General features: G+C 36.7%; 5 protein-coding genes and 3 pseudogenes across 7 annotated transcripts; 3 read left to right on the top strand and 5 right to left on the bottom strand.

Annotated features, from left to right (window-relative positions):
* The window catches only part of LOC143598629 (protein MIZU-KUSSEI 1-like), a 994-nt pseudogene extending 276 nt beyond the window's left edge, over window positions 1-718 (top strand).
* Window positions 719-20,075: 19,357 nt separating this feature from the next.
* LOC143598632 (serine/threonine-protein kinase ATG1c-like) lies at window positions 20,076-24,368 on the bottom strand. Of its 2 annotated transcripts, none has more exons than XM_077076800.1 (12): window positions 23,989-24,368; window positions 23,632-23,752; window positions 23,507-23,565; window positions 23,360-23,424; window positions 23,202-23,295; window positions 23,029-23,109; window positions 22,825-22,933; window positions 22,674-22,746; window positions 22,247-22,572; window positions 21,468-22,169; window positions 21,288-21,358; window positions 20,076-20,500 (listed from the first exon to the last, which is right to left on the bottom strand). In XM_077076800.1, exons 1-12 carry the CDS (start codon window positions 24,235-24,237, stop codon window positions 20,258-20,260), a joined length of 2,193 nt encoding a protein of 730 aa, XP_076932915.1. In that variant the 5' UTR covers window positions 24,238-24,368; the 3' UTR covers window positions 20,076-20,257. The 2 variants fall into 2 exon arrangements, with proteins under 2 accessions (XP_076932915.1, XP_076932916.1); XM_077076801.1 differs by having other exon boundaries at window positions 22,680-22,746.
* Window positions 24,369-28,825: 4,457 nt separating this feature from the next.
* LOC143598631 (PRA1 family protein A1-like) lies at window positions 28,826-33,985 on the top strand. The gene is made up of 8 exons (XM_077076799.1): window positions 28,826-29,001; window positions 29,878-29,918; window positions 30,006-30,084; window positions 31,222-31,308; window positions 31,381-31,469; window positions 31,548-31,619; window positions 31,713-31,831; window positions 33,668-33,985. The coding sequence occupies exons 1-7, from the start codon at window positions 28,844-28,846 to the stop codon at window positions 31,814-31,816; spliced, it is 630 nt and encodes a 209-aa protein (XP_076932914.1). The 5' UTR covers window positions 28,826-28,843; the 3' UTR covers window positions 31,817-31,831; window positions 33,668-33,985.
* Window positions 33,986-35,388: 1,403 nt separating this feature from the next.
* LOC143598635 (uracil phosphoribosyltransferase-like) lies at window positions 35,389-36,791 on the bottom strand. Its single transcript, XM_077076803.1, has 7 exons — window positions 36,697-36,791; window positions 36,341-36,438; window positions 36,068-36,126; window positions 35,911-35,988; window positions 35,753-35,834; window positions 35,637-35,685; window positions 35,389-35,497 (listed from the first exon to the last, which is right to left on the bottom strand). The coding sequence occupies exons 1-7, from the start codon at window positions 36,789-36,791 to the stop codon at window positions 35,389-35,391; spliced, it is 570 nt and encodes a 189-aa protein (XP_076932918.1).
* Window positions 36,792-37,058: 267 nt separating this feature from the next.
* On the bottom strand, window positions 37,059-38,408 carry LOC143598634 (protein ANTAGONIST OF LIKE HETEROCHROMATIN PROTEIN 1-like; annotated as a pseudogene).
* A 383-nt stretch (window positions 38,409-38,791) lies between these two features.
* LOC143598633 (glutathione S-transferase T3-like) lies at window positions 38,792-39,704 on the bottom strand. The gene is made up of 2 exons (XM_077076802.1): window positions 39,239-39,704; window positions 38,792-39,150 (listed from the first exon to the last, which is right to left on the bottom strand). The coding sequence occupies exons 1-2, from the start codon at window positions 39,702-39,704 to the stop codon at window positions 38,792-38,794; spliced, it is 825 nt and encodes a 274-aa protein (XP_076932917.1).
* Window positions 39,705-48,004: 8,300 nt separating this feature from the next.
* On the top strand, window positions 48,005-54,095 carry LOC143598628 (delta-1-pyrroline-5-carboxylate synthase-like). Its single transcript, XM_077076793.1, has 20 exons — window positions 48,005-48,066; window positions 49,285-49,356; window positions 49,771-49,874; window positions 49,994-50,096; window positions 50,190-50,351; window positions 50,434-50,711; window positions 50,810-50,960; window positions 51,118-51,282; window positions 51,431-51,508; window positions 51,709-51,798; window positions 51,922-52,008; window positions 52,086-52,172; window positions 52,277-52,373; window positions 52,456-52,559; window positions 52,642-52,717; window positions 52,804-52,954; window positions 53,039-53,107; window positions 53,499-53,565; window positions 53,665-53,735; window positions 53,822-54,095. The coding sequence occupies exons 1-20, from the start codon at window positions 48,016-48,018 to the stop codon at window positions 53,916-53,918; spliced, it is 2,160 nt and encodes a 719-aa protein (XP_076932908.1). The 5' UTR covers window positions 48,005-48,015; the 3' UTR covers window positions 53,919-54,095.
* Window positions 54,096-64,300: 10,205 nt separating this feature from the next.
* Window positions 64,301-65,813, bottom strand: LOC143598627 (glutathione S-transferase U8-like; annotated as a pseudogene). The gene is made up of 2 exons (XR_013147148.1): window positions 65,513-65,813; window positions 64,301-64,812 (listed from the first exon to the last, which is right to left on the bottom strand). The product of XR_013147148.1 is annotated as a glutathione S-transferase U8-like (transcript).
* Window positions 65,814-71,351: the final 5,538 nt, after the last annotated feature.

The raw sequence follows: 71,351 nt of genomic DNA, 5'->3' as shown, positions 1-71,351 counted from the left end.
GACGACATTATCACCCCTTCAACACCTGATGATGATGATCACCCAGATCAAGAAGACTCCGACTCATCACCATTCGTAATCATTTCAAACTCAAACCCACCAAGATTCTCCAAAACCATGGTCATCGGAACCATCTTCGGCCACCGCCGCGGCCACGTCTGGTTCGCCGTCCAACACGACCGTCTCAAACCCAAACCTCACTCCTCCTCGAACTCACCATCCCCACACAAACCCTCGTCCAAGAACTCCAGTCCGGCCTCGTCCGCTTAGCCCTCGAGTGCCACGCCGAACCGGACTCAGACTTTGCCACGTGTCCGCTCCGGTCCGTGCCCGTCTGGACCATGTTCTGCAACGGACGGAGGCTAGGGTTTGCGGTCCGGAAGAAGACCAGTGAACCGATCCGGTTAATGTTGAAGTCAATCCAGTCAACGACTGTGGGTGCGGGGGTAATTCCGTCATTTGGGTTTGACTCGGGGGCTGACTCGGTGGGTGAGTTGATATACATGAGGGCGAACTATGAGTGCATGGTGGGTGGGCCGGACTCGGAGTCGTTTCATTTGATTAACCCGGATGGGTGTTTGGGTCAGGGTCAAGAATTGAGCATCTTCTTGATGAGATCTGGATAGATGACGTGGAAAACATATCAGTTTTATTTTCTTGATTAATTAAATTATTAGTTTTTTTTTTTTTTTTGGGTTAGGTGGATGAATATGAATATGAATATGAATATGAATATGAATATTCTTGTGTAGGATTTGATGGTAGATGATGAGTGATTTTGTTGTTAATTACTCTTTTAACATAAAACTGATGCATTTTAATGGGAACAAATTCTTCTTGTTTTTTGGGTTGGTTTATTATTTCCAAAATATAGTTGTATAATATGTGTTTGCTACGAGTATTTTTGTTTTAGTTTGAAGTAGTCTCACATTTTTTACACGATTTCTAAAAGATGCACATATATCGAAATAAGTATATGTTGAAGCAATAGAGTGAAAAGAGTATATTGAATTTTTGGTTTTTCTTTTTGGTCAAAACTTGAAAATTAAATGAAGACTGAAAAATATATATTTTTTTTACTATGAATCACCCACACACGTCTTATTTGTGAAAACTTAAAAAAAGAAAAAAAAAAGTAACTATCATTTCTAAACAAAAACATAAAATAAAAAAAGAGAGATTGATAATTGATTGAGTTGTGATCGAAGAAAGCAATCAAATGCGAATTATCAAGCACAACAAAATTCAGGGCTCAAATTTTGGATTGTTTTTATAGATTCAAGTTGTCCTGCAACTACATATTCAGTTTAATTTGAAAGCGAACACATAATTAGGGACAAAATTGATGAAGATGAATACAAGAATCGGTTACATTGAATCGATTGAAACAAAGCGAAGAACAAAACTTTGGGAGACAAATTAGAGATCGATTGATGTAAACCAACAACCGATTGTCGAAGCTCATTCCCGTCGCCACAATACGTCTCACCACCTCCAAAGCCACGCCGGATATTTGTTTTGTGTCATTCAAAATCAGTGACTACATAGGCGAGAATAACTGTGAAAGTTGTCAGAATTCAAGTCGATTTCGGGTTATTGGGGACCGATTAATATACTTCAAAACCCTCCGTTGTTGCCCCATTGGTGCCCCTTTTTCTAGTATTTTAGGAGAAAATTGTGACTTTGTTTCTTCCGGTCAACTTTATAATCTGACATACACATTCGTACTTTGTAAGGGGTGTTCCATGACTCTAAATCGTGACCTTGGGTCTCATAGCAAATTTGACATTGATTCAAGGTTCTACATTTTATTGTCGTCTATTGTTGGATTCTTTTCTTTCCAATAAAGAACTGCTGAGGTGGCACTACAAGATAAAATTAGGACACATGCCAAATACAGGTCTAGAGGGATACTGAATAGCCTGTCAATGTAAAAGGAAACATGTTTGCCAGCTGGCTCTATAATTAGATATGCTATGTTTTTGGAAATTATGGTAACTTGTCTTCAATATATACACTAAACTTTCAACTCCATATTCATTGTACGGAGTTTATTATTCTTATTATTGGATTGCATAGTTTTTTATAATAGCACTTGGTATTTAATTATTTAACAAAATCCATGGTTACGAATTTGATTGATAATATAGAATATATACTAAGTTCCTTCATTTTGTAATAAAAACATGAAAACTACTCATGTTTTAATATTGTTTCTCAAGTAAAGAAGTTAATAAATATTTTATTTAGATCATTCACTTTTTTTAGAACGATTTTCATTTTTGTGTTTTGCTCATCGCACTCTGGCAAAAAATGTTGTCTTAACTGGCTCACGCTGGCTTCAGAGCCGGCCGCCACGTCACCATAGCGCCTCACATTTTCCTCCTTTGCCTGTTAACATGCTAACACCCGAGTCTGATAACGCCAAACACTGCCCCTCTGGCGTGATGTTTAACGACGGAAACATCACCATCTCTAAAAAAACATGTTGCGCCGGCGGCCATAAAGTGTGTAACATCGGTTCCTATCACACCCACAATTCATGGCCTTACCATTTCATGATTTTATTCAACACCATCAATAACTTTCAACATAAATTAAATATTATATCCAATCAGGTATTGCAAGAATCAGCCTGTGTGACAGATATCCAGTGCTTGCTTCCATATTGCAAGAATCACAAGTTGAATTGAAAATGCTTCTAGTCGGTGTCCTGCCTCCATCAAAATTAAAAGCGGTTTATTAAATAATAATTAGATATAACTTAAATATAATAAGTAAAAACTACTTAATCAGTTACACATGCCTAACCCTTTGTATATGCTTTGTTGCTATACAACGTATGGTTTATTAATGTTTCAGTAAAACTATAGTAATTTATTTGTATATATAAAACTTGCAACTTATTTGTAAAATTAATGATTTATGAACTTTCCATTTTTCATTATTATATGTAATACGTAAGTTTAATCATATAACGTATTTAAAAAGATTTATCAATTACACGGGTTCCTAATCTAGTTATAATAATATTAATAAACACATCTAAATTCAGCATTTAATAAAAGTTTCCCCTAACTTAAGCCAACGCTAAAAATATAAATAAAAAATAAAAAATAAAATAAATTCAAAATTTATTATATTAATAGTTTGTTTTAAGTATAAAAGCAAATTGAAAATAAATAATCCCAACTTTTGTGTATTAACCGATAATAATCCCAACTTTAAAAATTACTGCCAGCGGTCCCAACTTTCAACTATTTTTGTTTCAATGGACATCCGTTAAAAACATTTAACGCCGTTAAGTTTTTTCCGAGTTTCAAACGATGTTTTAGGGCTTTTGATCAGAAGAACGATACGATTCGACTGATGTAAAATTTATCTCGAAACGGTGATTCAAATGACTTAATTTTTTGTTAATTGGAAATTCAAACATCCGAATTGAAACATTATTTCGTCCCCTGGATCACCCTTTCGAGAGAAGTTTTACATCAATCGACTGGTATCGTTCTTTCGATCAAAAGCCCTAAAACATCGGTTGTAACTCTGAAAAAAAACTTAACGACGTTAAATGTTTTTAACAAAGCTCCATAGAGACAAAAATAGTTGAAAGTTGAGACCGTTGATAATGGCTTTTAAAGTTAAAATTATTATCGGTCAATACACAATAGTATGGATTATTTATTTCCAATTTGCCTCTATATATATTAATAGACACATCTAAATCAATATTTAATATAAGTTTTAACTTGCACTAAGTTCCTTAATCAAATACGTCAACGGATAAATTTATTTAAAAAAAACGGCTAACTCACACACTAATTTAACTTGTTAATTATTAGAAATTTTTATATACGACATACTCGAACTCTCAACCACTAGGGTAGAAACATCGTATCAACACACTTTAATATCATTATGCTACAAACCCTTTGGTGTGTATTTATAAATAAGATTATAAATTGTAACCCCTCATTTAGATCAACATGATATTGCAAAGAAAAATAATTAATCACCTTTTATTTATAATCTAATATATAATGTGTTATCTGGTGCTCGTGATTAGCCATTGGTACAATAGTGAACCATTAACCGTATATGCGTGTTTAACACCAAAATAACTTGTTGTGGCCTATTGTGACTATGTACAACGGACCACTAACACATTTCTAGACTTATCAAGACCCAACAACGAACTATAGATTGTATGTGTATTCAACACCAAGATGAATTGTTATGGACTTTGTATAACAAAACCGATTAAATAAGACGTGAGAAGGCTCATTGGTGGTCAATTTGTAGCACACGTTCAACAATTTGGTGGCGACAATACAGTTAACTAAAAAATTTCATTAAAGGACTTGTAGTAGACTGATACCAACGTGTATATTATAGACATTCAACCTCAAGATTCACATGGTCAAAAGCTTTAGTGTCATAGTAAATATTGATATAAATTTAAGAGTAGCTTTAGAAGGTGTGTAAGTCAATTCTTTTAAGACAATTTACAACTTATTAAAGTCATCAAAATAAAAGAACAATTTTTAAATATGAAATAAGCATCAATATATTTTGTTAATGTTGAAACCATTGAAAAACTTGCTAGAAAATATTTGATTACAAAATGCTTCCAAATTTAACTTCCAATTCTAAAGTGTTAAAATAATAACTTATAATGAATTAAAGTATCCTAAATCTACTTGATAATTAATGTAGACTGTAGAGATGTTTATTTTTTACCTTTGAGTAGATCAAGTGGCTTTTCTTTGAGGTAGTACAAGACTGGATGTGTTTATAGCTTAGAATTTAAGCACATTCATTTATAACCTTTTATGTTAAATTTGTCGATATCAACCTAGCTACATATAAAGTTAGATTAGTAGTTGGGAAACTTTCATAATTATTTTAATAGATCATCTAATTCTATTCTAGTTTTATAGGATGTACTATGTATAATGCTATTATATTTGACATTTCATCTCTTTTAATAGTTTTTTCTATTCTAGTTTCATATGATGTACAATAATCAATGTTTTTAAATTTTCAATTCAGTCCCACTCCATGTAACTTATTTTTTTTAGTTATTCATCTATCTTGATAATAAATTTATTCTCTAAAAATAAAAATGAAATTAAAAGACACAACTCACATGTATTCTTGTATCATTATCTCTTAATGTTTTTGTGAGTGCAAGGAATAGAAAAAGAAATAAATAATAAAAGAAAAAAAATATTATTTATTTTAATAACGATTGAAATACAGGATGTGAATTAACACCACTCTGGTATGACCTTCGTGCCCTTGCAGCCACAATGGGAGGGCTCACCCCAGGGTTGGAAAGCCATAATATACACCCTAACATTGATACATCAACATGGCCAACATATTTTACACAAGATCATATGTATATATTTATAATTATTTATGATGTTATCTCGTTTTTTAAATCGGTTGGATCAATGAATTGATAAGGCTGGCGGTTTCCCGAGCTATCCGGTTATGAAAGCAATGATACTTTCGTATTTTTATGGTGAATTTCATGTAAAAAGTAGAATAAAAAAAATACAACTTTGTTGGGAATTATGGAACCGGTTTCGGTGGGTTAGGTCAAACCGGGAGTTCGAGTTATAATCAAACTCGTTCAAATATTAAGAAATAAATAAACATGTTGGTTTATCTATTTAAGAATATTAGATAAAGATAGTTTGTATTAAAGTTTGAGTAGAATTAAGAGATATCTAGCTCTTATAAATACTCTCCTTTGTAATAAGTTTTTTTTATGTAGATTTTTCGATTAATAATATTTGCAAGTTGGCAATACGTTTTGTGTTTTTCCTTGATGTGTTTATGATTATCAATACAATACGAGAATTGGTATCAGAGCTTATGTTCTACAAATCACAATGTAATATGGTAAACGGTAATTAAGTACGATTAATAGAATCGAAAAAAGGTAACCGATTATGCTTGGATAACTGACAAGCATGACAAACAAAAGCAACATTTAATTTATTACAAGAGTTAAAATTAGTTAAACAAAGGAACTCTATGACAAGTTGTCCCGAGTGTTCAAAACGGTTGTGGCAAAAAGATGAGTCTTTATATTAAACAAGACAAGCGGTGGTGGCGGAAGCATTTGTGGTGAGTGGATAGAGATCACTTGAGTTATTGTGACGACTCGGGATCGTGCCATCCTTGAATCCATCAAAGAGAAACCAAAAGGATCAAATTGAATAGATGTATAATTTTCAATATTGAATTTTCGCACATATATAAGGTTTTTAATGATATCAGGATTTTAATTGAAGGGGTTTTGATGGAACTTTCTTATCCGAGAACTCGAATTTTATTGCCATTTCCTACCAATATTGACGCTATAGGTGAATACGAGGAAAAAACAGAGAGTTTACCTTGATCATTCCTGATGTGATAGGACGAGCCCATGCCAAGATGCCAAGGATCCTCCATTTCTTGAGAGTCCATTGATCTTCCATATCTCTAGAGTCCATTAAAAGTGCCTGGACCGCATCGGCTAATTGAGTGGGCGGGAGAGGATCAACGCCAACGAAATAGGCTTCTGCTCGAGCTTGTTGACTAAGTGGCTTGTTGGGCCGAAGTGTTGTTATTTGACCGATAATAGGCAGACTTTTGTTTTGATAAACTCTAATTCCATCGTGTATCTAACTCTAACAGTTTGCTTGGACGACTTTCAAGTTATAGCCGCACCTCCTAGTCTAAAAACATACCCACTTGTTGATTTGGCATCTTTCATATCCGATATCTAGTTTGTATCAATATATCATTTGATCATTGCTAGATCATCGATTATAATGCAATCTATAATCTCTTGTGTATATTCGGTTTGCATCAACGTATACTTCAATACCGATATCAATACCGATAATCAATTTTATGGTGTTTGGTTTCGTTACGAGTTGGTTTCCGTATATTTTTGGCATTTTTTATTTTTCACTATTGGTACAGAAGCAGTACCGTATAACAACGTAACTTTGCAACCCGTAACTTCATGTTCTTATTTGATTAGGTCTTGATAAACATCATTTTATGTTTTATACATATAACAAATTATCAAATTATCGTCACAACACGCGAAGGAATTTTACAAGTTGATATCAATTTTGAGAATCTTATCTTTCACTACAACTTCACATTTCCTTTAGTAGTTATTTACATCGTGGTTGATACATAACACCACAAATACATGGCGGTGGCATATGTGGAAAGTGTGATATGGACCATCTTCATACACGTGATGCAAATTTTCTTTAATAGATTATCATGCCTTATTGTCTTACATTTGTGGACTTCTCAACTTCTTATATCTTCACACGCCTTTCCACCAATGTTCTCATCCACGAGGCTTCCGTACTTTAAATCCTATTAATATTAAACATTACGATCGAACATAGAAAATAATGCACATTTAAGTGCTAATATTCATTGAACCTAGAAAATTACGATCGGACATAGAAAATATTAATATTAATTACGATCGAACATAGAAAATTTGCCCTCACATGAGATGCACATGACTGAATTTAACGAGAAAAACTAACTCTCGTTAGTGAAAAGGACAAACCGTGCATGGTTTTTTTTAACACAAAGGATGTTTTTTGTTATTAAGTTTGCCAAAGGACGTCAACTGAAAAATCGTGCAAACGTAAAGGACTTGTTTTGCCATTTTGTCTTTTTATTATAGAGTTAATGGCTATTTTCGTCCCTGTGGTTTGCTGTTTTCGCCACTTCAGTCCAAAGTTTGAAATTTTATCAATTTCGTCCTCACGGTTTTCAAAATTGGCCAATTACGCCCCACCTTCTAACGGCATCCAAATATGTCGTTAGTTTAAGGGGTATTTTCGTCTATTACACATTTTAATAATTAAAACTTAATATATAACCCAAATTTGTACACCTCTAAACAATGAAAGCCTGTGTTGAAGCTTACGACCGCCTACCAGCACCGGATTTGTGCACCTCTCTGGTGCCGTTGGTTTTTATAACCCAGATTTGTGCACCTCCAAGTCCATTCTTAATATATTTCCGGCAGCCATGAAAGCTTCAATGAAGTTTCGAGAGGATCAAAGGCCACTGTTGAGAGCAAAAGTGCCGGTCAACATTCTCGGCTTGCAGTTCCAATCCGGCATCGTTGCCGGAGAATCAAAAGAGCCGTCGTTAAACCTCGCTACGTTCTTCGAATCCGGTCCGTCCGTGAAGGTCGCGTATCGTCCGAATGATGCGTCCAATCCGTTTAATATTGTTCAAAACTGGAATTGGAAGCTTTGGGTCTCCGGTTTCGAGTGCTTTAAACATGAGCGCTGAGTTTAGTTATATCTGAAGAAACACCAGTCGAACCCCGACAGATTACAAGTAACCTGAGGGTTAGATAGACGTTTCCCACGAGGGGTTAATTCCGGCAAGATGGTTCTTCCGATAACCTGCAAAACAGACACCGTGAGCTCGTCACTAAGAAAGGGGGGGGGTTCCTCCTTGTGACCACCCTCCGGCGTGAGAATCAGTCTATATTACTCTTTGAATATAAAAGTATATTAAGAATACTAGAGCAGTTATCAGGTAAATTATACAAGATATTAGATGATATAAGATGATACCATTTGATGTCTTTTATAGCCGAAGGTGGGTTTCCAAGGAGGTTTAGCCGGCCTAGTACTCTGCCAACTGTGGCCTACACACGTGCTCTGCTGGTAATTGGTGGATAGGCAGCGGCTGACAGTGACTAGGCGTGCTGTTCACTTTTCCTTTTCCACCAACTACAGGCTAGGCACGTGGTATGGCAGGAGTTGGTGAGTAGGTGGCGGCTATTGGTCACAGTGCTGTGGCGTGTTGTCTGCCATGCTGCTGTCAGTGAGCTGTCGTATCCTTGGTCAGATCTTTTGTCCATACCTCGTCAGGTATCACACAAAAGATCCTCCATTATTATACGGACTGGCTCATTTAGGCGGGAGTTTTCCCCCTCCCGCCTTTATGCGGGAATGTTCCCGACTTTGCTCATTCCTTCTTCAGGTGACTACTGAATTATTACGAGTTTGAGCCTTATGCGTGTAGCCATGCTGCGCGGGTGGCCAGTTCCTAATGGCGGGTACCCACGCCTGCGGGAACAGGCGGGTTACTTGGAAACCATAGGGAGGCATTTCCTGCGGGACCAGCTTGCGTACCGCATGTGAGGTCGTCACAACTCTGAGCGTGGTGGGTCCTGCGGGTTTGGTAGGTCGCGGCGCAGACGTCCCTATGGAGAAGTCTGCGTGTTCAACTGCGCAGACGTCCGTTTAAGGAGTCTTGCGTGTTCAACTGCGCAGACGTCTCCTTTTAAGGGAGTCTTGCGGGTCCTAACCACCTCTGCTGGGACCTACCTCTTCAAGTCCCCCCAGTCCAATGTTCTTCTCATGAATGTTTAATAAAGTGAGGTGAACTTTTGGACTTAAGCAAGGGGTTTTTGAAAAGGGTTTAGTTTTTATGGGTTTTCCGCGGGAAGTCTTACCCACGGGTTTCCCAATGTCACGCAGAATTTCCCAATGTTCTTCTTGATCTCTGGGATGATGCGGATAGGTCTGTAACCTCCCCGCAAGTCAGGAGCGTTTAGAACCTTTTGTGTAGATTCTCAATGAGGTCTTGGTGGTTTTGAACATAGTGATCAATCATGTTATAACCACCAATTCCATCCTGAAGTTTCAAACAATCTAGTTCTTGACGTTCCCGCTATGCGGGGATGTTAATCCCGTTTCTGCAAGCATGGCCCAGAAGATTCATCTTGGTTTCAATTCCCATGGAGTGCTCGGTATGCGAAGGGTTTTGCCTTGACGCTGTACTCGCACTTCGTCTTATTAGTTACTTTACTCCCAAGGTATCCCTGGCGTTAAATCCCTGCAGGGCTAGGTGCGTGAAGGGTTTTGCCTTAACACTGTACCCGCACCTGACTTATGGTTGCCGAGGTGTTCCTGGCGTTTAATCCCCTGTGGGCGCTAGGTATGTGAAGGGTTTTGCCTTAACACTGTACCCGCGTCCGACTTACGATTGGGTGCCGAGGTATGACTTTTTACGGGTGTTAGGCACGTGAAGGTTTTTGCCTTAACACTTCACCTGTGCCCGTTTTGTAGTTGGGTGGAATGCCAAGATTTTCTCGGCTTCACTTCCCTGCGGGTGCTAGGTATGTGAAGGGTTTTGCCTTTAACACTGTACCCGCACCCGGCTTTATAGTCGGGTTTTTTCCGGTTTCCGTTCCCTGCGGGTGCTAGGTATGTGAAGGGTTTTGCCTTAACACTGTACCCGCACCCGGCTTTATAATTGGGTTTTTTCCGGTTTCCGTTCCCTGCGGGTGCTAGGTATGTGAAGGGTTTTGCCTTTACACTGTACCCGCACCCGACTTCATAGTTGGGTTTTCTTGGCTTCTGTTCCCTGCGGGTGCTAGGTATGTGAAGGGTTTTGCCTTTACACTGTACCCGCACCCGACTTCATAGTTGGGTTTTCTTGGCTTCTGTTCCCTGCGGGTGCTAGGTATGTGAAGGGTTTTGCCTTAACACTGTACCCGCTGTCGTCTTACGGTGAACTGGATAGCCAGGGTAAGGGGTTTTTCCCGCTTACTTTTCGAATCTTTTTGAATCTTTGAAATTTGAAAAGTTGGTGAAAGGATAAGAACAGTCGTCGTGCGACAGTTTCTTCTGACTGTGTCAGGACGTGCAGGAAGTTATGGCGACGTGACATTATATGGTCATTACAGACGCTTTTTACGGCGCGTGGGCGCGATTTTTCGGGCGCGTGGCCGCGAAATTAATGGCACTCGTCCTGTCAACAGCTGTTGCCAGCTTGCCTGGTGCCACATGTCACGGTTTCATTGCATCTTCAATTTCTCTCTCCTTCGCATTAAATTCACCGCATTAATTGCGATTACTATATAAAGGGGGAGAGGGTCCTTTGTAATTCACACCTTCACTTCTTCTCTTCATCTCTAAAGCGATTTCTGGTGAATACTCCATTATTCAGTTGAGCATTCCTCCGAAATCGTTTCTTCTTCTTCTGCAATATGTCTTCCCATGATGCTGAGTCTGTAGCCGACGATAGGAGTACTGCTGGCGAGTGCTAGTGTGCTTTACCTGTCGATCTGTACCAGTACGTCGTCAGGAAATTCATGCTTGAGTCTCTTGAGCCTGAGTTTCCTGAACCCCACCAGACTGTGTACGATGCCCCCAGCGGCAAGATCGGGGTATATGCTGCATTCTTTGTTTATGGGAACCTTAGGTTCCCATTGACAAAGTTTGTGTACCGTGTCCTGGAGAGGCACGGTGTGCACCTGACCGAGGTGCATCCGATGGCGATTGCCAAGATCCGGCACTTCGAGTGGGTGTGCCGGATTCTGGGTATTGAGCCCTATGTGGACCGCCTGATGACCTTCTATACTTGGAGGTGCATCCAGGGGTGGTACACCCTGACAACCCGTATTAAGGGTTTGAAGATTTGCGCGACCGAGCGCAGTCTCCGATCGTGGAAGCGGGAGTTCTTCTACATTTCTGCCCGCGCCATCCCCATTGCCATGAAGTTTAAAAATGGCCAAGCAATTCCGAGCCTTCACGCCACCAACTACCAGGAGGCGGAATGGTTTTCGAAGATATCTCGGGTCCAATCTCCGGTTTACCAGTTTGCGGAGTCCGGGATGGTGATGCTGGGGATGAGCCGGGTATGGAAGGAGGCGTCTCAGGTTCCCATCCTTCTCGAATACGATTTGAACTCTACTCCTTATGGTATGTCTTGTTTTTCTTGCTGATATGCGTTTGTCTTCTAACTGTTTCTTTTCTTTCAGAGGGGAACGATTTGGAGTCGCTCCTGTACCCGCGGGAAGCTGACTGTCCCGTGCGGGTGGGCACTCGTGCTCTAGACGAGAACGAGTTGCCCATTCTGGAACAAACAGCGGATCGGTTTGTGGAGGTCTATCCGCTGGGCCACGAGATCCTGAGCCACCGGCGGCCAGGTAAGGCGATACTCTATCCTCAACCCCTCAATGCTGTACCCGCTGCTGGAATTCCTGACATCCTGTCTTCTTCTGAGGAATCCGCAGATGGTCCTCCGCTGGTGCGGAAGAAGAAGGCTGCCGGCGGGAAAGGGAAGGAGAAGGTGGCCTCCACAGCTGATCCGGTGCTTCTATCCGACACCGAGTCAGATAGTGAAGAGGTGGCGGGGAACCCCGGTGGTGAGAAGACCACTGCTCCGGAGGCTACGACTGTTACCTCCGGAGAACCAACGACGACGACGGTGACCGGCATCAAGAGACCGGCTCCATCGGGCTCGTCCCCGCCCGTCCGTACGTTCAGGCTCAAGAAAACCCGTAAGTACAAATATCCTTATCTTTGTAGATTTATCATACTTCATGAATTTATTGAAACACTTATCTTCTTGTGCAGGCGTGGATGTTGACGCATTCCAGGGTAGAGCGCAGAGGAGTACCCCTCCGCCGATGACGGTAGGCTCGGTCAGCCTACCTGAGGCGACGACCCAGGCGCCCGCGCCTGCTTCCGCTGGATCAGTTGCTCGCTCCCTTGTGCCGACTGTTCCAGCTGAGATGACGTCACCGCCGGTGGTAAGTGCGATTTTTACAGCATCTTTCACCGAACCGGCGGTTACGATTGCTGCGGATTCTGCGGCGGTGACCGCGGCGGCGACCACGGCGGCCGCTACTATGCCTCCGCCACCGGCCCCGACGGCCGGTCCATCAGGTACGCGCGGGGCTTCTCGCCAATCTTTGTCACCTTCCCATCTGCCCGACCTTCTGGATGGATTTCCCTTAGGTTCAGGCGATGGGTTCGGTGGCTATCGGCCTGTGATCGACCCTACAGGTGCTTAGTTTTTCTGGCCTTAAGATTTTTCTTCATCTTTTCCTAACTGCTTTGTTTCTTTTGCAGTGCCGGATTCCAATGAAGTGTAAGTTCCGCGATGGAACATCCGCCGAGGAACAACCCTTCGTACCCCTACGGAGTGCGTGGAATGGGCTCGCCACGCTGCTCCCCATGGTGCGTTGGGGGAAGCCATGGCTAGCTACCAGGAGGGTAGGCTAACCAATGAGCTTCGGGTTCTCCAGGCCCGGATGCAGCCGCGCGTCGAGCTGCTTTGTCGTGAAAACGACAAGTTAAAAGCAGCTCGCGCCAAGGAAGTATCTCAAGCGTGGGCTCTTCGGGAGGAGAACCAACAGTTGGCCGCAGCTGCTGCGGAGAAGGAGAAGGCCTTTAAGGCCCTCGAGGTTGAGGTTCAAGCGCGACTCGAGGCCCGCTCCAAGGCTGCCCAAACTGTTAATGAACAGCTTCGGCTGGCTAAGGAGACTGCGAGGAACTCAACCGAGAGGGCCACCAAGGCTGAAGCCGTTGCTGAGCCTTTACGCGTGGAGAACGAGGAGCTCAAGGCCAAATTAGAGGCTCTCCAACGTGCTCATGATGCCTTGGCAATGGAAGATGCCAAGAAGCTCCAAGAGATCCTGGACCAGAGGGGCGTGCTTGACCATACCGAGCGGAAGCTTAAAGGCGTCGAAGAGGCTGCCGCAAAGGAAGTGCTACTTGCCAACCTTAACAAAAGCGAAGCCGAACGTGCCTGCACCCAAGCTCAAGCCGCCCTTAAAGAAGCTCTGGTTGCCAAGGAATGGCTTCTTCGAGAAGCGTTGTCTCAGGTATGTTTAGCTTTATGTTTTCACGCTTTCCCTTGTACATAGAAAAGGTGTTTGACACTTGTATTTTCTTTGTAGGTTGTGCATCGGGTCTTCTCAGAGACTACTTACGATGATGCCATGAGCGCAGCCCTCAACGCTTCTCATGAGGATGGGGAAAAGGCCGGCTTCCTACTTGGTCTAGGGTTCGTTGAGAAAGGCGTCCCGCCTTCCAACTTCCCTTTGTTCGATGTGGACACCGAAGCTGCATATGACCAAGCGGTGAACCAATATGCCACCTTCCCGCATCCGGTGGTGGAGAAGGTGAAGGAAGTCGCTGCTGCTGATGATGGACTTGCTATCCTCAAGGCTTTCCTTGAACCGCCACGCTCTACTGATGGGGCGGGTCCAAGTGGAAGTGGTCCTGAAGCTTGATTCTGAAGATCCCTTCCCGCTGCTAGGATAGACTTGATTTTGTTTTGTAAGCGGGTAGTTACCCGGCCATTCTTGTAATATATCTTTTGTGAAATACAAATCTTTTTGCGGATAAGACTGTTACTTCCTTTGGGTTCATTGCTTTATAAACCTTATATGACTTGCATACTTAGTTTAAATTAGCGATTTCCCAAGTGCTTAGAATAAGTTAACCTTGAATGTGGTTGACAGTAGGTTGAAGTTTTGCTTCCCCTTTGTGAGTGTGCGGATAGCACCGGCACTTGCACTTGGTAGGATGGCTGAACTTTACCTATGTCTGACCTGTGCATAGGTTTTTCCTTATCCTTTCAGTATGACTTTTAACCGTTCGACGTGCGGTTGTTAATGAGTTAGTGTTCAGCTTCCGCTACCAGGATTCATGCGGGTATACCGGCACTTTCACATAGTGGGATGGCTGAACTCTTTCCCTTTAACTGTCCTGCGTGAAGGTCTTGTCATTTTCTGGGTTTATGCGGGTTTGGCCGCCTTCCCCACGCAACGATTCTTCACTTGATGCGGTGAATACCGGCATTAGTGTTCGAATCGACCGTTCAACGCGTGGTTGTTAATAGGTTAGTGTTTAGCTTCCTCTACCAGGATTCATGCGGATATATCGGCACTTTCACGTAGTGGGATGGCTGAACATTTCCCCTTTAACTAACCTGCGTGAAGGTTTGATGCTTTTGGGTTTGTGCGTGTTTTGCCGCCTTCCCTGCGCAACGATTCTTCACTTGATGCGGCGGATACCGGCATCTCCATGTGCAAAGTTCATAAAATATAAATGTAAAATCATCAGCTTCAATTTAAAGGAGAATCGTTTCCATTAGAAGTGGCTCTAGGCCTTTTCTTTACAAATTTGGAATTGATCTACATACAAACTGTGTAATTGAGCTCCCATTAGACGTGGCTTGGATGGGAGCACCATCGAGCCGACATGTATCTTGTTCGGGATCTCGTTGTTTACGCAGTATGTAGTCTCCGTTGAAGCTGCGATTTTATTCGTGCGTTTCCCCAGCTGGGGTTCGCGCATCAGCCTGCTCGACGCTCACTTCGCCACAAGGTGCGCGAGTGTCCCATCCTTGACAAATGCTTCTACCAAGTCCTTTACGTCTAAGCATTCTTCAGTGTTGTGACCTTTGGTTTTGTGAAAATCACAATACTTTCTCCGGTCAGCATTGTGGCGATGTCGGATGTACGGAGCTTTCGGCCACGGGAGCTCCTCCGTGGCGAATATCTCGGACACGCTCTTTGTGAGTGGCGTCCACCTGGAGTTCTTCTCCGGTTTCACGTTATCTCTTCCGCCCAACCGATGTTGGAAGCCAGACGGGGTGTCAAAGTTTACCCTTGACTGCCAAATGCCCAGCTTCCGTTTTTTGTTCAATCGGGCGGTAAGGACGTTGTTTTCCCTCGTCTTCTGGGTGTAGAGGTTCGTGCTCTGCGGAAGATCTCTGCCCAGTTGCCTCTCAGTTTCCGCAAAGCGTTTAGCTGCGGTCATGATGGCATCCCATGTGGATGGCATGCCATCTTTGCCCGTTAGGGTGCGGATGAGCTCCGGATCGTTTGCGCCCTGGATGAAAGCGGCGCGAACGAGATCTTCGCTAACGTTGCCCAGGCTTAGCTTCTTCGAGTTGAAGCGAGTGATGAAGTCAGGCAAAGATTCTTCCTCCTCTCGGACACACTTGAGGATTGTCCACTGCTCCTCAGTGTACTTTCTTTGCTGACTAAAGTGTTGGCTGAACTTCTGTTGGAAGTCTGCCCAATCGTAGATGTGGTGGACCGGCAGACGGTCGAACCACGCTCTAGCTGCCCCGACCAGCGTCATTTGGAACATATAACACCACGTGGGTTCCGTCCAGTTACTGACGGTCGCCCCCGCGATGAATCTGTTCAAGTGATCGTCAGGGTCAGAAATACCATCGTACGTGCCTATGTTGGACATTTGTTTGGCACTTCTTGGGGCGATTGCTTCCGCAATGTCCCTTGCGAATTTGGACGTTCCCGCCCTTGCCGCGGTTGGCGTGAATGTTTTGGAGAAGTCCCGTGGGCTGTTGCTCACGTTTATTGGACTGAATGCTTCTCCAAAACGCCTTCTCGGTTGGGAATCCGTTTCTTTACGCTTCCCTTTCGCCCTATGGCGAGGGTTCGCGTCTTCCTCGGATTCCTCCGAATCATCGTATTCGAATTCTTCCACTTGTTGGAGTGAACGTAAACGTTCATCCAACTCTGCTTGGAACTCTCTTTGACGTGCTTCGGCCCACGCTTTAACCTCATCTAGTGTTTGGCAGGGGAGCTTCGTCTGTTGATTTTCTAACTGGGTATCGGTGAATCCCAGTGTCTGATTATTTACTTCACTTGCCCCGGCTTGGGTAGCCGGGGTAGTGTTCGTAAAGTTTGTGTACTCGGTATTCCCCCTTATAGCTGGGGGACTTGAAGAGGTAGATCCCAGCAGAGGTGGTTAGGACCCGCAAGACTCCCTTAAAAGGAGACGTCTGCGCAGTTGAACACGCAAGACTCCTTAAACGGACGTCTGCGCAGTTGAACACGCAGACTTCTCCATAGGGACGTCTGCGCCGCGACCTACCAAACCCGCAGGACCCACCACGCTCAGAGTTGTGACGACCTCACATGCGGTACGCAAGCTGGTCCTGCAGGAAATGCCTCCCTATGGTTTCCAAGTAACCCGCCTGTTCCCGCAGGCGTGGGTACCCGCCATTAGGGACTGGCCACCCGCGCAGCATGGCTACACGCATAAGGCTCAAACTCGTAATAATTCAGTAGTCACCTGAAGAAGGAATGAGCAAAGTCGGGAACATTCCCGCATAAAGGCGGGAGGGGGAAAACTCCCGCCTAAATGAGCCAGTCCGTATAATAATGGAGGATCTTTTGTGTGATACCTGACGAGGTATGGACAAAAGATTTGACCAAGGATACGACAGCTCACTGACAGCAGCATGGCAGACAACACGCCACAGCACTGTGACCAATAGCCGCCGCCTACTCACCAACTCCTGCCATACCACGTGCCTAGCCTGTAGTTGGTGGAAAAGGAAAAGTGAACAGCACGCCTGGTCACTGTCAGCCGCTGCCTATTCACCAATTACCAGCAGAGCACGTGTGTAGGCCACAGTTGGCAGAGTACTAGGCCGGCTAAACCTCCTTGGAAACCCACCTTCGGCTATAAAAGACATCAAATGGTATCATCTTATATCATCTAATATCTTGTATAATTTACCTGATAACTGCTCTAGTATTCTTAATATACTTTTATATTCAAAGAGTAATATAGACTGATTCTCACGCCGGAGGGTGGTCACAAGGAGGAACCCCCCCCCTTTCTTAGTGACGAGCTCACGGTGTCTGTTTTGCAGGTTATCGGAAGAACCATCTTGCCGGAATTAACCCCTCGTGGGAAACGTCTATCTAACCCTCAGGTTACTTGTAATCTGTCGGGGTTCGACTGGTGTTTCTTCAATATCGGAGGTATTATTATTATTATTATTAATCAAGTAAAAGATGGATTTGTTTGGCAAACTTTTGGGTTGTTAAGTAGATTGAAGCACAATGTGTGTGCAGGAAATTGAAAAAACCGATTCGAACCCCAAATCCCGACCACCAGAATATCTTGGCATCGGATAATGAATGGGAGGGTACATTAAGGGTTAACCCAGTATTGATTTAAGGGAGATGGAAGATGGGCTTATTGTAAAGTTTTGATTAGAGATGTGGGGGTGGTCAGGTGGACAGGTGGGTGTGGTGGTGGGTTGGGGATGGTGGTGAAGGATGAGTTGAAGAAGAAAGAGAAAAAGAAAATATGTTTTTTTACTTATTTATTAAAATATTTAGTAAAATGTAATAGACGAAAATACCCCTTAAACTAACGACATATTTGGATGTCGTTAGACAGTGGGACGTAATTGGCCAATTTTTAAAACCGTGAGATGTAATTAACAAAATTTCAAACTTTGGACTGAAGTGGCGAAAATAGCAAACCACAATGACGAAAATGGCCATTAACTCTTTATTATATGTTACTTATTTCTTATTGGTGGTTTGGATGTCACATGAATCATCAATGTATCCATGTGAGCCCTTGATTAGAAAGCAATCAACGGCCAAGATTAAATTGACTCATCCCTCATCTTTTACTCCTCCTGATATAATCCTTTATAAATCCAAACCCAATTCACTTCGTTTAACTTAGGAGGTGTTTGGCCTAGCTTTTTTAGCAAAGCTTTTAGCTTGTTTGGCTTTTTTTATAAAATAAGCTTTATTTGGTGTTTGGTTTAGTTTTTTTAGCTTAGGCTTATAAGCTATAAGCTAATTTGTAGAAGCTTATTTGAAGATGGTTATTTAGCTTATTTGAAGAAAATTATTTGTTTAAGGGGGTAAATTACTCATTTGTCTTCAAATGGTGATGGATTAATAATATTGAAGTAACTTATTACTATAACAAATTACAAATGATGGATTTAACAACTTATTAAGATGTATAATCAATTTGTAGAATATAAGCTAATCCAAACACTTAAAAAAGGGCTTATCAAATAATATAAAATAAGCTATAAGCTTCAAAAAGATATAAGCATAAGCACAAAAATATAAGCTAGGCCAAACACCCCCTTAAATCAATTATCAGCCATGCCAACCCTAGTTCCCCCAATCAAATCTCACCGTGATTATCAAACCGTATGGCAGGAGATTACCAGATCGCTTAAACAAGGGTGGTCGGCTACCATGGTTTTACTAGCGTATATGCAAGCGCATCACAAAGAGAAAGGGTACGAGACGGGAATCACTGTGGTTTTTGTCATGCATGTTACTGTCGTATTTCTTATGGATCGGTTTGGAGTATTATTATGTTCAATCGTCAACCGATCCGGCTGCAAAGGTTCTTGTTCGATTTTTGGTTTGCGTGTCCTTTGGATTCGGGGTGCTTGGGTTCACGGGTTGTGTAACTATTCAGATGTATTCTGAAAAGTGTTTCCACATCCTGATGGGGTTTGTTGCTGGATTTATAGTAATTGGGACGTTTTTTCATATGTTCTTCTACAAGTCCTCGGAACACGCTTCTTGAGACTAGTGGATTGTGGATTGAAAGTTAATTAGTGAGAAATCTGGTTTATTAGGCTTAAAAGCCGTTATATGTTTTCTGTTTATAGTATTATTGAGACTAGTTGATTAGTAAGGATATTGGTTGTATTAGGCTTAAAAGCCGTTTAATGTTTTAGTATGAATAAAAACTTTCTTTGTTTTTACTTTAGTATGAATTATGTAACCTATTACGTCGTGTATAACATGATAATCACAATTCACACAAGATAGATGACTAATGACTCATAAATATTGGGCAACATGTATAAAATAATTACGCAACATATTGCGCGGTGTAAAAAAATAATTTTGCAACATGTAAAAGGAAGCCAAAATATCTAAATAAATTAGTATCACATCAATTGGTGCAAATAGTGAAAAAGTTAGATGTAAACAAAATTACCCTATAAATAAGGTATAAAATAACTCAAAGTGTCGATTCAATTAGTACTATAGGGCAAGTGAGGATTTGGGCTTTACTAATATGATCCCAACTGGGTTTATCATAGTGGGTCTTTGGTGGTGAGATTTTTCGAAACAATAGATAGTGGACTTGGATTACCCGGCGCTTCTTCAATTGAAACTCATTTCAAGATGTTATTCAAAACCATCAATAACTTTAAACATAAATTAATTATTATATCCAATAAGAAACTCATTTCACGCATCTCAACCAAGTTCCTATAATGATTCATTTTACATAAAACACAAAGATGCTAAACAGACATTAGACACAGCTATTGAGTAGTCACATTAAGATCACATGACTTGTTGCCTAACAAGACAAGTCATTTATCATCATTATTACCATTATAAAAGATTATATTTTTACATATTATATGTATCTAGTAGATGACAAAAGTAGGGGTATTAGATTATATTACAGAAATTTTGAATATTTACCACACAGAGCCAATACATAGGCCAACACCACCATATTCAAATCAAATTCACACAAAGAATAAGTGGTTGTACTGTACAAGAAAGAATTTTACATAGCATTGGTGTGAACCTATGAACAGTTGGTTGGTTAGTTCAAACTGATGGAGAATGACCACCAACACCCTTGAGGAGTGTTATCCTTTGAGATCTTGAATGGCTTTGTCTGTTATTAAGAACGTCTATATATGTTCTAAGCCTATACTGATCTGAATTTGTGATCGAGAATGGTGGATTAAGAATCAGTGAAGGTGCATCCACTAGAACAAAACTTAACAAATGCACCGCCTTTGAATAAAATCCTGCTGCCTTTTCAGTATGACCCATGTACCCATCCACCTGCCAAATTCAATAAATTGTATTAATATGCTGAACTGTATATTATGCGAGTTGCTTGCGTATCTATTTAAGATTATAGCATGATTATTAAATGCACATCATGGTTAGGTGAATGTACTTGAATCGGTAAATGCATACGTGCAGATAAACTTGTGTGTATTTATTTATTATTAGCATCTACATACGCACAGAGATTTACACATCATGAAGCTTGTTAATTAGACCATCCATAGTGGCCCTTTGTTGTGGCGTTTTGGCCACAAAACGCTAGGGGTACACCGCCGCCCCCCACCACCCGGGTTTTTTCCTTTGGCGCTTCCTACAAAACACTAAGAAGGCACACATTTTGAGGGTTTTGTGAGAGAGAGGTGGAGATAGAGGCGTTTTGGAGTATTTTTCCCACTACACCCGCCTTTTGAAAAAATGCCCAAAAGCTTACTAGGCGTCACATGACGTAAAATGCCCGGGTGTGCCTAATTTTGACTACGCATGGTCTTATATAAAAATGTGCACATGTGCATATATAATGTGCATTTAGACAAAGAAAAGCAAATGCATTTTTAAGAAAACAAACCTTAAACATCGTAAAATCTGTATGCATTTTAGTCAAATTATATAAAAAATAGTACAAGGGTTGAGGCTATTTTCACAGTTCTCAACATATTAATGATTTTAAAATGACCCCCCCCCCCTCTCTCTCTCCTCTCTCTCTCTCTCTCTCTCTCTTATATATGTATATGTATGTGTATGTGTGTGAGAGTATATAATTACACGGATGAACACTTACAGCCCCGTGTCTGCCAAAATTAAGCGCAGCCTGGAATATTATTTCCATCGCATCTGGCATTCCCACATTTCCTGGAGAAGAGAAACAAATTAACTTACCGTATCACCTAGTATTAACTTGTATCTTTACTTCAACATAAAATAGCATCATTATAACAACTTATCAAGTTAAAATATGTACCGGGCTCTATAACCTTGGCAAGTTGTTCAGCACTTTCAACTTCACCAAGAAATATTTTTTCAATATGACAGCAAACGTCCTGCGGTGACGTGGCAGCTTCTAGACATTCTTGGATATCAAGACTGTCAAATTCTTTGTTGGTTTTTGTATTCAAAGTAGTAATTTCTTGAATTGGACTTCCTTGAATATCTGAAGCAGCCTGTGTGTGACAGATATCCAGTGCTTGCTTCCATATTGCAAGAATCACAAGTTGAATTGAAAATGCTTCTAGTCGGTGTCCTGCCTCAATCTTTTTTAAAATTAAAAAACGGTTAATTAAATAACAATTAGATATAACTTTAATATAATAAGAAAAAACTACTTCAATAGTTAAACATGCCTTATCATTGACCAGGTCAGAGATGGCAGAGGCACAATCATGCAATGATTTGATTCTCGCCAAGCTGTCAGTTGGTGGCTGTTCTAAGGCATCGACTATATCAACTGATTCAGAACTTCCAAAGCTCCCGGTGCAGCGGATTTTACTGTCGGCACCACCAATGATGGGCAGTGGTGCACTAGATGTTGATTGAATCTTTCTAGAAGGTGATATGGATGGTGCTATTTGGTTCACCTTAGAAACAGTTGCTAAAGAAGGCATGTCACCAACGGGACCAGATACAAGGACATAATCTTGGTCAATGAACTCCAACGAGTCAATTACTGATCAATTGAAAACGGGGCATGATCAAATAGTATTATAAATTAAGAAGTGTATACGTTATAGTAGTTTAACATACCTTTGGAACGCGTATTTACTGTTCTGTGGTCAATTGATCTAAAAGATTCTTTCAGGTTTCTTTCTGAAGATCGCAGATTATTATCTGGTCGTTGTTTGATACTGTTATACCTAGAAGAAACTTCCATGCCTTTTGCCACATCAGCATCCAATGAAAACCCATATGCAGATCTCAAAGGTGACTTCTTAATAACAGGTGGGCTTCCATCAAGAACATTTGAATCCTCATCAAGACTGAATGGCAGATTATCTTCTTCTTGGTTCTTAAATGATGAGCCTTTAGAATATAAATACACATCTGATGTTGTTCTTTGTGGCCTCCTATCTCTTCAGATACCGAATAACCAAAACGTTAGTTAGCTGTTTAATATGCAGTAAATTAACAAAATGTGTTTATGATGAAACAAGCACTTCTGGTTATAAATTACCTTAACGGTTCATCAGGTTTTGTTTGGGTGAAAAATGGGTGTGTGAAAAACTCCTCAAACGTCAACCTTTCAACTGTGCATCAAAGTAACTAGATTCATAAGTAATAAGTCACACATTCTGTTATTTTTAGAAGTATTAAGTCACAAGTACCTGGATTTTGTCGCAATAATTTTCGACAAAGATCAATGCACTCGGGACTCAAGTCCTTAACATCTGGAGGAAACTGCAGTTCAGTTGATTTCATGATGTTTTGAAGCAACTGCATGAAAGGTGGAATTAGAACAAGACATACAAAAACTTTATGTCATATAGATGCCAACTTAATTAATTAAGTGGAATAAGAGATTTACAAACCTGAATTTGATTGTTTCCTGTGAATGGTGTTCTCCCGGTTACAAGTTGAAACAAAATGGCTCCAACACACCATAAATCTGCCTGTGACTCCATAATCCATATATATGTTAATTTTGGAGAATTTATAAGCAGAGGTAAACAAAAGTATACATTGTATTGTTAAAAGATATCACCTTGGCGTCATACTTATGAAGTTGCATAATTTCTGGTGCCATATAGAGTGGCGAACCGCATAATGTTTCTGCAAGGTTTCTAGCTTGCAAAGACCTACAAATACAATAATATGTTACTTTCACTTTTAACCAACTATATACCGTTGCAATTACCATACCTTGCAAAGCCAAAATCTGCAATCTTCAAAGTCGAATTGTCATCGTTTGTAGAGAGTAAAAGATTCTGTTCAACATATACAGCATATAAGAAACAAACATAAACAATTTTAACTTAATGCAAATAAAAAATTCAATACCATACGAACCTGTGGTTTTAAATCTCTATGAATAATTTGATTATCTCGAAGGACTTTCAAACCAGCCGCTGCAAAACAAACAATTTTAACAAAAGTAACTTTAACAGTAAATATTACAATACATAATCACAAACCTAACTGCTGCATAAAGTGCGCAGATGTTGATTTCGGAACTCTGCCGCGACGTCTTTGAATAAACACAGATAAATCACCTCCTTTACAATACTCCAACACGAGATGGATCTTTCCAGGCTCCTAATATCACACACTAAACAATCTCAAAACACTACTAATAAAAGTCATTTAATTTTTCAACTTCGTAACATAATCATAATATTCTTAACAAAAGTCATTTGAATCATATGTATCCTTCCCGACCCGAACCAAAGCAACCATTTTTAATTGACCCGTTCCGGCTCTAACCCATTTCGACCCATGACCCGTTTTTCCCGACCCGACCCGTTTTCTGGTCCTAATAACAAATAGAGTACCTTGATCATATCGTGCAGGCGAATAATATTCGGGTGATTAATGTTTCTCAAGATATCAATCTCAGACATGAGACTCTCTTCCAACTTCTTGTTTAATTTTCCGGTCAAAATCTCTTTGATTGCAACTTCGGTGCCGTGGATTTTATGTCTTGCGTGCCAGACCACGGAGAACGAACCCGACCCGAGCTGTTTGCCCACGACGTAATCGCCAACGGATCGGACTCTGTACGGAGACTGACTCGTCATCATAAGAAAACCCTAATGATTTAGAAGTTGGAGTTGATTAGTTGAAGTTAACAGATTAGCTTAGTGTTGGTTGGTGACATGTTGGGAAGTTATTGAAGAATTGATTGGTTGATTGAATGAGTGGGTTTGATGTTTGATTTGATGAATGAATTGTGTGTTAATGTTGGGATGAATTTGATGATTGATTAATTGATGATAAGGTGAAAAAGAAAGAGGGATTTGTGTGTGTGTGTTTATGTTTGTTTCCGTAGGCAAAAGATATCGTGTGCTTGCGCACACCAAATTTCGAATTTACAAACCACACGCTTGCTTCAAAGTTCATATAGCCGTCGGCCCAAAACCAAAGTCATGGATTTTTAGTAAGTAGCTACTTGCTCGCGCGATGCAGCGTTGTACACACAAACGCAACCGGTGTTAGTATGTTTGTAACCTCTAACGGTACATATGTGCATAACCCAACGGTGGTATGCATTTAACGTGGCATCAGGCGTGTAACCGGTACCAGTAAGCGCGTCACTTAATGTCTATACGCGAGCAACTCGGTATGTATAAACAATGTCATCCACGTAACTAATGCTTGAACGCGCATAACAGGTGGCGACAAGCAAGAAGCAACGATGAAATGTACAATAATTTCAAATAAACTACTTTTAGCCCAATCCTTTTTGACGGAAATGTTCCAACTCGAAAATGTGTTAACCCGATGCCCGTTTTGACACCCTTTCGATCTACACCCGTCCCGACATGAACTAAATTAACCCTTTTTTGTATTAACCTGTTCCAGCCCTAAACCATTCCAACACCATTAGTCGAACATGCCCAACCCATTGCCGGTAATAACCGTTAATCATGTAACATCTTAGTTTTTAAAAAATTAATAAACCATAACCATACCATACTCAAATCAAAGATAATAAAATGCTCGTTTTTATGGTGTAATTTTTTAGAAAAAATATTAACGTGTGAAAAAGTTACGGACGTTAAAATGTCGTGGGGTAGTTGGTTAATAAATTGGGGAAAATGTAACTATTTAATATATTAACAAAACTTTATTGAAGTTGAATGACCATTATTGCATATTACTTTTGAATAGACAAAGACTATTTTACCTCTACATTCTTAAAATTATATGCATTAACACTTGTACAATATGCAACAAAAGAGGTACCTTTTAAAATTTAAGAGGTCTCTCGCTCCTATATTATATATAGTATAGATAATTCGGCTTCAGTTGACCTGATATTGACAATGTTTTTTTTTCTTTTCTTTTAGAACGTTTGGAAACGCCGTATTGATTTTACGCTAAGGCACATCTTATCCAAAAATAGGGGCGGATGTAGCTTAATGGTAGGAGTAGCACCCATTACTCTTCAATTTTTCTGATGAAGTGTAATTTTTAATTTTAATTTTTACATTTTATGATTACGTTAACTCAAAATTTTGAAAGTCCAAAACTTCACCGTTTAAGGTTTTATTAAAAGGCTAAAAGCCCAATATGCTTAAAAGATTACTACTTAATCACGATTTAAAAGCCCAACTTAAATAACAGGGCAAATGCAAGCACAAAACACATAACCAAGCACTGATACGACGCGCAAAACAGACAATTGGGAGACTATACCCACCAAACGAGTAACCCGACATTTGTACTATCGTAATGCGAAACCAGGTTTCGGATGCGCAAAATGCGTAACCGAGCGTATGTACGAGCAAAATGTGTTACTGGGTGCTAATACATGCAAAACGGGTAACCTGGAGCCGACACACGTTTAACTCAAAACAGGGCCCATGACGAGCAAAACATGCAACAGGGTGCCGGTATGCGTGGAACTCGTAACCTGGCCCGGTACACGCGAAACGCATACTCGGAAGGATAAACTGGCGAAACAGGTAAAAGAAAAGTCTTAATGTACTGTTAAAAAATTGCACGAACCCTGAAATTTTACTCTAAATCCGTCACTGCTCAAGAACACTATCAAGAATGAAAGTCATCACTGTAGAAGAACCTCATTAAATCAGGTTTTGAACTTGAGACCACAAAATTCAAAGTCATCCAGTCTTATGTTGGTCACGTAAAACAACAACAGGTAGAAAAAAGTCGGATTATATCTATTTTTTATTTATTAATTATTGGTAGGGTGACACGAGAGCTTGAAAGCCACACGTGAGCCATGTCTTCTATTGTCATTCACAAATTCATATAAAACATGTGGCGTCACAAATATGAATCCATAGTTTAGAATTAAAGGATTTGATGAATCTTAGGCTTACGTAACTTTAAACAATGTATATTAAATACACATAAATTCTTTTAATTTTACGATGCTAGACAAAATGCATATTCTCTCATACTTTTAGTTTTCTAATTCTGACATCCTTTTAAGATATAAAAGCCATGCTCAAATAATTATGTTTCTCGGGTTGAAACAAGACCGTACTTAAGTTGAGCCCAAATTTTCTAGAAGATCAAAACCGTAAATTGGACCGGTATAACCGTCTTGGTCTTTTTTGGCTGGGTAGGTGTCGATTAGGCCATAACTAAGTATGAATCCTTTTAGACTAAAATGTTACATACTTCGTTTTACATGTATTAGATTGAACCAAGACTAAACCAAACCCAACCCAACCCAACCTAGACTCATCTTAAGTATTAATACCGAAAACTAAACCAAAATCTATCAAAATTCAAACCAAAACAGATCGTAACCTGGTCAAGAAAACGGTTTCAACTTGAACAAAACTGGTCATAAACAGGTTTTAACTTATGTTGACCAAACCACATATGTTTTGGACGTGGGTCAAGTTATTCTACAAAGGGTAACAAAAATGAGAAGTGTGAGAAGCTATAAATAATTGACATGCGTCAAGTGGGGACCGAAAGAAAAAGGGTATAGAGGTAATTGTACACATTTTCTTTCTCCACATGCAAGACACATGTTAATACCCCCCATCATTTTAGAACGTTTATAACTTTCTCATATAATATTTTTATTTTAAAAAAAATTCATCATAATAACAGACGTTTTTTTATCTTTAATATGAGTATGATTTTGTTATATAAAATTTAAAACAAAAATCAAGTCATTGTGTCTTTTTCGCACACCATTGTGTCTTTTTTCGTCATTGTGTCTTTTCGCACACCATTGTGTCTTTTCGCTTATCATTGTGTCTTTTTTCGTCATTGTGTATTTTCGCACACCATTGTGTCTTTTTGCTTATCATTGTGTCTTTTTCGTCATTGTGTCTCTTCGCACACCATTGTGTCTTTTCGCACACCATTGTGTCTTTTTGCTTATCATTGTGTATTTTTTCGTCATTGTGTCTTTTCGCACACTATTGTGTCTTTTTTCGTCACTGTGTCTTCCAACTCATCATTATGTTTTTTTAAATACTAATAACACCATTGTGTAATAATAATATGTAAAAATAATGATAAAATAACAACAAACTATCTAATACATAAAACACAATGATTAATACATGCTACACAATAACTTAAAACGTAAAACACAATGGTGAATAAGTATAACACAATGACCTAAAACGTAAGACACAATGGTGAATACGTATAACACAATGACCTAAAACGTAAGACAATGGTGAATATCTATAATACAATGACTTGAAACGTAAAACACAATGGAAACAACATATTACACAATGACTTGAACGTAATATACAATGAACATAATACTATTTTTCTCAAATTAAATGAATTTGTCATATGTCAATCCGAAGAAAAGGCAATGAACATATTACAAATTGACTAAAAGTTAATGACGAATAAAACGACACAATGACGTAATTCTTTGTTTTAATTTTTGTCTTTAATATGAGTACCAACTGAAAAATATAATGATCAAAATCTATAATACAATTAATATGAAAACTCAACTAAAAGACACAATGAACAACAAAAAAACACAATTAAAAAAACCCATTAATTTTTTTTATATAATAATATGATACTCATATTAAAGTTAAAAAAACGCTTATTATTATGGTGAATTTTTTTATAAAAAATAATGTCGCATGAAATAGTTATGGATATTTTAAAATGATGGGGAATTGACATGTGCCTTGCATGTGGAAAGAGAAAGTCAACAAATGTGGGTTATTACCTTCATGCCATTTTCATCAATTTTTATTTATTGAATTAATCTCAGTCATTCAAATTTAAGATCAATGGACTGTCTTCCTTCCCACTCTTCTCATTTTTATTGTCCGTTGCATTTCAACTTTACCATATGTTTTGAGCAGTTTTTTAAAACTGAACTGGTTCAACTGGGATTCAGTCACCTGACCAGTACGGTTCTATATAGTTTGGCTTGGTTCTTAAAAAACCAACCGGTTAAAAGCGGTTCACCTAGCTGACCGGGTAACCAACTGGTTGAACCAATAACCTGTCCTATTGATTTTGAGTTTTATACCGGTTTATTTGTCCACCACCTCCGCTCGGGTTACCGGGTCGGTTGAAAATCAAATACCCTTGGGCTTGGGCACACGGCACCGTTTGTTTGTAAATGTAATCGTGTTTTCATTTACATACAGAGGTCTGTCTTCTCCGATTGATCAAAATCAAAGAAGTAGAAAGCAAGGGAAGAAATTAATGGATTGGGGAACAGTATCAGTGGAAGATCTGGTGGAAGCACTGAAGGAAGTGGAGTGGTCATCGCCTCCTCGCCCTCTCAACGAGTTCTTCTCCAAATTCACCATCCCACGCTCTTCCAACAAATGGAACAGTCGCCTCAAGTGTAATCTCTACTAGTATGCTTCTTCTTCATTAATACCTAATTACTATTACTTCTATTAAGAACCCTAGATATCATTCTAACCTTACTCTTAATTTGGATAGAGCTCTGATATAGTTGAAAGTCAATTACGCTTTAAATTGGGGTAAACAGTTATTTTTTTTTGAGTTTTTGTATTGCTTATGGAGATATTATTGTGTATATTAGGTGCGTTTTTGTTGTAAGAAATTGGGAGCTCACACTTGATGATAGTTGCTAAGCAGTTAGTTAATGCAGAAAAATATCAGATATCTTGACCGATATTTGAGATATCGGTTATCGCGGTGGGATATCGATAATTCTAATATCATGTAAAATTTATATATATATATATATATATATAGCAATTTAACAATAATAATTTGCTATACTCTCCTCCTACCATTAACAAATTATTAAGACTAAAACACTAACATTAAACACTAAACAATTAAGACTTAAAACACTGCTATATGGAAAATCGTTGATATATCGGTCCAATATCACCGATATTATTGGTACTCATATTTTACTGAGGGACTGATAACCAATATATATCTGCAATGTCGACTGCATAGGATAGTTTCTTACTTTCTTTTGTGGTTACTATCTTTGAAATTGTTGAAGTATTTGGTTTGCTTTGAGTTTATACAATTGGAAAATACTAAACCTTAAATTGTGTGTTCAGTAACTCAACTAAGGTTATTGCTACTTGAAGCTTTAGTAAGATGTTTTTGATTTTCTTGCTTTTAAGAGTTTATTTGTCGGATATATTTTGTTTGTTAATATGTAATTTTGTTGTGTTTGTAATAAAATTTGGTAAACTCTGTACAAATATTTATAATCTTTTTTTTCTTTTGTGATTTTTTTGCAGCTATCGGACAAATTATTTCCTCATGATTCTGTTTATTCTTGGTAAGCTAACTGATAAAAAGAGATCCACGTTTGAGCTATTTTTGAAGTTGTTTATAAATGTTATGATGATAAAATTCTCATGTGTAGGATTGGGATTTCTTAGGAGACCACTTGCAATTTTTGCAGCTTTGTCAACAGCTCTAACAATAGCTTTCTTAAATGATAGGTACATCACTCTTGATCTGTTATAATAAGCGTATTGTTGTTTATGATATTGATAATTGACATGCTATAATCTTTAGGTCTTTTGTTCTCTTTTGCATTTTTCTTTGATGCCATCTTTTATTATGTTAAAGAAGTTTTTAGGCTAGCACAGTTTATATTTAGGAAGATTAATAACAAGGGAATCCATTTTCTTATCTTTTCTTATTTAGTCTAGCATGTATAATATGAAATTAAGATAGCACATAAACTCTCTTAATCTTTTATGGATCACAAACAATTCTGAAATATTCCAAAAATAATACCAACATCAATCAAGAAATGACCAGAAGTTTTTAAACTTTCCAACACATTAATTCAATAAGTTGATTTAAGATCCCGATTGGCTCTTCAAAAGGTTCTCTCAGAGTAGAAAAAGAGCTATTTGGAACAGCAAACTAAATTTGAAGATGTAGACATGTAGTTGTTGATCACACATATTCATTTTCCCTTTTTAAGTCTATTTTCTATGCTGATCATGCTTTAAATAGTCGTGGAAATGTTTCTGGAATGCATATATAATAATGCGGTTTAAAATAGTAAAAATATACTAGAAATATAATCATGAAAATCTCAATGGAAAGTTGATAAAAATAAGCACGTCTTTGAATTTACTGTGTCCGGTTTTGTAGGATTGTAAAGTTTTATAGGCCGTATTTTTCTGTAAAGAACCATCTAATTTACATGAAGATATGAACATATCCACTGGGGATATCAAAGAATTTAAATTTCAAACAATAAAAACACTTGACAATGTATTTTATACGTATAAAAACCATAACGTTGTATAATAATTATTAGCTCTGATAGTTTGATTTTTTCATTTTTTATGTGCTCAGCAATGTATTTTATACGTATAAAAACCATAACATGAATTTGTTGTATGATAATTATTAGCTCTTCATCTCCTTGGTCACCTGTTTCATGTATTTTTTTATAAGTGAAACTTTGATGACACACATCCTTTGACCATATATCCACCTTTTGATGTATGCTAGTTATATAATCAATCAATTCATAGGCGGGATGCAGTTTAGCAGATTCTGTACTCGTGAAGTATAATCATTTTTACTTCTTATTAACACACTCCTTGCTTTTATAGCTTTGCAGGCACATTTAGTGAAAAAGTAACAAGAACTGTGAGGCGGTTTTCTCCACATTTAGCTGCAAAAATGAGGCCTCCACTAATGTGAGCTTATTTTTGTCTTTTATCTAATTATAAACGGGTAATATTTCTTACATGGCCATCTGCAACTTACAGGCCTGTTCTTCGTGGACGCCCTTCTTCTAAAAGAGCAATTTATATATGTGGACGGCCTCGTTGGCTATTTGTTTTGATGTTTTCTGTTGGTATGGAAACGCTTTTTTATATTGTAATCAGTTTTTTTTTGGTGAAATCTTGAAAATGTACCCCTTTGTTCTTTTCAGTGAGTCTCATTCTGTGGTTTGTTTCTTGCGGTCTCTTGACTTTGTTGTGGGCATTGGCCGTCGGTCTTCTTGGTATATTTTAATCTTTTTATTCCATGAATAATATGAACTTTAATTAAAATAAATAGATAATGGTGGTTAATAGTTTTTTTGATCTATTCTCAGCTACTATCATGCACGCAAGCTTTCGGACACCTAACCTGAAAGCTCGTTTGAATACATTCCGTGAGGAATTTCGTGCAGTTTGGCGCAACTACAGTGATATATAGTCACCCTTCCTGTAGGTACTCATTTTTCTGAGCTTTGACTTCACCTTAGTAGAATAAAATATGTTTTGTTATGGTGCATGTTGCTTTCTTGATCTCTTGTCTTCTGATATTGTTCATTTATTTTGGTCTTGAGCCTGTTATACACTTTTTCTTAAAGATTGTATATTATTTACCAAAATTTGCAACTATGATCTTGTAAAGGTGGAAAATGGGTGAGTTGGTTAACAAGTCACAATGGGCAGTTCTTTGATTCAGGTGGAAATAGGGCAGTTGGGTTGATCGTTGACGAGAAACGTCTACTTTGCTCCCCTCTCTTATGTATAGCATATGTTAAAATATGACCACAAATATGTATTATTAGAGTCGAATCATGTGTCTATTCCATGAAGCTAGAGAGTCAACTTTTATAAGTTTAGCTTCTTTTAAAGTCTGAAAGACTTTACTTTTGATTTGAGATTTTATGATGACTGTCCCAGAAGTTGCCTTAGTGAAAACACCCAAAACTGACCAACGCCTAGGTCCTTGTTGATCAGTATATGATGGCTTTAATACTTCACTAGACTCCATAAGTCAAAATTTTTTTACTTCATATGTTATAAGCCAACAATCTTTCACTGAGAGGCTGAGCATCAAACCAACTGCCATCCAAGAGATGCAACTCTAGTAAACATGTATCTGCCTCGATATATCTTGACATCTTCTCATTTGTCATCTAGAGCACTAGTTGGAGCTATGCATAGCTTCACCTTATCTGTTGTCGTCACTTTAGTATATTTTGCACTTTACACTTTGTCACATTAGAGTACAATATTATCTTTTTCATTCTTTGCCAACCTTGACAAGAAATTCTTTAATCATCTGAACTCTTTGCTTGCTTGTGCTATCTCCTTGTATACTAGTTATATATTTGTCATAATTAAAAGGTATCCATATGTAATATCATAAAAGCTTATTCTCTGTACTTCTCTCTGAAACTAGAGAAATACTAATGGGTCATTGGGTCATCATAACTACTTTATGTGTATTGAACTGCATTGACTCTTGGCCCCTTTATTCAGTGTTTCCTTCGTTCTTTCAGCAAAACTATCCTATTAAGGTGTTTCCATGACTATTTTCCGCATCCTAATTGTATTCACAACAAACTAATTAATAAACTCTTTCTTGTGTTATTTACCTCTTTATTATCAAACTTCACATGTAGTGATGTAACCTTTATATTAAAGGTAAAAAATCAGATTTTCTTTACAAAAAATAGACCTATGCCTTTTATTGTGGAATCAATAATCATCAATTGAAGGTGGCATGGTACCGCAATCAGCCTGTTGATGTAGGGCCATAGATATAAGTCAAGTCTCTTATCACTAGCATGGATTAATACACCCGAATCCATAATTGTACATTCAACATCTACAAATCAAGGCATAACCAAACTCTTTATTGTACCATTTACATCTTTCTGTTCACCTTTCATGATCAGAGCCTTCAGAGGTAAAAAAACAAGCCCGGAATTCTATACGGGCCAAACCTGTTTTTTAACTTTAGCTCACTGCAGTCAGATTATCAATGTTTGTTTCATAGAGAAGTCTAACTTTCGCAAGACCAATATTTATTTTATTAAAAAGTCTGCTTTCTTAAGGTCAGTTGAGAAAAATCAACTTTGATTTGTTTTACACGACAATCCCTAAAGTTGCCTTAGTGAAAACGCCAAAAAGCTGACCAACGTATGGTATTTACATACTTATATTACTTTTATTACTGATGAATTGTCAATAATACCCTTCCAAGAAAAACCGGATAGGTGAACTCTTGTTTTGTATTGTTTTATTTATTAACATTCAGTTAGTTATGTAGGTACATGTGGTGGTATTTTGAGGCTGGACTGATGCTGCTGTCGCCAAATAATCCTCTGCTCAACATAGCACACCTGCTGTGGCCTATAAGCCGTCTGAAGCTCTTATCTTCCAACATTGCTTTAGATAAATGTTTGTTTATATAATTGCTTCTGAAATTATTTCCAGTATGTTTTTCAAAATTGGTCCGTCTTTAGTGGATATTGATACCGTGCTTGCTTGAAGGCTACTTGATGTCTTAAGTGTAAAACTTATAGCAAAATGACTATGTCCAGGATTCTCTTTTATGATCTAAGATAGTTTAATTTCTTGACATTTTCATACCCAAGTTATGACCTCATCTCCATATCAAAAACAAACTACATTAATTTTAACTTTTTTTAATTACTTTAAATATTTTAAAAATTATATATCATACTCTGATGTTATCTAATAATTTAGTATGTGCGACTTATGTTTGATAATCGTATATGATATCTAGAGGTGCATAAACTGAAACCAGTTTTGGTTACATAGGCTCCGGTATGGGTCAAACTTCGTCAAAAGGGGCTATAGTTGAAACCGGTCCAGGTTTGAAACGGGTTTTTAACCTGTTTGGGTTTGACTGTTTTACATCGGTTATAAACTATAAAGGTATAGGCCAAAAAACCGAACACAAACAGGCGAGGTGGGTCGTACTTAACCGATATTGCCAAACTATTTTTTCTTTTTCTTTTTTGGCACCTCTAGTGATATCAGTAATATCACAGTTAACTTGGTGGGGATAGACGATTCCCGATTAATGTTAATGACCATAGATATCCATTTCTTGCTCATTAATCTGGGTTTAAACTTTGGATGGGTTAAAAATAATACAGTTTTATTTTTACAAAATTGTTTACAAGTTAGAACTATATTTTAAACTAATTTATAGATGTTTTTAACTCATTAACCACCATTTCGGCTGACATCTCTTACAGTTCTTTGGTTTTTTTATTTTTACTTAAAAAGTTGAAACATCAGAAGCATAACACAATTTTTTAATAGATTGGTCAAAATTCCAACCAATTTACTAAAATTACTTTTCTTAAAATGACCAAAAACAAACACACACCAGCAAGTTTCAAACCCCGAATCACAAGTTTACCAAATCCATGACAAACAAAACACGAAAACTAACATAAACGCTCAACAACCATCAACTCAAAACATGTCCTGCCAAATACCTCCTCTGGTATTATGTACCAAAGCTTCGGTCTCCTGCATCTCCAAGCCCCGGGATAATCATTCTGAAAACGCCATTCAAACACGAGCTTATAGTAACTCATTAACACATGATTGAATATTGTCGGTCTCATGAAATTACTTACCCATTGTCAGTAAGAGTTGGATCAATGACTCCGGCATAGACATGAAGCCTGAAGAAATTATTAATAAAAAAACATCAATTTTAAAAGATAAATAATTAAATATCTATCATCTAGTGTCAGGTTTAAAGGTTTCTATTAACATTGTGCCCGGGATACTTTTCGCTCAGCTTTTTGAGCGCTGGGGGGCAGGTCACAGCACATACCTAGTAACAACACCCGAAATCTGTGTTAAAATGTTGGAACTGTTTATAACAGAATACCAACTGTTTCCATACGTACCACTTTGATATGTTGGTTGTCAACTCCGCGTTCCTTAATCAGATCAATGGCTGTGATTACAGTGCCACCTAAAGAAATGATGGTAAAAATAGATTTAACTTAAAGTGCATATTTCATGCATATAAATGCAAACAGTCTTGCCTGTTGCTAGCATAGGATCAATAATGAACACCCGCGTTCCTTCCGAAAATTTTTTAGGTAACCTGCATAAGAAAAGTAAAAATGTCGGAATATATTAACAGATTTTGCAATATCTTTCGGCAAATTCCTATCGCACAAAATGGCTTCTAAAAATTATGAGACTTGTAATATATATCGAATCGGTTGGGATATATTTCTTACTTGTTTAGATATACTGTTGGTTGAAGTGTCTCCTCATTTCTGCTAACCCCTTAATTTAATAAAAAAACAGAATTAAGTAATTACATTTACATCAATAAAAAACTAATTATTATTACCTAGGTGGAATGTGTTAATTGCTGGTAAGATGGATGATGCATGCTCTGCAAGAGCAAGACCAGCTCTCAAGACAGGAACAACCTACAAAAGTGACTTCATTTTTATTCCTAAAAAATATGAAACTAAACTTAAATATTAATAAAAAAACGATTAATACCGCTACAGGCTCCTGTGGATCAATGAATTCTACCGCAGCAGGCCCGAGTGGAGACTGAATCTCCCCTTTAATTGTAGGCTGCAAAAATAAAAGAAATTATATGAATCTAACACGAAATTTACGAGTTTGAGTTTAGTCTAAACGGAATGATGCATACGAGCCAATCTCTAGATGCTTCATACATAAGCAACCTTCCCAATTCAGCCATGGCATTCTCTACAAACAAAGTGACAAAATTATTTAGAAAATATTTAAAGAAAAATCTCAAAAGGAAAAACAAGAAATTGAATTAAAATTCAATTGCATGTCACAATATTCTAGAAACACATATGCATAATCACTAAACATGATCCAACTGCATGTCACATTTAAGAAAACAAACATGCATAATCCAAACAAACATTAAAAAGTTAACAGCATTAGTGCTTACTGAAGACTGGAGATGGTGTGTGCTTGTTTCTAAGGACTGAAAGCCAGTGTTTGATCAAAGGATGAGGAGGCACAACAACCTGCACAAAATCAAATAAACTTAAGGGTGTTTATTAAACTAAAAAGCATAGTTTTGATGACATGGGAAAAGTAAAGTACCAGCATTCTGGGGTCGGACACAGGGTTGTTCTGTTCAGTGGTGGGTTGTGACGGCATGCTGCTTATTAATACAAACTGTTATGTGACAAACAAGTGTAGGACAAAACTAGGGCTAATTTGGGTACACAAAAAAAGTAGAGATAAACCCGCAATGTAACAGCCTACATTTACTACATGCATCCTAGTCATCACTGCCACATCAGCTTTTTACTCATCCTTCGTACATGCATCCTCTCTTCTCTTTTTAACTCCAACCCATCCTTTCCACATGCAACCTCTCTCTTCCATATCATTATTTCTTTTTAATTTTTCTTTAAAAACTTTTATTTTGTAGTTTTAAAAAATATTTAATAAATAAATGTAAAAATATATTTAAATAATAAACAATAAAAAAACAAGATAAAATTAAATAAAAATTAAACTTGCATTACATTAAAAAAGTTACATTTCCTAGAAAAAGTAAAACACATATATTTAAATTAAAGTAGAATTAAGATTAAAAATCAAAATAAAACTTAATGAAACCATAACCTAAAATTAAGCTTTTTACTCGGGCAAATCTACTCTTCATTAGCTTCATTAGCTTGCTTAAGATTCCAGAGATGTTCCATTAGATCGTTGCGTAGTGCGATGTGAGTATCTTTGCTTCGTAAGGATCTAAACCTCTGCAGATAGTGTGCAAACTCAGTGGGTGCACCTCCATTATAACTTGGTGGCTCAGGCTCATGTTCTTCACGGGACCAATCAATTATCATATGACCTTCATCTTCTACAATCATATTATGTAGAATGATACATGCATGCATTATATCACCTAACACTGGTATGCTTGTAGATCTTCAAGGGCCTCGTATTATTGCCCACCTTGATTGGAGGACACCAAACGCTCTTTCAACATCCTTTCTACAAGACTCATGTCGTCGCTTAAAGTATTGCATTTTAAGACTATTGTTTGGCGGATAAGCGAAACTCTTTACCAGTGTTGACCATTCTGGGTAAATGCCATCTGCAAGATAGTATCCTTGCGTGTACTCATTCCCATTCACAATAAAGTTGCACCGTGGGGCATTCCCTTCTAAGAGTTGATTGAATACTGGTGATTGATTAAGAACATTGATATCATTGTTTGAACCTGCCACTCCAAAGAATGCATGCCAAATCCAAAGGTCGTGTGATGCCACAGCCTCCAGCATAATGGTTGGATGACCATGATCACCTCGAGTGTATTGTCCTTTCCAAGCTGTTGGGCAGTTTCTCCAACCCCAATGCATGCAATCTATGCTTCCAAGCATTCCAACAAACCCATGTTTTTCAGAATGCAATTGTAGCAATCGTTGAATGTCATCTTGGTTGGGCCTTCTAAGATATTGTGGTCCAAAAACCTCAACAATAGACCTATAGAACTTGTGTAGACATTCAATGGAAGTGCTTTCACCAATGCGTATGTACTCATCACATTGGTCAGCTGATGCACCATATGCCAACTGACGAATGGCACTTGTACATTTTTGTATTGGTGAAAGACCTTTTACACCAACAACATCGTATCTTTGTGTGAAATACTTAAAATGTTGACAGCTACCTGGTTTAGAGATTTCCTTAACAATGCGATTAGAAAGACGTATGCTCATCCGAAACCTTCGTCTAAAGAAGCTTTCATTGAATACCGGCTTTGGAGCAAAGTAATTGTTCCACAAACGGGCATCTCCATCCTTTCGGCCTTTATTTATGTATTTTCGTTTGCCCTTCCGCCTAGAAGAACTTCCTTCTTGTGAATCAGCCGCATCTTGAGCATCAAGATCAAACAGCTGCATTGCTAATTCTTCAACATCATTGGAAATGAGATGTTGAAAGTGTTGAATCAACATCATCGGGATGTTTTGTGGGACTTGTTCATCATCTGAACTCATTTTGAATTGTAGATAGAAGTGTTTAAGGTAAAGGGATGTGTGTGTGAAAATGGCTGGTCTAGATAGGTATATATAGTGAAACTAGTCGTTATAAACTAGCCGTTAAAAAACTAGTCGTTAGAAACTAGCCGTTAGAAACTAGTCGTTAAACTATCTGTTAGAAACTGTCCGTTAGAAACTAGCCGTTAAACTATCCGTTAGAAACTAGCCGTTGGGAATTTAAAATTACATTACATAAAAAGAAATTACATTTCCTAAAAATAAAGATAAGAAATTACATTTCCTAAAAATAAAGATACATGAAAAGAAATTACATTTCCTAAAAATAAAAATACATAAAAAGAAATTACATTTTCCTAAAAATAAAAATACATAAGCAAGCGTTAAATACGATTGTAGCCGTATTTCTCGCGGATTTCAGCGCACATTGCCTCGTGTTCGGCTCGTTGAGCTGGATTCATGTAAGTCGTGTCAAGTAAGAGTAATTTTTTTTGTTTCATCTCGAGCTTCTTTTCCTCAATTTCATAGAATTTATCAATTCTATGCTCAAATTTGCTGATTGATTCACTCTTAGCACGATTGGTCGAGGATATCTCATCAATAAGCTTTAGCTTCCTCATGTCGTATTCAGACGACTCTATTCCTGCTTTGCCCTTTAGCTTGGCTTTGGCCTTGTCCCTCCCAATTGGACGTGTTGGAGCAACATGCTGAACTTGAACTTCAAAGTCTTCATTATTAACATCTTCAAGTGATATTGTGATTTCAGAAGATTGACCAAAGTTGGCATCGGAAGCAGAACTCGTATACCCCCCCCCCCCCCGAGCTATTACTTTTTGTTCTTTTAGGTGGTTGAAAACCATGAACATGCGTAGCAGAGTTGTACTTACGATGATCTTTGACAACATTCCATACATGCTCGTATGCAAAAGCAGCAGAAGTCTTGTTAGATGGATCGTTGATATACAATTGTTTAGCTTCTTGGATGTATTGGTCATCTGACCAACCGCCCCTGTAACGAGATTTCACTTGTAGATACAATTCATTAAATCTATTCACCTTAGATTTAAACATATGCCAATGGCTTCGTAGATTGTGAGCATCTAGTGGAATTACAGGTTCACTTTCATTATAGTATTTTTCAACCTCACTCCAATAGGCATCCCTAGTTTGGTTGTTGCCAATGATTGGATCCACGGATTTTGAAATCACACCTTGGGCAAGCAACACCTCATCACTATTAGGCCACTTTTGACGAATCGTCTTTCTTGGTTGCTCGTCATTCTTCTCAGTCACCATCTTGCTTGGCTTCTTATTCTTTATCTTTTTTTTGTGGCTTTGGTTTTGATGGTGATTCCACAAGATCTTCTTGAGTTTGCTGAAACTGAGGTTGTTGCATTTGGGAGGTTTTTTGAAGCTGTTGCCATTGAAGAAATTGTTGAAATTGTTGAGGATCAAAAGCAGGTTGTTGAAACTGTGGCATGACAGGAAATTGTCCAAATTGTGGGAATGAAGGTCCTTGTTGAAACTGGGGATATGGTTGTGCTTGTGAAAACTGAGAAAAGTTTTGTGATTGTGAGAAAAGAGGGAATGATGGTTGTTGTTGTTGTGGGTTTTGTTGATCATCATCATCGTTTAACAAACCAGTGAAAGAAAATTGCTGTCTTAGATCCATTTTGAAAGTGTGATGTTGAAAAAATTTGAGAGTTTGTAAGATTTTGAGGTGAAAAATGAGTTAGTATTAATAGGTATTTATAGGGGGAAAAACTAGTCGTTTTTTTTTAAATATATTTATCAAAAAAAAAATAAAAAATCTACTACTTATCTAGCCGTTAATGGCTTTTTCACTTTTAAAATTGCTTTTTTTTTATTTAATAAAGTATGTGATTTTTTAATAAAAAAATAAATTAAATTATGTGGACCCCACATTAGGGTGCATTTGGGGAAGTATGTGCATCCTCTCCTTCTTTATACTCCAATGCATCATTCTACATGCATCATCCATGTCACCAAGTGCATCCTCTTCAAAGTAAGCATTGGAGAGAGTAAGGGGGAGGTTAAAGATAAGATTGTGGAAAAAAGGATTTTCTTTTCACATAGTTTTTTTTTCTATTATTAATGTAAAGATAATAGCTATATTAATATTAATAATAATTAATAACATTAATTATATAAACAATATTGTTATAGATGATTATCTTTTTAACAACTTCTATAACTACCTCCAACACTCATGTGATTATGGGATTTTTTATAGAGACGTGATGTCAACTGTCGATATTATTTTTGACGTTATAGGTTTGACTCAACTAGGAACATCATTAAGACGGCATCAGACGATGATAGGAGATTGGACGAGTAGGTGGCGTACATTAGTTGGATCTTTGAATTGAACGCGTTTTATATCACCGCACTGTCGTGCCTTCGGGTGAGTGTTCACGGGCGTTGGCCTTAGGTGAGGGTTTTCCCCGGATCTGAAGGCGGGTGTATCCCAATGTAGTGAGTTTAGCCGGTACATGCCATTTGGATGATTCGTTGGTGGTTCAAAAAAAAGGAACACCATTAAGGAGGAAATCAATCACTTTGGTGAAAACCGGATTGAGTGAGGTCTCAAATCAAAGACTATAAAAATCTCAAACTTTAACTATCATCCTATATAATTAGACCATAAGGCGAATTAAAAATATGTAGTTTTTATATGTAACCACACCAAATTGAAGACGACCAGTATTCACTATGGGTTCTGGAGGTGCTAAAGTTGTTTCTTTTCAAGTACAAGTTAATAAGTTATGTTTTTTTAACGATCAACAAATAAAGTTCAGATGTCCGGAGTAAATCTAATGATAAAAGGCGACCCTACACGTCAGCGATCATAGACAACGCTAGGTAACCCAAGTCCACCCATCTCTTGTTTCAGGAAAAACCCGTCGCCCAGGGGTCCACTGCGACAAAACCCGGTTGGTATTAAATTAAACTTGAAACTTTGCCTGCTTCATTTTAAATCTTCACTTCCCCCTGTACTAATTAAGCTAAAGCATTAATAATTATGTTAGATTGGTCAAATGTTTTTTCTATTTATTTTATAACTGCAAAGGTTTTATAATAATAATAATATAATCTATGAATGAAATACTTTTAATATATAGACATTATGTTAAAATGTAAGAAATTAACTATGTAAATTTATGAAACATTTTTTTTGTTTGAGAGAATGAATAGAATAACTAAGGCAGACATTATTGACTTGCCCTGTGATAATATGAACTTCAAGAAGCAATTTGTACTGATCACGTTTTGTGAAGCTAACCTTAAAAAGTAAAAAGCAATGCATTGTGGGAACCGAATAATGTTTGAGTGAGAGTTATCTTATCAAATATCAAACAAAATAAAATATACACAATATATAAAAGTAGGAAACCTTCCGGTGAGACCCCCGGCTCGATAGTAGTTTTGCATCAAGCCTTGGACATAAGACACATAACACTCAATCATCGGGACACCGGCTGACGGGTGCATGTACCCTTTTCTTTCGGCTATCAATGCCACCACATGATGCTTGATTAACCTTCCGCCACTTTTAACGTTATTTTCGCGAGATTAGTAAACTAACGTCAAAATTAGTGCAATTTCACTTTTGCCCACCCGAGGGTTCATATATATATACATTATATGCACGCACCGCAAGCAGGGTGTCTAATTAAACTACAACTCTAATATATACATTTTTTAAAACAATATGATATTTATAGCAGAATAAAACATATATATAAGATATTGATAATTACGATATATTATATTTAAACGAAATAGATGATAAAGGTTTTAATACAAATAATAATCATATTCATAAGATTGATCACTTGTTTGCTTGTTGCTTTGTTGCTTCGACGAGTTGAAATAGAGTTAGTACATGGTGCAATATACCTCCGAATCTAAAATAGATGTTTCTTCGACTCATGACATGTTTTGGATAATGACTATAAGAGGAAGATGGTGTGATCGATAATTATAGGATTTGTTAGAGTATTTGGAGAGCTCGCAATAGATGGATCTTCAAAAATAAGACTATTAATATCGATAAAGTTGTAGATGATATTAAGACGTTAAATTTTTTTATATTAAATTAGGTCGAAATGCGTGGGTCTAGATTGGTGTAGGTGGACAAGTTTGGTGGTGTAATTGTAGTTGTTTGTTGTGCCAGGCCCTATTAGCGTCTCGGTATGAGGGGTTTCGGTTTTTTGTTTTAATGAAATTTCATTTCGAAAAAAAGTTAATAATTTGTGACACGGGAGTTGACTTTGGACCCAGCCTCCGGTTGCGGTTGCTTTGGACCGGGCATACTTATAGGCTTATGGGTCACAAGTCACAACAAGGCTGATTTAATTTGGGCCTGGATCGATCGGGTGTTACTGGCCATAGCCCCATTACCAATACACATATGACACATTACTTTTGATGTGATTGTTTTCTTTTCTTCTCTTTTTGAATTGTTTCGTTGTTTTATGTTGGGCTAGTGCCTTAATGGCCAGCAGAGATGAGCTAGGTACCGAACTGGTATTGATTCAGAATTTTTTAAAAACTTAGCACTGGTACTGAAAATGTTCGGTTTTGTACCGATACCGTAGGAAAAGTTCGGTAAATACAGTTTACCGGTAACGATTTCAAATTTCTCGATACCGATTTTCTTAAAAACTTTATATTGATATCGGTACTGGTACTGAAATACTCGTTTCGGTACTAATACTGGGTGCCATTTGTTCATCCCTACTTGCTAGTTTAGTGAAAGTTTTCCGTTCGAAAAAAAATTACTGTCTTTATTTTTATCATCAACTTTGCTAAGTAAATAAGTTTTTTGTTTTAATATATGACTAGTGCAGTTTTGTAGTTAAAACAATTGTACAAAGGGTTTAGAGTTTGATTTCTCTTAAAACGATGAATTATGGGGTTTTTGTCACTGTACTACTATTATTCCCTTAAATCACGTGCCATCTTTATATTCACGTATATACCTGATTAAAATTTTGTTTAATTTGGTTAACACACCCTCCGAACTTACTTCTAACATATAATAATTATGGCTTATACCTACTCATAATCATCTTGTAAACAATGATTACTTGTGCTATATTAGTTTATTACGCTTGATTTGAAATTTTATTTAATAACATTATCTACTTAATCTTATACATAAAAACTTCTAATTAGTTTAAAGCGCAAATTCCTAAATATTCCAAATTTGTCCCTTCCAAAATAGTGTTTCCAGATTTGTTCATTTTATAGCGCATCGCCAGCAATGTGTTAGGTAGTCTCGCCGACAAGTTAGCTAGCACATAGTCAACGATGTGTTAGGTCTCCAAACACATAGTCAACAATGTATTAGGCCTACAAACACATGGTCAAATATATGTTAGGCAATAAAATACATGGCCAAGGATGTGTTTTGCCTCTTGTTTGTTTTTTTTTATATTATAAGATATTTGGTCAATATTTTCTTCTAACAATAGAACAAACAGTTCATGTATTAGGCGTGACGAGACCTAGCAGCTAGTTTTTCAAAGGTGCAATCAAAGTATCGAATGACGGAATGAGAGGAAACTGTGGAAACGTGGAATTGTGAAAGTATTGAACAAGCGACTAAAGTTTAAAATTAAACTTTGAAGTCAACATAAAAGAGATACATTTAAAAATATTTAAAAATTTGTATATTTTTATATACACACATATTATTATATATATTAAACTAAAAAACAATTCGAGCAAACCGAATTGAACTAAACCAAGCAAAGCGTTGCTTGTGCTTGGCTTGTTTTCAAATCGAACCGATCCGAACGGTTCATTTTTAAACCGAGTCGAAGTTGAACAAGTATTATTCGAGCGGTAACCCTTACTAGCCCAATCATATGAGTAATATACTATTTTATAAATTATAATGTACTCAAGTGTAAAACATAAAAGTTTAACATATGAGCAATATACTATTTTATAAATTATAATGTACTCAAGATTAGAGCATAAAAGTTAATTATTGATGAATTTAAATTGACAAGAGGGGGAAGAGAAATTGAATAAGCAAACTCTAAATTATTAGGAGATGAAAACAACACATCTATAATAAAGTTAGTGACAGTTTTAATAAACTATTTATAAATAGATATAGTCTTTAGGCACAATTTAAATATTTATGATTGATTCTCCTCACATTTTAAATATTCATTATATAGTACTTTATAAAAAATAATATAATTAGTTTGGGGCCGAACGCCGAGTGTGGCATGTGTTTAAGCCTTTATTTGCCGACAACGTTCTCTTATCAACCAACAAAAGTAATTATAATTGAGATTTTTGTTGCTATAAGAGTTTCCTTATTAGATTTATTTAATATGTAAAATTGTAAATCAACGAACTGCATTATGCATTTATAATTCTATGTTAGTAATTATAAAATAATAATAACTATTTTACTATGGATTATTAAAAGGAGAAAAGATCCAATACAATAATGCCTTAACGTACAATAGGTACGCGAATCTATTTTTTCACGAAATCGATCCATGAAATCACATCCAAATATCTTGGAATCGTCAAGACATATCCAATTAATCTTTGGTTCACTGAAAAAAGCCGTTTTGGATGGTTAATCGATCAATTTTTCACTTTTTTCATGAAAACCGTTTTTGAGCGTTTTAGTTTTTGGCTGAGCATTTTAGTTTTTTGTGAGCGTTTTCTGAGCGTTTTAGGGTTTTGTCTTTGTTTTTTGCCTTTGAGCGTCTCGCGTATCTATCGTACATTAAGGCATTAGCGTACAGTAACTGCACCCGAGAGTCTTTTTTTTTCAAAAGAGGATTAAAAGAGTATTATGGTGTTGCAAGATTCTCATAGGGCCAAGAGGCAATGCCTTACTGGGTCACAACAATTTGTTTTTCCCCTTATGTTTTAGTTCACTGTAACAAACGTAACTAAAACCAATCGAGTTCACACAGACTCACTGTCTCAACGATCAGGACCGTTAACGCTAGGGTTTTACCAACGCCCGAACTTTACCGACCGACACCATCCGTTAGTTCATGATCAAAACAACATAATCGGTTGTTTGATTCAGGTTATAACCATGTTTATGCTACTATGTATATAAATCTTAGTTTTATGGTTTTTTCATCTTGGTTTTATGACCATTACTAGTTCAGCTAATCAACTTATAATCATGATACTGTGTTCATCTTGATTAACCTGAAACGAGAATAACCTAACCTGATCTAAATCGATGACCATAACCCGAACCCAATCAACCATATTACATTGGGTCAATTTGCAGGTTGATTTTCATGAAGTTAAACCCAAACAGCTCGAACCCTGAAAAACTTACTCGAATAACGCCCCCACAAACTTCTTTAACGGCTTAAGAGTTTGAGCTCCGCAATGGTGGAGTAGGACCGGACAACATATCGCAAAAAAGATAAAAGAAAATAAAAGAAATTATATTTTAATTTAAGCAACCTTTTTTTGTTATAAGGATTACATTTTAAGATTTTGTTTTGACTGCATTTTTAAATACATTTTAATTAAATTATTATCATACTTAAGTGTTTCGAAAATTAAAAACTTCATCGAATCAGCCACAACGATACAAAACAATAATGAATACTTTTGCATCAAATCACGTGAAAAAAATATTTTATTACTCATTTGTTCTTACAAAACTTATAGCATTTTACATTAACTAATAAGAATATGCTTTGTCACGTGATACATATTTACTATAACGATTTAATTCATGGAAAAGAACATACTGAATATACAATTTTTTTTAAATGTACATATACGCTACACATGATATGCTTTGTAATGTTGCTTTTTTTTTTAAGTTAAAATGTTTATGTTTATTTCACAAAATATTCAGTTACAATAGAGAGACAGATAATGCTGATAAATAAAAATAATGAGACTATGATATTAAAATGAATTATCGAGCTAGTAGCAAATGTTTACTTAAAAAATGTGAATCCCACGTATAATTATTTTTCTCATTCATTGTCGAATAAATGATAAATAAGTTTAAGAGTTAATCATACGAAAATAAACGATAAACTATTTTATGAGTTAATTGTACAAATGGTTCTTGCAATACATTTATATTGTAGTTTAACTCCAAAATTGTGTAATTTTTTTAGAACCGCAAAACAAACGTTAGTCCTAAATATTACGACTTTTATTTTTGTTACAATGATGCTATTGATACATAACCCCATTTGCCATAAAATTTTGGTAAAGTCCTCCATGAAAAAAAGACCATGGTCCGTCACTGAAAGATAAAAACTTATTTAACATACTGGTATCGCTAGGAAAAAGTATTCCGATATAAAATCGTATAATTAACTTCACATTTAAATGTGAATAGTGCTATACGTATCATAACTATAAAGTCCACCCATATATTTATTTCATCAAAATTGTTTTTACATCGACACAGAAAGTAACCGGACAACAAGCTGCGTCGCTTGCCATTTTTGAATGAACTAAGTTATTTAAAAATAGAATAACATTTATAAATTGTGAAGTCATAACATTATTATTCATGACCCATTCGACACGACTAAGTAGCTTTACAACCTCAGGCGCTAGGAAACACAGTATCAAATGCGATGAGTATAAACACATGTTGATTGTTAAAATACGTAAGCAAGTTTTAATACAACCTAACCTGCCGTAAAAACATACTATCCAAGCCTACAAAAGAAAAAACTCTTTATCATATTTACACATCCATAAATGAAATTTATTATATATGGAGTAAATTTATTACACACAAACCTTTTTGTTTAAACTAAAAAAAATATATTCATATATTAAATGTAAATCTTCTATGCATTTAATTCAGAATTTTATTATGTTCATCAATATTAACTATAGTATATGCCTTCGTCCCAAATTTTATTATTCGTATTATAACTTTATATTTATGTGTAATATTTTAATAAAGAATGAATATCTTTTCAAACATTGTAATTTTTGTAAATCAAAATTGTTTTAAATACATCATAAAAAGTACATTATATCAATAAAAAAATTATTTAACAAATCTATTTTAAAACATATTTTAATATTAAATGTAAAGTTTAAGTTAAATCTAACGTCGTTCGTTCTTAAAAGTGTTTATTTCTACAAGAATGTCCAACCTCATATTATTTAACACGTTTTAAAATAGAGCCATCACCCCTCTATTGTTGCCGATCATTACCACCACCACACAACCATGTTTTAAACTTTAGTGATTTAATTAAAAGAAAACATTTATAAATGACCTGATTAAACAATTTCAAAACTAAGTTAGTATTTTATAGATTAATCATTTAACTAACACAGAAATGTAAAATACTTAAGACACAGACACGTCACTCTGTTAACATAATAAACAAATGATTATAATATTATTTCACATAATAATAATAATAAATTGCATATATATATATGGACTATGGAGTAGGCAAAGAAGCCACACTACAGGTGCCATCTGTTGGAGCCGTATATCGTTCTTCCTCACTCACTCACTCACTCTCAAACCACACATTCAGTGTGTGCATTCTCTCTAGCTAGCTATCCATTTACGGCGGCCATGGATTCTACTCGAGCTTTCGTCAAGAACGTCAGGCGTGTAGTCGTCAAGGTTTATTATTATTATTATTATTATTATTATTATTATTATTATTATTATTATCATCATCATCTTCTTCTTCTAACCATTTCCGATCGATCTGTTTCGTTTATTTATTATTACAGATAATAATCATCATAATATCTGATCGATTTCCATTTGTTTTTTTGATGGATCGTTGATACCTGGATTTTCGACTCCGATGATTTATTCATCTCTGATTTTTCGGATCCAGATTTCATTTCTTTCTTATAACTGATTTTTTCCTATTTCTTTCTAATTTAATTTTGCTGTGATATATGTATATAGATGAATGACACTTGGCAACCTTGCCATGCACATGATAATGATATGATGATAATTGATAACAACGACTCTATATCTGCTCCGGATCGGTTTTATTTGCACTCATATCTGAAATTGACGACAGATTCCGATTTCATCTTTATATTTATATTTATATGTGGCCACACCATTATCTCTGTACAAGATTATATCATCCACATATTCATTTTTTTAAAGATAAAATGCTTCATATATTTTTTTTATTTGTTTATTTACTGCAATTGCATCTCTTGTTTGTTTGGGCATATAGTTTGCTCTTAAATAGTAATAAAAGGACTAGAATTTGTATTTATGACTAACAGATCTGCATAAAAGGGGAAAAATTGATCTATTGAATTTTCTACTTAATTAATGGCAAAATTATTTCGAAATGTATTAAAATTTGAAATGAAATTTTTTATGTATTTTGGAATGGAGAGAACATGAAATAATTATCATTATGAATACCATGCCTATAGTCTTGTTTGTCCTATTTAATTATCATATATATGTTGTGACATTGAATATAGAGAGGATGATTGAAGTCAATGTTACTTTTGGGCTTTTGGCTTTTTGGCCCCTTGTCATTTGGGTTTGTCAGGAAATAATTTGTCTTCTAATTTTGCTATTGAGATTTGTGAGTCGATGAATGCGGATGTTTGATTACCATCATGAAATGTGAATTAACTAGTGTGCCAAATATGAGTTTCTGAGATCGATGCAAAGATTTCGTGGCGATACGTGTTTTTTTACTGTCAAAAATAGGTTATTATTATGTTCTTGAACCAAAGGCTGTTCATTGCATAATGAAGTTAACACAGAAAGCTAGGTTCCTTGCAATTGCAAGTGAGGATTTGTGGTTAAAGGTTTGATTTTGATTTATTAATCCTAGCTTCATTATTGCAGGTGGGAACAGCCGTGGTCACCAGAGATGATGGAAGGTTAGCTGTTGGTCGGCTTGGTGCTATTTTTGAACAGGTATTTTCGACGGTTTTCACGCAAAGAACGTGCTTAAATTTCAAAAATAGTAACATTCCATATTTAGTCAATGTACATATTATAGCATGATTCTGGAAACAAAAGGGGAAAAACAATCCTATCATCATCATCATCATCATGATGATGATAGGATTGTTTTTCCCCTTTTGTTTCCAGAATCATGCTATAATATGTACAATCCTATCAATGTTTTATAATTTAGGATGTTCCTTATTACTGAATCTTCCATGTAAACTTGTTTTAACTACCACTTAAGCATGCCAGGTAGCTTAAATAATATGTTGCTTTCCTTAATTGATACAAATATTTTCTTTTAAGTGAGTTTGTTACATACTGAAATTCCCATATATGATGCAACCTACTAAACTTATGCACCAAATAATTGTCTTGCAGCTTGAAAAGTTGAACTCGCGAGGCTTTGAAATCATCTTGGTTACTTCAGGTGCTGTTGGAGCTGGCCGTCAAAGGCTTAAATACAGGAAAATGATCAACAGCAGGTCCTATCTGTCTTATTCTTTTTATTTATTCATAACATATGAATATTCATAGAATACATAATTGTTAACCTCAGTTAGTTAGTTAGTTAGTTATCCCTTCTGATGATTTTTTACTGTAGTTTTGCTGATCTCCAAAAACCACAAGTTGAACTTGATGGAAAAGCGTGTGCAGCTGTTGGTCAAAATGGCTTGATGGCCTTGTATGACACCTTATTCAGTCAGGTAAAATGTTAGCTTGTTTGAAGTGAAACCAAAAGAACACACATATGGGCATTTTGGTAATTTGGTTTGTGCTCACACAATGTTCTTTTGCAGTTGGATGTGACCTCCTCTCAACTCCTAGTCACAGATAATGATTTCAAGAACGCAGATTTCAGGGTTCAACTTACCCGAACAGTGGATTCATTGTTAGATCTTAGAAGCATTCCAATTTTCAATGAAAATGATGCAATAAGTACCAGGAGAGCTCCTTATGAGGTACTTATACAACATCATGTTACATAATCTTAATTCTGTATATTCATAGATATGAGTAATTCAGAAAAATTCTGTCTTTCAGGATTCTTCAGGTATTTTCTGGGATAATGACAGCTTGGCAGCTCTGCTGGCAATGGAATTGAAGGCAGATCTTCTTGTTTTGCTGAGTGATGTGGATGGTCTTTACAGTGGCCCCCCAAGCGATCCGCGCTCAAAGCTAATTCATACGTATATTAAACAAAAGCATCAAAAGGCGATTAGTTTCGGAGATAAGTCAAGGATGGGAAGAGGTGGTATGGATGCAAAAGTCAAAGCTGCAGTCAATGCAGCTTATTCTGGTACACCGGTTGTCATTGCTAGGTATCACATTCTAGATTCTAGATCCATGTGTCGCATTTATACGACTATAACTCAACATTATTTGATTTCGGTTCTTTTACCTTATCTTTTCATTGCAGTGGCTATGTTCCTAATAATATCATAAAGGTTCTGAATGGAGAATGCGTGGGTACTCTGTTTCATAAGGATGCACATATGTGGATTCCAGTTACTGAAGTTAGTCCACATGAAGTGGCAGTTTCAGCTCGTGAAGCCTCTCGAAGACTTCAGGTAAAATACTTCTTATGCTTATAGTAGCTAATCTGTTCTCAACTTTCTGTTAATTAAGTTGTGTAAAATACATATATGCACATAACACACACATACGCACATGTATATGTATATTCTGTATGCCTATTCACATACATATGTATATTTTGTATTACAGGCACTAACAAGTGAAGAAAGAAAGAAAATCTTACTGGATGTAGCTTCTGCATTGGAGGCAAATGAACATTTTATCATGCTTGAAAATGATGCTGATGTTGAAGCTGCACGTGATGCAGGATATGATGAAGCTTTAGTAGCTCGTTTAGCTTTAAAACCTAGCAAGGCATGTATCCGCTTTTATTTCTGAGAATCTTGTTTCTTTCTAAATGGGAAACTATATATTTATTTGTCATTATTATCCTTACTTAACGTGATTTTTGTGTTAAGCAATGGAATCCAACACGTTTTAGTTATTTTTGTTTTTTTTCCAGATACGTGCTCTTGCAGAATCTGTGCGTAGACTAGCAGAAATGGAAGAACCCATTGGTCAAGTTTTGAAGAGAACCGAGGTGAGTGTGGAAAATTAAGGGCATCGTTTGGCTTTACTTTATGTAACCGGGTATCATATTACATTATATACATAGTAACTCAGCATTAATAATTGGCAGTAGTTATAACACATATTTTGCTGAGGTTATGTATAATATGATTGCAAACACACATGTATTATTATTTGTTAAACACACATTTACTAATAATTAATGTGCAGCTTGCAGAAGGGCTCATATTAGAGAAGAAGTCATGTCCTTTAGGTGTTCTACTCATTGTTTTTGAGTCTCGGCCTGATGCATTAGTGCAGGTAATAATAAACTCTTTTACTAGTCACATATATATTTTTCTTTATGCTTTTACTAATTTATAAGAGTTTTAGTGGTATACTCTTTACATGTTAATATTTGGTCTTCTTTCAATGAATTTGCAGATTTCTTCTTTGGCAATACGTAGTGGGAACGGTCTGCTATTAAAAGGAGGTAAAGAAGCTAAAAGGTCAAATGCGATACTGCACAAGGTTTGTTTCAAAATCTTATTTTGATAATCACATATTATAATTAGTTATAATATTCTAAAAATATGCATGCTTTGCAGGTAATAACTTCTGCTATCCCGGAAACTGTTGGAGCAAAACTAATTGGATTATTGACAACAAGGGAGGAAATCCCGGAGCTGTTAAAGGTGTGTGAAAATGTCTCATGCTTTGTAATCGATTAAAAAATATATGCTTGATTTAAATATTCTAATATAACACCTTTTTTTTCTCCCAAAAATATTTTAAACAGCTTGATGATGTGATAGATCTTGTGATTCCTAGAGGCAGTAACAAACTTGTTTCCCAAATAAAGAGCTCAACGAAAATTCCAGTTCTTGGCCATTCTGGTAAGATGAATTTTGAAAAAGCTTAACAATTGAACAAATAAATTAATAATTTAATTATAAATTCCCAAATGTTTCATTGCAGATGGAATTTGCCATGTTTATGTCGATAAAGCTGCTAATTTGGAGATGGCAAAGAAGATCGTATTGGATGCAAAAACAGATTATCCAGCAGCATGCAATGCTATGGTAAACCTAATAATCAATATCCACTTACAATTTACAATTTTAAGTTATAAGCGTACGCTTATTACCACTTTCGGATTTGCAGGAAACACTACTGGTGCACAAGGATTTGATGGCTAATGGAGGGCTGCAAGAGCTTGTTAAAGAACTTGAACAAGAAGGTATTTGTGCTTGTTCACATTTCACTTTACTGATTTAAAAATATAATACACTTTTATGCATTGTACACGATAAATATGTATTGCAGGTGTTACACTATTTGCTGGACCGAGAGTGAACGGTGTGGTTAGCTTTTCAAGGGCAAATACATTCCATCATGAGTACAACTCCAAAGCTTGCACTATTGAAATAGTGAAAAACGTTGATGAGGCCATAGAGCATATACACAGTTATGGAAGGTATGTTAAAATTGTTTTGATATCTTTTATTTCTAAAATTTATCTTCTTGAAGGGGATGATAACTTTTTTTCTGTCTATTTCAGTTCCCACACCGAGTGCATCGTTACAGACAATCAAGAAGTTGCTGAACACTTCCTAAACCGAGTTGACAGGTATGATATGAAATTAAAACGCTTTTATGTCGGTTTCATTTATTAAAGATATCACAGAACAGTTTTTGCTTCATTTGGTAAGTTAATTATTACTTAAAAAATAGAGAATGTTTTAAATCCTTCCAGAACAGTTAACCGAGACCATGTTTTCTTTAAACACAAATATACTAGTACTGAATCAACCTAACAACCGGATCAACACATTTACAACTTGATCATTACCCACTAACCTGTTTGGCATGTTTAGATAAATGGGTTAAATAGTTCATTTTCAAGTTAAACGATTTTAACTGTGTTTGTGACACAGTTAAATATTCGGGTTGAACACCTCAAACTGCTAACCCAACACATACATTCCTAGTATTGATTATGCATTTTTAAATTTTGGCAGTGCTGCGGTTTTTCACAATGCAAGCACACGGTTCTGTGATGGAGCTCGTTTTGGACTTGGAGCGGAGGTATGAATCTTTAAATCATTTACAACATTCATCTCAACACGATAATTGTTCCATTCTCATTTTATATTATTGTATTTTGTTAACATTTCCAAAAAACAGGTTGGCATCAGTACAAGCAAAATCCATGCTCGAGGTCCAGTCGGCGTGGAGGGACTTTTAACGACAAGATGGTAAGCAATATATGATAGAATCATCCAAACCGATCGTTGACTAGATGAACTAACGGTTTATGTTGTTTTTTTTGGTATTTGAACAGGGTGTTGAGAGGTCAAGGACAAGTGGTGGAGGGTGACAAGGGAGTTGTTTACACCCACAAAGACCTTTTAATGTCTAACGGTTGTAACGGCCACTAGACTTTCGTTATTGTTCCGGTAGTAATTTGTGGTTTTATCTTTATGTCGGATCTGGATATTGAACGAAAACGGTAAAGTTGACATTAATAATGTATTAGTGACAGCCTTGTTACATATATCTAGTCATGTGTGATTTTGACTTGGAAGTTGATTTGATCTTTCATTCTTGTGAAGGCCAAATGGCCAAATGGCCAAGTTTGAATCTCATTTGAAATGGGTGTGTATGGCCGGGCCGGGAGGGGATTGAATTTTTGGCATGTTATAGTGTGATATGATATGAATCTAACACAAAATCATTTGCGGTTTAATTTAAACGGGTCCCGGCGGAACCAACAAACGCAATTAGCTAATTGGTGTGTTCAGGTTAATCTAAGGAGTTGAAATATTTAACTTGTTTATTTTTTTAATTAAAAATTATGTGTTTTATATCATATATTAAATCATTGGTAATTTGTGCCAAGGTTTAAAAGTTAAAAAGAGTAAAAGGACATGTCTATTTATATTTTTGATTAGAAATTTGTAATTTTTATCTCTCTGACAAGATTTTGGGTTTGTGTCATGTTATAGTTGAACATGTCAACCAGCATACAAGACATTACTCCTTGATGAGACTATGAGAGCACGGGTAGCTATATCTCAAAATTGAATGAACTCATGTAGATGTTGATTGAAATGAATAATGCAATTAGTTTTCTCTCTGATATTTATCATATACGTTTAAAACGAAAGCCTAAAAGGTATCTCTTTGTTGTAATGGAAAAAATGTTGGTTTGTTGAAACATAGGTTTGGGGTTAAATACTTAAATTTCCATGGGTTATATTCTTTTTTTGTTTTTGTTTTTTTTACCGAGTTATATACAAATTATCTAATCTAAATAAAAATAAATGGTGAACGAATCTTATAACATATATGTTAAAACATATAGGTGAATGGAGTAGGGTGATACATGGAAGTCACGGTACCAGTGCCATTGCCAACTCCTAGCTTAGACCACCCGTAGTGGAAACGTTGCAATCAACGTTGTAGACCAAAACGCTACCCCCCGCGTTATGTGAAGTTGGTTTTTGGTTGCGTTTTATACAAAACTCGCATAGTGGCACACATATAAAAAAAATAGCGTTGGGGTGGGTGGGTCTTGGAGCCGTTGGGAATTTAAAAAAAAAATAAATTATATTAATTATATTTATACTATATAAACAAGCCAAACCCATTTTTTTAACACACTCCTTCCACTTCTATACCAATTTATATCTTTTACATAAATATTTCTACCAAAATGTTTCCAAACAACAACCAAAATATTCTCGGTTTCGGTCAATATGCCCGTCAAGGCAACCAAAATCCACAACCGAACCAATCTACCGCCTCGACGCCAACCGTACCCGTCCCGCAAATGTTTGACCCGCAAATGGCCGCCTACTTTGCATATCTACAAAACTCTATGCCAAACGCGGTGCCCGGTTTCCAAAACCCGACGGCGAACATTTTTGCCGGTTCGGGTTCCCAACCCGCCCCGGAGACCCAACCCGAGGTCGAGTTCGTGCCGGAGACACAACCCGTCCCAGAGACCGTAGGCGGTTCGAGCCAACGCGGACGTTCGAAAAAACACGCAAAGAAGCCCGCCGGCGAACCTCAGGTTAAAAAGACGGTGATAGCGTGGAGTATCGACGAGTGCGTACTATGTGCTCGTGCTTGGTGCCAGATATCGGAAGATGCCAAATGCGGTAGGTTTTTAAAATGCATATATATTTTTTTAAATTTCTTATAACAAACATTAAACTTGTAATGTTTTTATTTTTTTAGCGAACTATCAAAAAGCGGGGGTATTTTGGCACAAAATTATAGAGAGGTTTCACAACCTTGGCGGGGACTCGCGTCGAGAAAAAGATTAGTTACTGTCGAAATGGGGCGACATAAACACCAAATGCATGTCTTTCCATACGGTTTTCTCTCGGATGAATCGAACTAGGAGTAGCGGTGTCTCGAACGCGGAAGTCATGGAAAACGCGTTGGTTGAGTTTCAACATAAGGTCGGCGGGACCTTCAACTACTTTGGCATTTGAAAAAACCTATTGAGGTTTCACCCAAAATGGGGCTTGGTGTTGGATGCCGAAGCCGAAGCCGACGGTGGCCCGAGTAAAAAAAAGTCTAAAACATCGTTGATCCAGACACGCCCCGTTCCGACGCTCGAAACTTCAACTTAAGCGATAATGACCCCGTGAATACTACCGACATGCCTCGGCCGGGGGGTAGAAGAACCAAAGGCAAAGGAAAGGGGAAATGGGCCGCTTCGTCGTCGGCAACGGGTTCGAATCTCGAATTGGAAAGCCAATTCCAATTAATGAACTATCGACTCCAAGATTTACATGAACTTGGAACCCAACGACTTTAAGTAAATTTGGACGTCGTCGACCTATTTCGAAGGAATGAGATGGACAAAAGACATCGAGGTTTTATCAAACGAGCAATCTGAAGACGACCCGATAGTCCAATCTGTAAAAGCCACTCGACGAGCGAAAATTTTAGAAAAATATAAATGAGTTTTAGTTTTATTAGTATTATTTATGTTTTTTTTAATTTGATGTATTTTTTTTTAATTTAGTTTAATGTATTTTTTATTTGGAAGTTTAATGTAATTTTTAATTTTATATTAATTTATTTAAATGATTTAGTATTTAAAAAAATAAATAAAATTAATAATGACTGGGCGCCACGTGGCGCATAATACCTGGGGGTGGAGAGTTATGACTACAGCCTGTTTTTGTAAAAAACCATAACTCTGACTAGACGCTACGCGGCGCATAATGCCTGTTAGTGGAGCTTTATGACTACACATGGTCTTACTTATATACGAGTTTTAAAATTGTGTCCTTAATTCTTTATACCCAAATTCACCCTAACAAATGGATCATTAGAAAAACCCCAACTCAACCTAGAACAAATTGCTCTGAAACTCGAACCTACAACACTCAAAGAAAAAATCATGAGGGCTACAACTAGATCAGTTGGCCTTTGATGATACTAATGCACCTACTAATATAATTTTTATTCTTATCAAGAAAATTAGACGAACAAAGATATTAATGCAACACATCTATTGACAAACAAACAACAATTAAGAGTTAAGGCCACTCAGCACCCACCAACACTAAGTCATAAAGACAAGGACACACAAATAAATGCTTTCTTGATTTGTATTAAAGTTTTATGAATTTCTAACCATTATAAATTAACATGTTACACATTGTTCGTCATTGGAGTTTTCTAAAGCATAGCATAGCCTTCAAGTGAGTATCATGGCAATGGCTAAAGTAATGACCATATGTTATATCATTTTTGTTATTCTCAGCATCTCAGGTAATACTTTTTATATCACATCTTATCTATGAAATTTATATGTCATCTTGCAAGCAAACAAGATATCTCTATAATGAACTTATAATGATTTAAGTCTCGCTAATGTTAAGTTCTTTTCTTACAAAAAAAAATTAAATATGATTGTTAAAAACACATACATCTTTTTTCTTTTCACTAAAAAACCCTGGAACGCAAACTTTGTCCAATTCCTTCCAAGTGTTAGATATTAAACATCACATATGATGAGACATGAATTAATTAATAACCTTTGAACTGAAAATTTGTTTAACAATATCAAACTCTATTCCATAGAAAATTTGTTTCCACCAAAGTTCTAAGATCCTATTGAATTACAAGATGCTTTCACATCCAAGTTCCTTTGAAAAGTTCATTTGCTAATGTTGAACTAAGTTGCTAGCATATGTCAAAAGACTAAGGATATCCCTAGTCTAGTTAAAAGTTCTTCATATTTATAGTTTAATTAAATATTATCTTTCTACTTTTTCACATAAAAAAACAGTAAGGAATTTTAAAGTTTGAAAAACTATTAAGCTATTTTTGTGAGTTAAGACGGAAACTATGTTAGCTTTTTAAGTGTAGTAAGACTTTTATCAACAAAATTAGAAAACATGGATTTTTTTTTATGTTATTTACCTTTGTAAGGCACAGACTAACCAACGTCTTCATTCTACTTCTGCCTACAAGTCCTGTTAATTTGAACCATGTCTTCTTCATACGGTATTGTGCACCGACCATCAAGGATTTATATAATCGTAAATGCAGGATCGGATGATCGCGTCCGACATGAAGCCGAGGGTGTCTACTAATTAATACACCTATGGTATCATCAACGATCCATGATTACAATGAAGCTATTTATAAAAGCTTGTTATTTGATGGTAGGAGGCCATCTTATAAAACTTGTCGGTTGTGATTCACAACGAATAAAGGATTGGTAGTCAGCGCGAGGTACTTGTATTCACTACTACAAAAGCTTTAATAAAACGCGGTCTCATTTTTATATTAACAGCGGTGAAAGCATACAACCGCTTTAAAGTTTTAGAATTCAATGGTGAGAAGCGGTTTTGGGTTGGAACCGCTTCAAACCCACTTAATGAAAGAAAGGAAAAGAAAGGAAAACATTTCCATTACTTTCTTTTCTTTTCATTTTCCTTTCCTTTCCTACCAACCAATTCCTTCCGAAATGGAAATAAAGATTTTACACTACAAAACCTTCACTTTCCTTTCCTTTCTCATATTAAATGAAACTCGGAAACACACCTTTTCTTCTTCCTTCCTTTAATGAAACTCGGGAACACAACACTTCCTTTCTTTCCATCCTTTTCATTTCATTTCCTACCTTAAGTTGAACTCAGGAACAGAGCCTTACGTCTCTTGAGTTTTTTAATCAAGGAAAGAAAATGAATGGAGAGGGAATGATAAGAAAGGGAAGGGAAGGAAATTTTTTTTAATTGGATGTGTTCTTGAGTTGGAAGGAAATTAGAGGAAATGAAAGGATAACTATGTTCTTAAGTTGGATGGAAAGAAAAGGAAAATAACACTTTTACAATTTTACCCCTCATCCTTAATAAGCAATCGTCTCCAAAAACAAATACACATTTTAATAAGCAATGTCTCCATAAAATAACCACTACTTTTAACAAGAAATGCAACCAACTAGTTTCAAAAAAGTTCAACTCAGTTACCAAAAAAACATGTTTAATCAAAAGTTTCAAAAAAAGTTTCAAATCTCATTCTCATGCTCCCATCATTCTACGTAACATATTCGCCCGCTTGTTAAGAGGACAACCAAAAAGGGCCCGTGCTTTTTCCGGACGCTCAACCAAAAAAAGATACGCATTGAAGATTTCCTCCTCTGACACTATGCCCATAATCTCCAACTCTTTGTAGATTTCCTCCTCTGAGTAAACACGTGCACGAGAACCTTCCATTACCTTGCATAAATCCTAAAATAGTAACAAAAAATATGTATTAGGTAACGAAATCATGGTCGTTTTGGTCACTAACAAAACATCTAAATCACTGAACACTTTAACCATGAAAAATATTGTAAGCCACACAACAGAATATAAGGGTGAGCAAGGAAACCAAAAAACAGCCCATAACAAACTGCAAGTATTAAGTTTTGACTAAACAATAAACCACGACTTAACCAAACTGCAAGTTAATAAAATAATTAAAATATTAAACTTTGGATCACCAGTAAGAATAATTAAAATATTAAACTTTGGTGTGAGAATCATATTTTTCAAAAAAATCATTGCTTCAACCTGACCTTTGAATCACCAATAAGAAAACTAAAATAATTAAAATATTAAACTTACGTTGTAAAATGGTATCTTCTGGGGTGCTGCTGAGCACATCATGTGTTGTGTGATCATGCAAAACGACAGCACTGAATGAAATAGCAGCTGATCAGCAAAGTTTTTATAACTCACTAAAAGGACGTATCGTTTAGGTCCCGTACTTTTGGTCACTAACAAAACATCTAAATCACTGAACACTTTTGGTCAAGATACAAACTAGCCCTGCGCAACGCACCAGGTAATCAACTAGTTTCTAATTACTATCTATATTCCGTTTAAATGTATTAGGCAACGAAATCATGTGAAGATAAATATATAAATTTTACAAAAAAAAAGTAATATTAAAATTTGATCTAGTACCTTTGTGCTTTTACCAATAGCATCAGCAACACTGTTAATTGAACTCATAAGTGTTGTAAATTCATCATCCTTCTCAAGCTTTCTTTTCTTACTCTTCGAAAAACTTGGATACTTGGCTTGCAAATCAGGTGTCTCTGATACAACATGAATATCGTCTGCACTAGTGAAATTCTCCAAGGTAATATCGTTGGTTTCCAACATTTGATCAATCTCATCAATTGTTGCCGGTGTATCTTTCGGTCTCTTGTTTCTCTCTTTTGCAGTTTCTGCTCTAGCACCTGTAGCTCTAACTTTAGCATCTCATGGTAATGAAGAATTGGTTTATCCCTCCATTTTGCAGCTCCGGGACTCTCCTGTTTAAAAAATCATAAAAATTACAGATAAAAGGATAATTAAAAAAAATTAATGTCCAACTATATGCAAGGTCTACCTTGATCAATTTTTCCCAGCACCAAGTAATTTGGTGTTCAAATCCCATGAAAAACCGCTCATTGAAACCCTTAAAGTCAAACGTTTGTTCTTGTATCCCACCATTCCTTTTCCCTAAATATTTCAAATTCCAAACCCTAAACCCCAAATCTATCAGACAGTCTCAACCCCTCATCGTCTTCTATTCTCCTAACTCGTTATCGTCTCCATCTTCACTGGCCAAACGAATCCCCAAAAGCGAATCCATGAACCACAAAGCCAACCCTAACTGAACCGTGCCATCAATTTCATCTTAATTGGCAAACGACGAACCCTAAACGAGGTATCCTGCCATCGATTTGAAGCTTTTTCTCCGAATTTCACAAAAAGGTAGTTGTTTGAATGCTTCAGTAATATAATACATGTGAATGCCCACAAGTTGTCTGTGACTTTGTTGTTTTTTGTTGATTAACTAATTTGGGATTAGTTACAATATATGTTTTGGTTATTCTGGCTTGAATTTGTTTGGGTCTGGTTTTGTTTTAGAGGTAATGTGAAAATAAAGGTCCGGATTTTTTTTCTGGTTTTCGTTTAAGGGTTAGTTTCGGATCGATTGCTATTTGTTAAGGATCGGCTTTTTGTTCGAGTTATATTAACTTTTTTTATTTGTTCTTTTAGATTTGGCAAGAATTGGGATTTGCTACGCTCGCGGAGATTGACAATACGATAATGAGAGTAGTGCCGCCGTTTTTTGATAGATTGTTTGAAAACACCCCCACGTTAAGTTAAATATATATGTTTTTTACATTTTTGAATTTGGAAATTTTGTATGATTTTGGTAATATATTAAACAGTTTTTGTTGCTTATTATTGTTAATGTAGCAGTTTTATGAAATAAAATATCCAGGTAAAAGTTATTGAAATTGCAGACTAATGAATAATAGATAGCAGGTGGAAGGGGAGTATAATATTAGCAGCTAAATTGAGTGGGGGTAAGTTAGAAGCGGTTATGATATAGGACCGCTTTAAATTTGAGGAAATGTCAACAACCGCTGCTAAGAGACCCCAAACTTCAATTAACAGCGAGCCCCTATAAAGCGGTTCAAAACCGCTTCAAACTTGTACATCTACCGCTTTAAAGAGAGCAGTTTTGTACTAGTGATTCTAGTGAAAGTGGTGACGAGTTGGATTATGTTGACAATAAATACAATCATTATTCAGCTACGAGTATTGCAAGGGTTGTACAGTAGAAACTTGATAAATTAATACTCGATTATTTAATAAACTCTCTAAGATAATATTTTTTGTCGGTCCCGACTCGGGGATAGGGTGCTAAATTAATAATTCGCTAAAATTAAAAGATAATACATTTTTGATAATTTCTTTAGACTCCATATAAAATATAAATTAATAACTCCTTATATATAGCATATTACATGAATGATTTATGAAGGTTTCTTGAAAAATGACTCAATTGTCTTTTGTTTTTTTCACACCTTTCAGATGGGAAGCCATGTTGTGTGTATGATTTGTTTGTGTTAACCTATTTTGATCTTGTATTTATATAGAAAATATTTTTAATGTCCATAAAGTGATACATTGAACACAAGAAGCATAATAAGGTGGGAGATTGAAGGTTTCTTTCAAATTGGGCCGTTCATTTGATATACATGCATTGTATACAATAATTAAGTGGAAGCTTGAAAGGTGTTTGTAAACTAAGTATTCTGCTATAAATTAATAAAATATTAATTAATATATAAATTAATAATTATTAATTTATCGATTAATTAATAACTCTTTTAATTAATAAATTTTGATGGTCCCAAGTGTATTATTTTATAGAGTTTCTACTGTATAAATGTGGGAAACTATTCGTAACAACAAACCAAAGGCTATAGAAAATGAAGCTATTTATGTAGACGGGGTAAAGTGGAAAAAGATGACGATGAGAGTTGTGTAATTTGTTTAAATGAATATCAAGAGGAGGATATGACTGGAACACTATTATGCAAACACAGTTATCATGAAGAATGCATTAAGAAATGGTTAACGACGAAGCCACAATGTTCGGTTTGCAGGGCTAATGCTTTTGGTATTATATTTTAGATTCATCAAGTAACTTTTATATAGTTAGTAAGAATTCTTATTTCATTAGTCTGCAATTTCAATAACTTTTAGCTGGATATTTTATTTCATAAAACTGCTACATTAACAATAATAAGCAACAATTTTGTTTGATATCAATATATGTGAGGCTAGGCTACTTGATGGGGTTCGAATTGGAATATTTATAGAGTTAAATTTTATTGAATTATCTCTCCATTATATCTAGAGACATATTTTTTTTGTAATGCTTGCCCCATCCATCTTTCGCTACAACTCCAATTGATTTTGCCGAGTCCATCCTCATTATTGTTTCTTCACACAATTTTGCTCTTCAACTAATCGATTTTGCAGTAGTCCGTCGTTCCACAACCGACTAGACTTCATTCTAGTTAGGCATTCCGGATTTTGTAGTAGTTTGTTGATCTTCTGGTCAAATATCATTTCAAAGTTATTTAATATGATCACTCAGTGATCTCCACAAACGTGTGATGTGTACATATATAAGTACAATTTAAACATCAATGCTAAAGAAATCTGATGGCATATGCAGACATAAAGAATGGGAAACTACAAAGTGTTAGAAAGTTGGTGGCCGGTTTAATACCCCCTCGCGTGAGACGGTGATGGACCGAGACAAAGCATATTCCAAAAGGATTCAAACTCTTCGTGGAAGACATTTTGTGAAGATGTCGGCCACATGGAGCTTGGTTGGTAATAAAATGGTGAAAAGTTCCCAGAAGAGACTAGTTCTAGTATGAAGTGATAGTGTAGTTATTCAATATTTTGACACGTTTATGTGAAATGGGATTTTGTGTGAGGAAAAGAGCGTTTTTAATTTTCACATAAAATGGTAGCGCGAGCTGAGGTAAGACATGAAGCTCACGAAAAGATGATCAGTTATTCAAATAATTTCAATAGCCGCGTTTGCCATAGCACGCAAGACCGTGGGTTGTTTCTTGGCACTCCATGAAACGAGGTTTCCACCCAAGAAAATTGAATAACCACATGTAGAGCTTCGGGTTCCGAAGTCAGTGATCCTTAGACCGAGCGTTGTCGATTAGCGCCACTTGCAACATCACCCAAGTATGAGGGGAGCCTGGGGGGGGGGGGGGGGGGGGGCACGAGCCCTTTGGACACTACACTACTGCATTAACATGGAAGGGGCTCAAGAGTATGGGGCCGGCTACAAATCCAACCATCATATTTAATATAACAAAATAAAAGGATTAAATAATAATATAATTATGTTATTAGTTAAACTATTACGCGTGTTTTATGGAAAAGTTAGTGAGATCTTCATGACTACGTGGTGGGACGTTTTCTACGTTTTAGTTAAACCATTACACATAGTGTTAAAGTTGAGGTCTTTTTCTTGTCTACGTACATGATGTTTTTGGGTTTCAATTCCGATGCATCACACTATTTTTGTGGCAGATCTAGTGTAAGAAAATAAGTGATCAATTTTTTTTACAGTTTATTTGTAGTTTATAGATCATTTAAATAAAATGTTTGTCATTGTGAGTTGTGAACTTGAGTTGTGATCAAACCTAAACAATCGGTACCTATTTATACTAAGCGGAATTTAAATTGGCCAAAAGCCGGTTTCCAACGGCAATATAGCCATTAAAAAATGGTCAAAAACATTTAATGCATTTGAAAATAAAATAAATAAATAAAAACATATTTAAAAAAACACCGTCTAAGACCACTTCCTATATGCAACTCTACTTTGGAGCATATTGGGCATTGTTTAGAAAATTGGTGAGGTGAGTAACTTGGATTCTTACCATAACAGAGATAGGAATGGTGATGTTGGGCTGTTGTGTGAGGTGTTCTTTATAAACAAACAATTGAGTTCAACATTCCACATGTTCACAGACACTATCAGCATACAAGCACAAACAGCTGCATACCGCTACATTGACGGATAATCACAGAAACTCACACTTCTTAGCACACAAATCGACGCATATCATTATGAGCTACCGAACTTTTGCTTGAAAAATGCAACCAGTTGTGCCTTAGGAGGTATTACTCTCGGAGGCAAGACTTTCTTCACGACTTCATCGTTAACAAAATTATCAGCCCATTCCATTATTTTCGGAAACTTGTCTTTGGTGACAAACTTTACATCGGTAGCTTCTTCAAGCGTTCCAAGCCAATATGCTATGAAATTAGCAGCAATATCAACGAAATTAATGTTGTCACCTCCAAAGAACCTGTCACCTTTTGCCGCAAGTTCATCTTCTAGTATTTGCAGATGCTCCCAAGCCTCGGCGATAGCCTGCTCCGCTCCATTGTTGCCAAAAACCCTGAATAATGCAGGAATACACTGAAGAAACCATACGATGTTCGATTAGCCAACACAAATCAATTAAAATGGGGAAACATTGATCAAATCAGACCAAATTCATAACTATTTGTCAGACCTAGCTAAATACAAATCTTCTACAAGTATGCTCAAACTAAATCAAATAATTAAAGAAAATAGATCAAATCAAACCAAATCAACTATGAATCGTCATTTGACCTAGCTAAGTATGAATCTTCTACAAATATTATAAAAGTCAGTGTTGTATAAATCACGATTACTCACGGATTAATCGCTAACTGGTATGTCTGTCCAAATCGTTTCCGATATTGTTAAAGCCGGTCTTTTTTGTAATTTTTCAAACTAATTATGAATCTTCTAAAATGTTTATATCATCTATTCAGACCAACAAATCCGCCCTCGATCAAAAACGTCCAAAATCTCTTGAGATAATTGGAAAATTATACTTATTAACCTAATCCGATTAATAAGTTTGAAAAATTACAAATATAATTCCAATCCAATTAATCCATATTAATTGCTGGTCGATACCCCACCATCAAACCAACGCCTACTAAAAATGAAAACAGGGGCAATGATCAAATTATCTTCTATTTGTCACGTTGACTTTAGCTAACTATGTATCTGCTACAAATATGATAAAATAAAATCATTCATCAAAAACAACAATGAAGAATAGTATAGAGAACAAGGTGATTACCGTAGAATCAATGAATCTGGCCCAAAACCGAACAACAGACTTCTGGTAAGGATCCAGGGGCAAAATGGGAAATCCTGTCCAAACATCATCTATGTACTCAACGATAACAAGAGACTCTGAGATGGGTTTGCCGTTGTGTACAAGCACCGGGACTTCTTTGCGAACAGGATTATAGTTGAGGAGTTGGGTGCTCTTGTTTTTGGTGTCTTCTTGGATGATGTCGTAGCTGATGCCCTTGAGATTCAAAGCAACTTCAACTCGACAAACAAATGGGCTTCCGCAACTTCACTTCATCCGACATGTTTCACTGATTCTTTCAACTTTGGTAGGCTTGAAAAGGTAAGAGTGATATAAGTTTTTGTTTCTAAATCGTATTCGTATACTTAGACCCGTCAACAATTCAGTCAACAATTGGTAATTTTCTATTATTTAATACATTAGCGAACATGAACAAAAAATTTGTACATGAACACATGTTTCTTTCGTTCGTCAACGTTCGTTTATTTATGTTCATCTGTTTGTTTATTTATGTTCGTTTACGGATTCCTAGCAAATAATTAACCATTAACGGAAGAGTTATCTACTTAATGGTTTTATATTCGTTCATTTGTGTTCACTTAAGTGTGTTTATATATGTTCGATTATGTTTGTTTGTGTTCATTTATATTTTTTTCATATATGTTCATTTATGTTTGTTTATCTTTATTCAATTATGTTGTTTTTTTATGTTAGTGAATTGTTCATGTTCATTTTTTAAATAAAAGAACATGAACACAAATTATGTGTTCGATTAATTAAGTGTTCGCGTCCGTTCGTTTCGTTCATTTTTAGAATACATTAGCTGTCTAACGTTAAATGAAAAACCCACCAAAACTACGTAGTTTTGATTTAATAAGCATTAATATAATTTTGTTCAGTATACATATATAAATCAAAATTTATATATATAGTTTTCAATTTTGACCAACTTTCGACAATAAGGATTAATCGGAGACAAGTTTGGGATTGATCGGCGCCTAGTCAAGATTGTTGCAACACTGTCGGTACTGACAAGTACTGATCCTGAATTTTATGATCTTTATTTTCTTAAAAACTTGGTATTGGTTCGGTATCAGTACAGATTACACTTCATCATATCATATTATGAACGCATCATTATAACCTCACAAGTTATTCGTGCTAATCATCATGGATGCATCTTTGTTAAGTTAGGCGCGCCATTGTAAATACATAGCCTAGACGCATTGTCGCGACTTGTAAGATGTGGTCTCATAATCAATGGTGCATCTATAATCTATCACTTATTATGCTTAATACAAATATTCCCTACATACATATAGAAAAATAGAGAGGAGATGTATCACTTAGGTCATATAGTGTGAGAGAAGTTGGCGTTGGTGTGTGGATGATGTGATCAAAAGCCATGAGTTGAACACTGCATCGTTCTAGTCCACGACAATGGCTAATTGGCTGGGGAAACTCCAAAGTAGTGGTTCTGGATGAATTACGTGACCTTGGTTATACATTTCAATATAAGTTTTACTGAAAATCAAACTGTATTTTACATTTGAATTTGTTTAAATGAGTCGGGGTAGTCTTTTGTATCTTATGTTTAGTATTTTTTTTAAATGTTTTAGTTTGTTTTTGAAACTATTACCATGTATTGTGGCACCATCTTGATCACAACAAAACAAAAAGATAATCATATTTTGGGGTTTATTAGTTTAACATTGTTTGTTTATGTTGACACGTTTAATCAATTATATATGTTTCGGTTGTATTAAAAACAAAATGATTGACATGTACTCGTTTAGAATCAGAATTGCAAGTTTGAGAAAAAAAATTATTTTTGTGTTCCACCCGTCATCAATGGTTACATTATTTTAACTAATTTACTCGTTTATAATATGACAATATAATGGGATGTGAAGAGATGAGATATGCTATGATGAAATATAATATCATAGCTTAAAACAACATAACGTAATGAGCATAAATATGACATTACATGCCATGTCATGAAATCATAATACATAATGTCATAACATTACGTGTGATACTAAGTATAGTTATATCTTTTTATTTATGGAAAATTAGATTTAAATAATCGCACTATAGATTATTAACAAATAACAGTTACAACTAAGAATTTGACTGCTGACGGTCATATATATTGACATATTTGCTCCCAACGAAGCAGCGACTAACAGAAGCTCAACACCATTTGTCTTTGGTCACCGAAAAAAAGTTTTTGGCCGGAAACTTTTTTTCCCCATAATACTCAACATTTTCGTCCTAAACCTCATTTTTTCTCCAGAATACTCAACATTTTTGCCAGAATACTCAAAATTTCCCTGAAAACTTTCTAGTAAAAGCCCAAATTGTTGAGGTTGTCGGAACCCCATAACTACCCTTAGAGTCAGCGGCGGTAAAAGAGAGTCGCGCTAGCTCTATGATGGTGATGGGCGATGGTTTGAGGAAAATCCGGCTATCACCCAACAACTTAGACGGAAAACTAGGGCTCCAACGATGAGGACGAGCACCTATACATTGGCTTGATAAGTTGAGAATCAGGGACATCCTTAACAAACTGAAGGTATCCTATGACGGTGGTAGCGGTGGATGTTAGCGGGTGGTGGTGGTGTGGTGGTGTTCAGGTGGGGTGATTGTGGTGGTGGTCAACGGCGGTGTTCAAGTGGTGATGGTGGTGGTGGTGTTTGGATTGAGTTTTTCGGTGAAAAAGGTTAACTTTTCCGGTGACCGGAGATTAACGGAGTTACGCTTCTGTTAGTCGCGGTTCGTTAGGAACAAATATGTTAAACGATGAGATCGTCAACAGCCAACCTATTAATAAGAAATTTAGAATTGTTATTTGCTAATAGTTCATAATTTTAATTATTTAAATTCAATTTTCATTAATTTATTAAGAAGCATAGCTACGATATAAAATATTCAAGTCAAATTAGTCTAACATGATGAGTTCACTCATGGCTAATGAAGCATTTTTCTTACAAAACTAGTATCATAATTGTCAAAAAAAAAAAACACAAACACTAATCATTAAAACATAAAGACCATTTTCTAACAATGAAATCACTAATCATTAAAACACAAACACTAATCGTTAGTTTTACCCGTTGGAATCGCAATGGTGAAAGATTTTTTCCAGCGATGATGATATTAACGACAAATTTGTGTAATCAAATTGGGAAGGACTTTTTGAATGCTTATATAATTTGTATCATCAAAAAGAAGCATTTTAAAGTGTTTCAAATGAAACTGTAATTGACCGTTTTCTAACAATAAAATCACTTATAGAACGACTGTAATATGTATTTTGTTTTGCTATATTTAATGTAGTTCGCTTTATATTTTCATGTAGCTCATTTTGATTGATTTTTTCCCTCACTGAGTTAACTGTCTAGATCCGTCACTATGCAATAATCTTAAATGAAATGAAGAAGTTTTATTTGCAGGAATATAAAAAACATAAACATCCATCAACACGGATATGAGCATTCGCATAATAAAACGCCCCTTCCGATGCTAGTACACATCTGAAGAAACACTAAGTGACCCCGGGCAGATTACGGATAATCTGGGGGTTAAGTAATGTTTCCCACGAGGATGAGGTCCAGCAAAGAAAGTTGTTCTTCAGGTGACCTGCAAAACAGACACCGTAAGCTCGTCACTGAGAAGGGGGGGTTCCTCCTTGTGACCACCCTCCGGCGTGAGAATCAGACTAGATTGCTCTGAATATAAGTGTATATTAAGAGATTGCTAGAGAAGATAATGAGATATCAGATGATGTCCTTACCATTCCAAGGTGTTGGAGTATTTATAGCTGAAGGTAGGTTTCCTAGAAGGTACAACCGGCTGAATAGTATTCCCGTTCTACCAACAGTGGGCTACGCACAAGCCATGCTGGTTGGTGGATAGGCTGCGGCCGACAGTGACAAGGTCGGCTGTATACTGTTCCTTTACTGCCGGCTATGCACTGTTCCACCAACTGTAGGCTGCGCACGTCCCATAGTAAGGGTTGGTGAGTAGGCAGCGACTAATAGTGACAAACAGTACTAGAGGGTGCTCCTCCTCGTACTGTTGTCGGTGAGCTGTCACCCTGTGATTGGTTCATGGGCTGTTCTGGTCAGATCGTCTGTTTTGCCCATACCTTAGTAGGTATATACAAAAGATCTTCCAGAAGCATACGGACTGGCTCATTTGGGCGAGAGTATTCCCGCCTTGCTCATTCCTTCAGGTGACTACTGAAGTAGCAAGAGTTAGTTCCTTGCGTGTAGCCTTGCTATCAGTGCGGGTAGCCTTCCCTGATGGCTTGTATCCGCAACTGCGGGAACAAGCGGGGTACTTCACCATTGGGAGGCTTTCCCTGCGGGTACAGCTGGCGTACTGCGCGTAAGGTTTTCTCTGAGCATGGTGGGTCCTGCGGAAGCAGTTGGTCGCTGCGAAGACGTCCCTGTTCAAGGTGAGTCTTGCGGGTCCAACTGGGCTCTGCTGGGACCTACCTCTTCAAGTCCCCCCAGTCCAATGTTCTTCTCACGAATTATTAATAAGTGAGGTGAACTTTTGGACTAGCAAGGGGTTTTGAAAAGGGTTTTTAGTTTTAAGGTTTTCCGTGGGGATTCTTCCCGCGGTTTTCCTAATGTCACGCAGAAATTTCCGACTTTTCTGCTTGATCTTTGGGTATGAAGCGGGTAGGTCTGTAACCTCCTCGCAAGTCAGGAGCGTTGAGTCCCACTTGTGTGGATTCTCCATGGGGTTTTGGTAGTTTTCAACATAGTGATCAATTATGTTAAAACCACCAATTCCATCTTGGAGTTTCAAACAATATAGTTCTCGACGTTCCCGCCATGCGGGGATGTTATTCCCGTTTCCGCAAGCATGGCCCAGAAGATCCTTCTTGGTTTGAATTCCCTGCGGAGCGCTAAGTATGTGAAGGGTTTTGCCTTGACACTGTACCCGCACTCGTCTTACGGTTACTTTACTTCCAAGGTATTCCTGGCGTCAATTCCCTGCGGGTGCTAAGTATGTGAAGGGTTTTGCCTTAACACTTTACTCGCACCTGTCTTATAGTTACTTGGTTGCCAAGGTAAGGGGTATTTTCCCGCTTTTGAATCTTTTTGAAATTTTGAAATTCGAAGAGTTGGTGAAAGGATAAGAACAGTCCAAAGTATTGAAACGTCGTCTGACGGTTTCTTCTGACAGTGTCAGGATGTGCAGGAAGTTATGGCGACGTGACAGTATATGGTCATTCCAGGCGCTTTTTCAGGCGCGTGGGCGCGAATTTTCGGGCGCGTGGCCGCGAAATTACTTGCACGCGTCCTTTCAACAGCTGTTGCCAGCTTGCTTTTTGCCACGTGTCATAGTTTCATTGCACCTGCGGTTTCTCTCTCTTCCGCATTAAATTCATCGCATTAATTGCGATTAGTATATAAAGTGGGAGAGGGTCCTTTGTAATCCACACTTTCACTTTTCTCTTCATCTTCAAAATGATTTCCGGCGAATACTCACCTTTTCAGTCGAGCATTCTCTTGAAATCGTTCTCTTTTTCATACCTGCAAGATGTCTTCTGCTCACGATCTTGAGGCTACAGCCCAGGAGGCTGGGGTGTACGCCGAGCACCCGTCATCCACATCCGACAAGGATGACAAGAGTACTGCTGGCGAGTGCCAGTGTGCTCTGCCTGTCGATCTATATCAGTACAACGTCAGGAAGTTCATGCTTGAGTCTCTCGAGCCTGAGTTTCCTGAACCTCATCAGACGGTGTATGATGCCCCCAGAGGCAAGATCGGGGTATATGCCGCATTCTTTGTCTATGGGA

This window comes from Bidens hawaiensis, unplaced genomic scaffold, assembly GCF_021521415.1.
Source record: "Bidens hawaiensis isolate Kalapana, Puna unplaced genomic scaffold, B.hawaiensis_p1.1 tig00050600_1, whole genome shotgun sequence".
In the NCBI taxonomy this organism is placed as follows: Eukaryota; Viridiplantae; Streptophyta; class Magnoliopsida; order Asterales; family Asteraceae; genus Bidens; species Bidens hawaiensis.
The sequence above is the reverse complement of the archived record's forward strand: the minus strand, read 5'-3'. Positions and strand labels throughout refer to the sequence as shown.

Bases quoted from the DNA above. Each gene is read 5' to 3' on its own strand.
- LOC143598635 (XM_077076803.1), bottom strand. From the start codon at position 36,791: ATGATATGGAAGAGAGAGGTTGCATGTGGAAAGGATGGGTTGGAGTTA. The intron at 35,989-36,067 runs GTATGCATCATT...TTATTTTTGCAG, and splicing joins AAGCATCTAGAGATTGGCTC to CCTACAATTAAAGGGGAGAT. The intron at 35,835-35,910 runs GTATTAATCGTT...TCACTTTTGTAG, and splicing joins ATCCACAGGAGCCTGTAGCG to GTTGTTCCTGTCTTGAGAGC.
- LOC143598633 (XM_077076802.1), bottom strand. From the start codon at position 39,704: ATGGTGACTGAGAAGAATGACGAGCAACCAAGAAAGACGATTCGTCAA. The intron at 39,151-39,238 runs GTAATAGCTCGG...TATCACTTGAAG, and splicing joins ACCACCTAAAAGAACAAAAA to ATGTTAATAATGAAGACTTT.
- LOC143598632 (XM_077076800.1), bottom strand. From the start codon at position 24,237: ATGATGACGAGTCAGTCTCCGTACAGAGTCCGATCCGTTGGCGATTAC. The intron at 23,753-23,988 runs GTACTCTATTTG...GTGTGATATTAG, and splicing joins GCCTGCACGATATGATCAAG to GAGCCTGGAAAGATCCATCT. The intron at 23,110-23,201 runs GTGATATCTTTT...ATGGAGTCACAG, and splicing joins TTCATAAGTATGACGCCAAG to GCAGATTTATGGTGTGTTGG.
- LOC143598631 (XM_077076799.1), top strand. From the start codon at position 28,844: ATGGATTGGGGAACAGTATCAGTGGAAGATCTGGTGGAAGCACTGAAG. The intron at 29,002-29,877 runs GTATGCTTCTTC...ATTTTTTTGCAG, and splicing joins CTCAAGTGTAATCTCTACTA to CTATCGGACAAATTATTTCC. The intron at 30,085-31,221 runs GTACATCACTCT...TTGCTTTTATAG, and splicing joins ATAGCTTTCTTAAATGATAG to CTTTGCAGGCACATTTAGTG.
- LOC143598628 (XM_077076793.1), top strand. From the start codon at position 48,016: ATGGATTCTACTCGAGCTTTCGTCAAGAACGTCAGGCGTGTAGTCGTC. The intron at 52,560-52,641 runs GTAAACCTAATA...TCGGATTTGCAG, and splicing joins CAGCAGCATGCAATGCTATG to GAAACACTACTGGTGCACAA. The intron at 52,955-53,038 runs GTATGTTAAAAT...TGTCTATTTCAG, and splicing joins CATATACACAGTTATGGAAG to TTCCCACACCGAGTGCATCG.